Here is a 68,314-nt window from a genome sequence, read left to right on the forward strand (position 1 = left end):
ACTCTGCTGAAATGAGTGAAATTGGTTGACTTTATCTAATATGTATGGTCAGTTTAGGGCCCTGACTTTAATTGTTGTAGAGGTGGTTTCTAGAGATAAGTACATGTGAATTGAACTACACAATGCAGTGGATTGCATTAGCCAGATTAGATTTAAATGACCACAAGCAAGGCAGTGCAGGCTTCCCCTTAATGCCTTGCATATATCACATCACATGGTATAGTGCAGCCGATCAAAAGGGACTATAAAACTGTATATAAAAGCAATGCAGGGAATGCAGCAGCCATTTTGAGATGAATCTGGACAGTGACAGGATGTTACAGCTCACAACTTAACCATAAATATAGGGAGATGAAGCCATAAAACACTGAATAAAGTGAACACTGTGCATGAAAACAGCAGTGAAAAACACTTACCATCCATATACCCATAGCCATATGTGTTGAGATCATTTTGACATTAATACAGCTGTGATAGCATTAAAGACATTGAAATGGGTTGGGTAGAGTCCGACAAGACTTCAGAGTATTACATATGTTTTTTCAAGACAATTTGAGGCTTTGCAGTACTTGTGATTTGCTGCGAGCCAAATTTTTTGAGAAAATTTGAGAAAGTTGGTAAATTCCAATTTCAAAGGATTCACTCAATGCTAATGGATTCATTACTCATTTCATTCTGAAATTCGCCACTGGTGACCACTAGAAACTATTAAGAGCTGAACATAGAAGAGTCCATGCACTTGAAATAAAAAATTACTGTAGCTGCAGCTTATAGGGGGATCCCTCCATGACTTTATGTGTATGGTGCGCCACAAATTCTTCCATAGATTTTGGGATAAAGGGCAATTGGCATAATGGACTTCAGCTTAGCTGGTCTTTTTTACCACAACATAATCATCTCAACATTGATTCCAACATTGAAAAGAACTGTTCTTGTCTGGATATATTGTGATGCACGACATCAGCTTTAATCCAGAATACTTTTCTGATCTTCAACCATAAAGGAAAGCTATTTTAGCAAAGTTCTTTTCTTTTTTATATATTGCAATCTGTATTAAAAATAAAAATAGAAATCTTACCGTTTTCATACTGACCACTGGGGATTTTTAGAATAGAGCTTTCAATTGTTTCAGGAAACAACACATGTACAAAGTCACAATGGTCAGATCCTGACTATATCTTTTGCATTGAAGTGTCTATTGAGCAGGTACAAAGATCATTGTGAAGGGAGGGGGAGTATGTCAGCTGTGACATCGCCTGTTGTGATTGGTGGATTTTGTGTTATTCACTGTGTATTTATGTGTCAGTCATTGTAATCCTGCCTCTGATGATTAGGAGCCTGTCGAAAACTCTTCCAGAAAGGACAAAAAGTATCAGTCTAAAAAAGTCTCAGTAGCCATTGTAAAAATTACAAGATTACTAATTTTTTTTTTTTAAATAGTTTGTTATATGATTGAAATAGTCAAGATTTAAAAAAATGTATAACACAAAAATCTGAATAAAACAATAGGTCATTTTCTGATCATAGGTTTGATTTAATGACTAATTGAGTATTTTTCTTAATTTATCTTGTGTCCTGTGCTCATATAGCACCAATGTATTCTACAGCCATGTATAATGATAGTATTTACATCAGTGTTTGTCCTCAGTGGACTTCCCTATGTCAGATACACAAGTGGGAGCAAATTCCTTAGGAAGAACTTATTAGTAATTTTTGGGTTGTGGGAGAAAATGTGTGTCGAGAACATACAAACTGTGCAGCTATCATTTAAGGAGATTTCTTGTGATCTCGATGAGATTGTACCTTAATGAAGTCTGAAGGAAATCCCCAATTAGCACAACAGTACGCTGAAGTAGATCCATCAGTGTTATGAACGTGTAGCTATAGGCATTGTGTTCCTGGCTGACCAAGTCTGGATTCTTTGCTTACGGGGACAAAACACTTATGATTCTTCTGTTATCACATTTTCTTTTGTTATCTCGCTAATTCAGCACTCAGTAAGCAGTTTAGCCTCTAAAAGTGGCCATAAACAGTAGATAGATGTTGCCTGATGGTCAACTAATGAACATCGACTTATTGACTGGTGAACACTCGTGTAACCAATGCGGCCATGCACATTTTAGTCCATATTGGACATTACAATCAAGGAAAGTAGAAATATATATACCGGTATGTTCAATGACCCAGGACAAGGTAAAAATGAAAGTTATTTCAGAAAATCTTCATCCAGTTCCACTTTTTCCAATACTTACATAGGTATGATCTGCAAATTTAAGATATAGTAATTTGATACTAAAATGGATTTTGATGGACCCTTTCTTCAAGGATTTTTGGTTATCCAACTTGGTGGCCACTGTCATTGGGTCATATATGTTTCTTGAGTGCTATCGGGTCAGGTATGCACAAAGCTGCTTAGGTAAAGGATAACATAAGTAAAGATTACCATGGAAAATGTACAATAAATCTGCAGAAACGAAATACAGGAGGGTATGGATACCAGATTGACCGAGAAATGGGCAATGAGAAAATTCAACAATGCAAATTAGTTAAATTCTAGTTCGATAGTCATCAACCTGTTGTAACTTCTCATACAATAGACCACCCATGCATGTTTATTCCAATAAGAAGAAAAGTACTACCAGATATCTATGGCAAGAGATTACACTATATGGCCAATGGCATGTGGACAACTGTATGAGCTTGTTAGACATCCCATTCCAAACCATGGGTGATAATATAGAGTTGGGCCTGTTTTGCAGCTACAGTAGCCCCCCATCTTTTTGCTAAGATTTTCTACAAAGTTTTGGAAGTGTCTTTGGAATTTTTGTTCATTTATTTAGAAGAGAATTTGTGATGAAGGATGAACACTGATGAAGGATGAGAAGTTTTTGTCCCACACTCGCATTCCAGTTGTTCCTAATGGGTTTGATGGAGATCAGGTCCGGGGTCTGTGCAGTTCCTCCACAACAAATTAATCACACCATGTCTTTATGGTCCTCACTTTGTGCACAGTGGCACAGTTACCCTGAAATTGGAAATTAAACTGATCCTACAAAGTAGAAATTTTAGCACTTTCTAAAATGTTGTTTGTATTTTGCAGCAGTAACATCACCCTTTACTGAAAATAGGGGTCAAATCCTAAAAACAAGTCTAATACCATTACATTTCCTCCACCAAATGTTACAGTAGTCACTACATAGCCCGGTAGTATTAGATTCTGTGATCAGATACCAGATAAAGTTCAGAGTTCAGTGGCAGCATGCATTATATCACTTCAGCCTATAAATGTTATTGCACATATTAGCTTACAAGAGTCCCACAATGGTATCCCATCTATGGTGATAATGATCACAAAAACTCTTAACAATATATAACGACACCTTTCATATAGGATGTTAATAAAAAAAAAGCAGGAAAATGAGTATATTAGATCATAAAATTTAACCTTTATTACATAAAGTCATGACACAATAAAAAAAACTTAATAAAAAACACCATAGCTCCCTGAAGAAGGTTGACAAAACGCGCGTTGGAGCGGCGGGTCGTCCGGTTGGTTTACCTCCCTATTCCACCAGGTAATGGACATTATGGCAAACACTGTTCATGTGACCACATGTGGGTTAAGTTCATCCTGACCTATTAATGTGAGCTAGTAACACCAATCTTATTCTCAATACAGATTTTTGTGCAATTTCATTATTTTTTGGTCTGTTATAGCCACTGGGTCCAATATATATATTCTAGCCCCACACTCTTGTTCCAGTGTTTTGTGATCCATTTGCATGGTACATGTGATTCATTTGCATTCTGACGATACCCACCTTTGTATATGAAGCTACTGGTGTTTTTTATCAAGTTTTTTTATTGTGTCATGACTTTATTTAATAAAGGTTAAATTTTACGATCTAATATACTCATTTTCCTGCTTTTTTGGATTAACATCCTATATGAAAGTTGTCGTTATATGTTATTGCACATGTTCATCTCCGTCTTTTCTGCAGCGGTTTGACCAAGAGAACCCCTTTTTTGAGGCTTCCGATGCACAGTCCTTGAGCAGAGCTCTGTAGTGAGTGGCGCAACAGAGGATCAGTGATTTTTACATGCCATACACTTCAGCAATCAGTCGTCCAGCTCTGTGAGTTTGCATGCTCTACTGCTTAATGGCTGAATTGTTAACCGTAGGCTTGTCCAATTTACAATTGGTGTATGGCGTGATGCGATATTGAGATCGCAGTGTCTCATTGCAACATGATTTCCCATTGTGCCGCATTGCAACCTGTGGCCTACCGTCACTGTGACTGTGACAATGAGCCTCAAATGTTCTCAAATGTGTTGAAGTTTTTTGTTACTTATCGCAAATGTTGCCACAGACTTCAATGCATGTTGCAAGTGACTCGTTGTCCACAAACTTCAATGCAAGTCTCATGCGATTTCGACTTGCATGGGACATGTCGATGATATGGACGTTGTCTTTTTTTTTTTAAAGCAAAATTGCAGCACTAAACTAGAGAGCGACAAATTGCAAACAAGTTGGACAGATGTTTTTGACTGCACTATTTCCATAAGTATGACAGTCGTGCAACGCATATCGCCATGTGGCCCCGGCATGATAGCTATAAGGTGACTGGGACAGATCCAGCAGATAAGAAATCTCATAACTTTTAAGTTGGCCATACACATTAGACTTACGTCTGCTGAACACACCAATATAGACAAGTTCGGGCACCGGCAAAATGATGGTTAGAAGTGATGTCAATCAGGTATGTCCAATTTCGGACTGCCGCATTGTTCTTCCTAAGACAAGATTGTTGGCCGACGTGTCTGTCTTCGGCTTTCTCGTAGAGAACTCAGAAGTGTTCAGCTGATCGAGAACTCCTGAGTATGGTAGAGTTGGGTTAGATGATTGTCTTTTGACTAACAGTCATCTAATGTATTTAGCCAGCCTAGGTATGGTACAGGTCATACTTTATGACTGTGTCCATTGTAGGCCCAACAAGGTCTTTGGTACAACCTATAAAACCACCATTATCAGTCTATGGAGATTATAAGGCTGTGTGCTTGACCTAATGCACCAGTTTGCAAGAACAAACACCACAACCCAATAATTAGAAGGTGGTCCACATACCTTTGGCCATATACTATGCACCCCTGTAAACAATGAAAATCCATTTGAAAATCCAATGTGCACAATCCTTCTTTCCACAGACCTCTGCCACCTACGACCTATCAAAGTGCCCAAATGTATATTAGATAGTTGGCCAACTAACCCAAAATTGACAGGTTAGGTCACCTTTCATTTAACCACAGTCCAATCTTTAAAAAAGCCCTCCTCCCATCAAATTTTTTATCCTCTTAATATATTGCAGTCATCTTATTATATAGCACTGTGTACTTACAATTGCTCATTTTGCCCTTTTTACATAGTTAATGCTTCTCTTTTCTATCAGGTCTATGACATCACGTGATTAAAAACTGACTAGCTGAATCCTTCTAAGCTCTATGTAGAAACAGGAGGTCAATTTTCCCTGCATGAGTCATCACAGCAAAAGTCCCTGGCAGGGGGAGGAGGGAGCCGCTGGTTCAGGAATTGAAGAGAGGGATGATTCATGCAGGGAAAATTGACCTCCTGTTTCTACATACTGCTTAGAAGGATTCAGCTAGTCAGTTTTTAATCACGTGACGTCATAGACCTAATGGAAAAGAGAAGAATTAACTGGGTAGAAAGTCAAAATGAGCAATTGTAAGTACACAGTGCCATATAATATGATGACTGCAATATATTAAGAGGATAAAAGCTTTGAGGAGAGGAGGAGTGCTTCTTTAAAGATTGACACAAATAATGAGAAATCCCATTTCTCCATTCTTCATTCCTCTTCTACTTTACAAACAAAGCTGGAGATGAAGATGAAACGTAAGCATATGCTATGAGGCGATGAGCGGGTGATTTAGTACAGCGCTCAATCACAAGGTCTGTCTCGCAGGGTTGGGCACAAAAGCTTCTGCTTTATTTAACATGTCTCGGCTCTGGAGACAGGCCTCTCCGGGTAATGATGTTAAGAGAGAGACACCAGCTCCATATAATAACAGTGGAGGACTGCAAGTCAGAGACACAGATGGAAACACTAGATTTCCTCCATGATAGATGTGTATTGAGACGTATGTCTGACAGCATAGTCATATATTTGCACTCTGTGTCAACACAGGAGTCTTATCTGTCCCATTATTACATATACACGGGGCTCTTGCCTTAGCTCTGGCATGACAGATACTTGGATAGTCAGCCATGTCTGCTCGAATTAATTAATGGTTAATATAGTATCTCTGATAATGTCAATTAGAGAAGATCAATAACTGGATATTTCTGGAAACCAAACCTCTGCAGAAAATAAAAATGCCAGCATTGAGACACCGGGATTATAAGTGGCATATACGCAGCAGCCAGGTCTGTATACAACCCTCCGGGGCTCCACCATGGCTGGACAGACATTACCCCATATACTAATTTTTAAGGTTTTCCTTTTATTATTGTACATTTTTTCTATATGTTAGAAATGACAAAGTTTGATTATTACTGGTAACTATTACCTCAATCTCGTTGACGTTCGTGAATATTTTATTTCTGTCCAGACTTAAAGGAACTGTCCACATTTGAACAATATTTTCATTTATTAATCTAATGTGGATGGAAATAGATGGACTGTGATGAATAAATTTTGTATAAATAGTTAAAGGGGATATTCGGGACTTTCTGAAAAATAAGAATGTGCCTAAGCACTAACAGGCAGGTAGTTGCTACCCACCTGCCTGTTTTGCCCGGCTCCGTTCTTCCACGGCACAGAGTGGTCACAGACCGCTCCTGCCTGCGATCCAGCTGCCTCTGCTGACGTCACGTCGACAGAGCGGAGGCTTCTTTTCCGTTCCGCTCTGTCGTCGGGGCGTGACTTCCGACATCATTCTGATTGACAGTCGGCTGCCCCAGTTAGGCAGCTGTCAATCAAAATAACATCGGAAGTCCTTCCCTGTCAAGAGAGCGGAAACTAAAATAATCCGCCTCTCTGTCGACGCGACGTAAGCAGTTGTTAGTGCTTAGGCACATTTTTTGTTTTTCAGAAGGTCCCAGATATATCCTTTAATGTTTTTAGAAGTTTCTGAAATTCAGCTCCAAATAAAAAGGAACCTGTCAAGTTAAAAATGATATCTGATCTGCAGGCTGGATATTTTAGTGCAAGAGGAGTTGAGCAGAATGATATACATTGTTTGTGGGAAAAGTTTTGGAAAAACTTACGTTTTGTTCATTGAAATCTGAGTCCAGTGGGAGGTCCTATTCAGTGATTGACAGTCTTCCCTGTATGATTGCATGCAGAGATTGCTCTCAATCACTAGTAGGACCGCCCACTGGACTCTTATACATACAAACATCAGGTATTACAATGAATTAAATTCAAGCTATAGGGAATCTTTTCCGACAAACTGATATATTCTTCTGCTCAGCTTCTCCTCCTCTATACCGTGCTGTCCACAGATCGGACTGCATGTATGATGTGCCAGGTTCCCCATAAAAAAAAAAAGTTTTCTGGGCAAACTTTAAAAGAAATAAAAGACTTCAAGTGCAAAAAAGAGTAACAAAACACTGTGTATAATGAGTTACTGCAGCGACCAGTGATTGGCTAGTTGGGCATTTCCTGTGTGTTGAGATGGGCTCCGGAGGTAGTAACTACTACAGTCCTAGTAAGGCCATATTCACACGTTCAATATTTGGTCAGTATTTTATATCAGTATATGTAAGCCAAACCAGGAGTTGGTGAAAAATACAGAAGATCAAAACGTGTTTCTATTATACTTTTCCTCTGATTGTTCCACTCCTGCTTTTGGCTTACAGATACTGATGTAAAATACTGACCAAATACTGACCACATACTGATAGTGTGACCATAGTTTAAACAATGAAATAAGATTAGCCAATAAAAAACTATATTTTTCTGTCGGCCTGCAGGGAGCTGAAGAGTTTACTTCATGTTGTTTTATTATCATGTTCAATGTATATATCTGTATGCAGCAATTTCCACCCAGTGGCAGCTGCAGATGACCAAAATCTTATCATTAAAAAGGAATTTTCGATCTATCTTATCTCCCCCCCCCACTTATTTTATTGGTGATCATCAGCATGCAATTCCGTCCCTTTTAGCTGGAGTTGGTGCAAATCGGTCCTCTTGCCATGTCAATAATCTGCACAGGAGCCCTGAGAACAGCCTCCTATCTAATGGCATCCGCTGCTCTTCTCTTGATTAGCCGGCCTGTTGCAATTTCAACATGCCAAGCCGGCGAATCAAAAGAAGAACCACAAAAAAGTCATGGACCACACATCCTAATTTTGTACATTGATCTTCTGTGGCTAAGCAAAATGTAAAAAAAGCTTAACACAAGGTTCTTAGTTAAAATATTAATCAGAATGTATAAGCCCACTGCCACGATGACAAACCTCTCAGTTTAGGAGCCCACTGGGAAGTTCGCCATGGGATGACAGTGGGCTTATGCATTCTGATCAAAATGTTAATTAAGAACCTTGTGTTGAATTTTGTAAATTTTGCTTTGTTGCAGTACATTAAAGTATAATATCTAGATGTGCGTTCCGCGTCTTTTTTTTACAATGATGTTATATTTTCATAAAGTATATCTATAGTTGTTCTCATATAAATGAATCTGAAAGAGGTTGATATCCTGTAAAGCAATTTATTGGTAAAATGTTATAAAGCAATATTGCGATGTGTCATTATTAAAGGGGTTGTCCGGCCTTAGGGTACCAGTCTGAAGTCCCAGTATGTGACTGCAGACTTGTGAATCCTCACATGCGGTCACATGCCGACTAGACGTGAGCGGCCTCATTCAATGCAAGTGTATTGAGCGAGGCGGGCCACGTCTAGTCGGAATGTGGCAAGGAGTATGCAAATCGCATACTTGCTGTCACATGACTGCCCGCTTACGGCGCCAACACTGGAGAATCCTCACAGCGCAGAGTGACTGCAGACTTGTACCCTAAGGACAGACAATCTCTTTAAGTATACAGATCATACTTAGGACTTGGGTGCCACTCTGCCTTGGCCAGGATAGATTGCTATGACAGCAGACTGAATATTTTGCAATTTACATTTAGAGAAAATCTACATACAAAATTCAGTTATCTTGCAAATATAGCACTGTGCAAAAGATTTAGGCAGGTGTGGAAAACCTGATGCCAAGTAAGAATACTTTCAAAAATAGAAGTGTTTATATTTTTGTATCAATTGACAAAATGCAAAGTGAACAAACAAAAGAAAAATCCAAATCCCATTAATACTCGGTGTCACCCACCTTTGCTTTCAAAACAACATGAATTCTTCTAGGTACTTATACACAGTTCTTCAAGGAACTTGACAGGGAGGTCCTTCCAAACATCTTTGAGAACTAACCACAGATCTTCTGTAGATGTCGCTGGTGCAAATCCTTCTGTCTCCTCATATCTTCCCAGACAGACTGGTTGATGTTGAGATCAGGCCTCTGTGGGGGCCAGATCATCACTTCGAGGACTCCTTATTGTTCTTTACGCTGCAGATCGTTCTTAATGATATTGGCTGTATGTTTGGGTTCGTTGTTCTGCCGAAGAATAGATTTGGAGCCAATCAGACATCTCCTTGATGGTATTGAATGATGGATAAGTATATGTCCGTATTTTTCTACGCTAGACTAAAACTTTTGCACAGCACTATATATCACCTAATGTACTCATTCTGAGTTACAATCAGTATAATGCTGCAGAGCTGCATTCACAGTTCTGCAAGCCCTAAAGCTGAAATCTTTCTTTATTCATTGCTTTGTTCATTTGTTTTCTGAGAAGTTTTGTCATCATATTGTTGGAAAATCTCTCCTTCTCCCTCTTCATTATAAGAGCTTAGAAAATTTTTTCAACAAAAAACATATACTACCATCTAGCTGGTAAGTGAATGATTATTGGGACCCCGTCATGGGTGTGTCAGATGTAATAGACAGTCGCTCTGGATCTAGCTGTAGAAGGCCACTGCTCTTGACATTGCAGACACCTTAATCTTTCTTCCTTTAAGACCCAGCAGCGACCTCCCTCCTGCTGCTTTGACACACCCTTGCATGGGAGTTAAAACCCAGGGAATCGCCGGTGATACTTCAATGTTCGTTTGTGCATGCTTGCAGCACTAGCTGTTGACTGGCTTCTTCTCTGGTACCCTTGGAGGACAGTTGGTGTTTCTCCTCAGGTGTCTGCTCAAGCTAAGTTAATCCCCTTTGTCTACCTTGTTGTCTTTAGTTTGTAGTGGTGCCTGACCAGTGCTCACCCCTCCACCTCACTATCTAGGGCCAAGCTCTAGGGATATACAGGGTTTAGGGTCCTGCTCGGAGATGGGTGTGGAACCAGTATAGGGATGGTAGGGTAGGCAGGGTGATATTAGATCTTCCTAGGGGTCTCCAGTCCCCCTTTCCCTAGTGTTTGGGCTTCCTCCTGCTCTTCCCTTCGTGTTGCACTTAGTCTTTCCCACACTTTGCGTGACAGTCCCCCACCAATCACTGCAACGGGACTGCTGAGCACCATGTTCCTCCTCCTTGGACTACCGCAGTGAGATGTTTGAGTAGAACGATGGCCACTTTTTTCTGTCAGCTATATGGAAATTGGATGATAGGTAACTCACTCCCTGCTGATCAGAATCTACAAGTGATGCTTCTAATGGTCTGTGAGGTCTTATCCTATTAGCATTTAACTTCTAAAAAAATCCTCTTTGGAAAAAGAAAAGAAAAGAAAAATTCACCGTTGTACCAATATGGACATGAACTTCTGCAGCAAAATGTGTGGGACTAGAGCACTGACAGATTGCCGGTGCATTTCTCACCTCCAGTGGTTTCCTTGTGTCACGTTGTTTCCGCGGCAGACGTTTTTTGGGCCCCAACATGTAATCTGTTCCACGGCTTTCTTGTTGTGGCCATGTGCTATACATATGCAATGTTAATTCTCAAGTGCTGAATCTGTATTGATGAGGGAGCGCTATACACAAATTGTTTTCTATGGCGAACCAAAAACTGACAATTAACTTCAGCTGCAGCTTCATTAGCAATTCTCAGCCTCTTAATTAGCAAAATGTTTTGTCCTGTCATTTTCCGACATCATTTACCTTCATTAATCATTCAGGAATTGCACATAATTATTAGTAACACAAACATTATTTCACAGATCCAGCTGCATTAAGTTAGAATAACGGCGTGATGCGCATTTTAATCGCCCGTACTTCTGCAACGAAAATATAAACAAATACTCATTATCCGTGCGTTAAAGGCAAGATAATCATTTCTATAAATTTCCCCAACTAGCATCATTCCTATCCACAATGGCAGCTTTTCATCAGCTCTGTTCTCGAAATTAAAGTCATAGACCCTGATTCATTAAGATCGGCGTTTCGTATGCAAGTCTTAACTAGGGGCGTGCAAGAATGAGGATTCGGCACATCTTATCAGTGGCGTGTGCCTCACTAGAAATGTTACTCCCGACAGGGACTGGCATAAGAAACACCGCCGCTTTTCATGAATTTTATGGGCGGGTGTAACCACTTCCTGTCCCACCCTGGCTCCTGCCCTGATTCACCAACATTGATGGATCTGGCTGAAAGTGGCTTGAAAACGCCAAAAGTAGTCAAATTTTTAAACAACTTTTCTATTTTACTAAAGTTTTCTGGAGTAAACACTTTGATAAATTGGCCCCTTAGAGTCTGAATAAGGGGCTGTAGCTTCAATTTCATGGTAATGAGTTAGAATGTTTTCTGTGAAATACCCTTAGATTTAAAGGGTTATTGCCAAAATAGTAAGTCATATCTTATCTTAGGATAAGGGTTAGCTTATGGATCGCTAGGGCTTCAGCCACTGGGACCCCCAGCAATTCCAAGAATAGGGCACCAGGAATTGAGCTCTCCAGAGGGAGTCTTGAATGGAGCGGAGATGAACAAGGTCAACCTCCGCTCCGCTCCATTGGTTGTCCATGGAACTACTGGAAATACTTGAGCGCTACTGACGCACAGGCATAACTTTTGCTGACTGCACTCAATTGTTCACTTTACATGACAACTCTCTATTCCTTCTGACAACAAGGCCCCATATCTGCCCCTTTTTATACTAAGGACTCTCTTAGAACAAAGCTTGGTTGGTGTCACCCTTTATAGTCATGCGCAGTTGACTCTGTGACCTCAACCATCCTGTATATCCACCACAAGCAATATACGTCATGGCCTAGCACCTGCTTCAAGCATTTTACTGTGAGACTCAAAATAGAACGTCTACAGGTCGGCGTAACGTGACAAGGGCTGCAGTTAGGCATTTTACACAAGGTACCCTAACACTTGAAGAGCCAGTGCCCATTTCCCCACTTAAATAATCAACATGAACTCAGGTTGGCCAATTACTTCGCGGGTCCAACCCAACAATACAGTCTTTTATCACTTCTCAGTTCAACCATCAACTCCTACCAAATTAACGACTGCTATGCTGTTCTACTTGATGGACATCAGTCTTATTTTCAACCAAGCTAACAAGGCAACTGTGGACCATCCAGGCTCATCCCAAAACAGCATGGCGCTAATATCTCCTACTGCTCATATAATGCTCAGAGGATAGTGTCATTAAGACTACCCTATGGGTACAGAAATATTTGAACTGAGGGCTAGCCATAGATGTTGATGGAGTCTTCCATCACAAATGGTCTGTTGTCAATGGCCCGGTGCCTTCTTCCTGTTAACTTTTAGTTCTGGTGCGGTTCCCTGAGACAACTGTGAAGCCTCTAGCTCAACTAGTTTCTTCTCTGAGTTACGTAGGTGAGCAATAGCAGGCACTTGATCATTCTTTCATTGAGGCAACTATAAGGCAGAAAGAAGGTTCCAATTAGACCAGTAGCCAACTCCGTCTCCAAGCTTGGCAGGCAACTTGGGTCTGGTGACAGCTGCAGCCAAGTTACCCTAGCTCATCTCCAACAGTATTAACTCTACTTGGACACCTGCTGACAGGTGCTGTAAAGACGCAAATGTGGCACCCCAGGGGTCTGGTTTCCACAGTAACAGCAATGTTATGTCTGAGAGCAGGTGGGAGGTCTCTTGGTCAGGGATCCTATGCATGCCACACCTCCTGCCCAGTCCTGGGAGGGGAAGAACTTCCCCTATATAAACCTAGGGCTGAGGCAGGGTTAGTGAGTAGAGACAGAGAAGCAGATATAGGAAAAGAACATCAGGAGCTCTGTGGGAGCAGCGCTACCAGGAGTCAGGGGCTGGCAGCTGCAGAGCTCGCCCTGACTGAGAAGTTATCACCGGACCCGGAGTCCGAGGCTGTGGGGACTAACTCCTATCCAGCAGCAGAAACCGACCGGCAGGGGATTACAGGTCCTCTGGCCCAGAAACCCGAAGGCACGGTCACACGCGTGGGACCAGCACCACCGTCGTGGAGCGGAAGCTACTAGAAGGCCCCGAGTCACCGGCCATACGGGTGAGCACCACACGGTACACTCAGGGACGTGGGCTACTTATACCCGCCTCTAGCAAGGTAGCCAGAAGAGTATCGTTAGTTTGGGAGGCCTACAACTCCGCCTGGCCAGGGGAGATCCCATCTGCTCAAGGACTGACCAGGCCCCAATCGCTAGCCAGTACTCCGGGAGGGTCTATCGTTGTCACCAGTAAAGACCCTGAACTACACCGTACCGTCTCCGTGTGGTTCCTGCTACCCCCATCATCCACGTCGGCTGCCCTGAGGCCATACCCCTCCCGTTGGGGGTTATACTATCACGCTGCACAATCCTACCACCGGCCTCAGCGGTCTGCCCTGCAGCAGCAGCTCCTTAGCTGTACTCAACGGGTGGCGTAGTCGTCCAACATCTACCGCTAATACAGCGCCACTTAGTCTGACTCCCTGGGCACGGACCGGATCACCGCCACGAGACTACAACCCTCAAGAGATCCGGCTCCGGGTAAGCTCCCGCGTGCGCAACGCAGCGCGACACAGGCCCAGGGGCGCGTCACAAACATCCGTCTACACTTAATGCATTCACTTCTGAGAATGGACACTTCCACGTACGTACAGTCCACCTGGATGAATCTATAACCTTGGGGTGTGTACAACCAAACCACTGTTCTGGTCAATCTATTTAAACAAGTCCTCCCTCTGGATGGGCGACAGAACTATCACCTTAGTCACTACACTCCGTAAGGCCCCCATACACATTAGACTGATGTCGTCCGAATCCTCCAATATCGACGGGTTCGGCCGACGGTATGGAGCGCAAAGCAACTAATCGTCGGGAAAGATGTCTATGCATGTGGATATAGTTATTGTGTCAATCTGTGGGTCTAAGCAAAAATGTAAAAAGAGTGTGTGAAAAATTAAGTACACCCTTACTGCTACCATGGGAAACAGAAATAGAAGGGTAAGTATCAGATGCTACTAATCAAATGTCCTTGATTAATTGTTCATCTGCAAATGTGACCACCTCTATAAAAGCAGAAGTTTGGACATTTTGCTAGTCTAAAGCATTCAGGCATTGAGGCATGTGTTAACACAGCGCCAAGGAGGAATTATTTAAGATATGCAATTTTTGCTGCCCATCAATCTGGGTAGGGTTATAGGGCTAAGTCTAAGCAATATGGAGTATATCAGTCCATCATTCTACATTGAGAATCATTATTATTCTAGACCGTTGACAATCATCCCAGGAGTGGACGTTCCAGCAAATTTACCCCAATACCCGACCATGCAATGATCAGAGAGATTGCAAAAAAAACTCTAATTGTAAAAAAAACTCATGCTAACTAAGACTCTAAAGGTCTCAGCATTTTAAATGTTCAAATTGATGACGGTACAATTAGAAAAAAACTGTACAAGTATGGAGTGTTTGGAAGAGTTGCCAGGAGAAAGCTTCTTCTTTCTAAAAAGAATGTGGCAGCAAGGCTTAAATTTACAAAGTTGCATTTGAACAAACCACAAGACCTCTGGAACAATGTCCTTTGGACAGATGAGACCAAAGAAGAGATATTTGGCCATAATCATGTCCAGCTCCACAAACACAGCACATCAACACAAACAACTCATCCCAACTGTCCAGCACAGTGCTGGAGGGGTGAGGATTTTTGCTTGTTTTGCAGCCACTGGATCTGGGAAACTTGCATTCATTGAGTCAACCACAAACTCCACTGTATACCAAAGTATTTTACAGTCAAATCTGAGGCCATCTATCCAAAAGCTACAGTCTGGCCAAAAGTGGGTCATACACCAGGACAATGACTCCAAGTACACCCGCAGCAAATCTACATCAGAATGGCTGAAAAAGAAAAGACTACCCAAGTTACAGTCCAGAGTGTTGTGGGACCTTAAAAAAGCTGTGCAAAAGCAAATGTCCAAGAAGATCAATGAACTTAAAGGTCCATGATTGGAGATCAAGTCTGCATTCATTGTATCTGACTGTAGACTTGTGAATCCTCATAGCGTGCACAGCATATGCTGTCAGGATTCTCTGCGATTTGCATACTTCCAGCCAGTTCGACTAGACTTGATCACTTGTATTGAGCGAGGCCGCGCACGGCTAGTTGTCACGTGACTGCTTGTAAGCAAATCACATACTTGCAGTCACGTGCCCGTCTGCTCCCAGCACTGCAGAATCCTGACAGTGTGTACACTGCGCCCTGTGATGGTTCACAAGTCTGCAGTCAGGTAGAGTAACTACATACTTAATGCTAAAACTAAAAGTGTATATGTGTATGTATATATATATATATATATATATATATATATATATATATATATATATATACAGTACAGACCAAAAGTTTGGACACACCTTCTCATTTAATGATTTTTCTGTATTTTCATGACTATGAAAATTGTACATTCACACTGAAGGCATCAAAACTATGAATTAACACATGTGGAATTATATACTTAACAAAAAAGTGTGAAACAACTGAAAATATTTCTTATATTCTAGGTTCTTCAAAGTAGCCACCTTTTGCTTTGATGACTGCTTTGCACACTCTTGGCATTCTCTTGATGAGCTTCAAGAGGTAGTCACCGGAAATGGTTTTCACTTCACAGGTGTGCCCTGTCAGGTTTAATAAGTGGGATTTCTTGCCTTATAAATGGGGTTGGGACCATCAGTTGTGTTGTGCAGAAGTCTGGTGGATACACAGCTGATAGTCCTACTGAATAGACTGTTAGAATTTGTATTATGGCAAGAAAAAAGTAGCTAAGTAAAGAAAAACGAGTGGCCATCATTACTTTAAGAAATGAAGGTCTGTCAGTGCGAAAAATTGGGCAAACTTTGAAAGTGTCCCCAAGTGCAGTTGCAAAAACCATCAAGCGCTACAAAGAAACTGGCTCACATGAGGACCGCCTCAGGAAAGGAAGACCAAGAGTCACCTCTGCTTCTGCGGATAAGTTTATCCAAGTCACCAGCCTCAGAAATCGCAGGTTAACAGCAGCTCAGATTAGAGACCAGGTCAATGCCACACAGAGTTCTAGCAGCAGACACATCTCTACAACAACTGTTAAGAGGAGACTTTGTGGAGCAGGCCTTCATGGTAAAATAGCTGCTAGGAAACCACTGCTAAGGACAGGCAACAAGCAGAAGAGACTTGTTTGGGCTAAAGAACACGAGGAATGGACATTAGACCAGTGGAAATCTGTGCTTTGGTCTGATGAGTCCAAATTTGAGATCTTTGGTTCCAACCACAGTGTCTTTGTGCGACGCAGAAAAGGTGAACGGATGGACTCTACATGCCTGGTTCCCACCGTGAAGCATGGAGGAGGAAGTGTGATGGTGTGGGGGTGCTTTGCTGGTGACACTGTTGGGGATTTATTCAAAATTGAAGGCATACTGAACCAGCATGGCTACCACAGCATCTTGCAGCGGCATGCTATTCCATCCGGTTTGCGTTTAGTTGGACCATCATTTATTTTTCAACAGGACAATGACCCCAAACACACCTCCAGGCTGTGTAAGGGCTATTTGACCAAGAAGGAGAGTGATGGGGTGCTACGCCAGATGACCTGGCCTCCACAGTCACCAGACCTGAACCCAATCGAGATGGTTTGGGGTGAGCTGGACCGCAGAGTGAAGGCAAAAGGGCCAACAAGTGCTAAGCATCTCTGGGAACTCCTTCAAGATTGTTGGAGGACCATTTCCGGTGACTACCTCTTGAAGCTCATCAAGAGAATGCTAAGATTGTGCAAAGCAGTCATCACAGCAAAAGGTGGCTACTTTGAAGAACCTAGAATATAAGACATATTTTCAGTTGTTTCACACTTTTTTGTTAAGTATATAATTCCACATGTGTTAATTCATAGTTTTGATGCCTTCAGTGTGAATGTACAATTTTCATAGTCATGAAAATACAGAAAAATCTTTAAATGAGAAGGTGTGTCCAAACTTTTGGTCTGTACTGTATATATATATATATATATATATATATATATATATATATATATATATGTGTGTGTGTGTATATATTTATGTGGTGATGGTTATTTTGTTTCCTTAATTTTATTCTAATTTTTGTTTTGTTTTTTCCTTTTCGGTAGGTCGAGAATCTTCTTCCATTTCTGGTTTATTTATTTGTCTGGATTTATTTTGCTTCTATTTCTGTGACTTGTGTCTGATTCTATCTTCTTCTGTTCTGGAGCTTTGTATGTTTTGTTCTGTTGTACCGTATCCTGTAATTGCAGTTGTGTCATGTAGTGTACTTCTTCTATAAAATATAAAAGACCTACATACTCAACACTCGGGCAGGACAACCCCTTTAAGCAATGTTGCTTCAGAACGATGTGGGAGGCTGAGTAAGTCATACCGAAAACAATCACTTCCAGTTATTGCTGCTGAAGATGGTGCTACAATCTATACATTGGGTGTACTTAATTTTTCCCACACTATTTCTGCATTTTGGCCTAGTTTTGGTGAAATAAATAATGGCACAATGTAATTTGTCCTGTGTTGCTGTTCATCTCAGTTCCACTTACCTAATTTTAAGACCCTCTAAGAACCAGATGTTTTATTACTATGTCCTGATACGTAAAACCTTAGAATTCCATACAGTTTATTTAGTTTTGGGACTGTGAGTACATACTGAGTTTATTACTTGTATACAGGAGATGTCATTCTTTGGAAGCTTCCCCTGTCCTCCGGGCTCTGCACCTTTCCTGGTTTTGTCTGGACCCTTAACCTGTTGTAAATTTCAGCTCCAGCAGAATCAGCAGAACTCAAATATTGAGGGAGAATGAACTATGTTACTTCCACCGAAGAGCAACCATTATGTATTGAAGTCAATGGAGAGAAGGAGCAGAGGAGGAGAGAGACACAGACATACGCAGGTGGTGCTGCAGCTTTATAGTGTTTATCTGGCCACACAGCTACACTGCTCAGTACCGCTGTATAAAGTCTTCCATGCAACTGCTGATTCTGAAAAAGTGTTACATAAAGGAGATCAGGAACCCCTCCATGTCTCTGTGTACGGTCTGTGGGTGACATCTGAGCAGCTAGTCTCCATCCACTAGCTCAGAGACAACTAAAAATCATATAGAGCCTGCATACCGGGTCATAAAATGTAAAAACTCGTAACAGCTAATTCTGAAAAATCACCTACAATGACAGCTTAGCTTTAAATGACTAATTAATTCAGCTACATCCAAACATATACATTTATATGAAACCCGTATTAAACCCAACCTTAGTAAAATGGAGCAAAGTAAACTAAATCGTGTTTTTTCTATTCAAGATTGTATCCGAATGGCTGCTTTCTTCTAGGAACGGCGCCACTTTTGTCCATAAGTCGTGTCTAGTATTACACACCTTAGTCTTGAACATGGCTAACTGTGGACAAAAGTGGCGCTGCTTCTAGAAAAAGGTCTTGTAACCTCAACCTCTATAAAGGGAACCTATCAGCATGTATTATATGTAGTGGTTTGGCTATCAGGTGTACAAGTCATATGCAAATCAGGCTGGAAGTGCACTGGGGGCGTGTGAATGCACTTGGAAGAAGTTGTTCATTGTATTGACACCCCCCCTCCACCCGCAGTGCACTTCTGGTGTAGAAGGGATATGCAAATCAGGCTGGAAGTGCTCTGGGGGCGTGTGAATGCACTTGGAAGAAGTTGTTCATTGTATTGACACCCCCCCTCCCCCCGCAGTGCACTTCTGGTGTAGAAGGGATATGCAAATCAGGCTGGAAGTGCTCTGGGGGCGTGTGAATGCACTTGGAAGAAGTTGTTCATTGTATTGACACCCCACCTCCCCCCGCAGTGCACTTCTGGTGTAGAAGGGATATGCAAATCAGGCTGGAAGTGCACTGGGGGCGTGTGAATGCACTTGGAAGAAGTTGTTCATTGTATTGACACCCCCCCAGTGCACTTCTGGTGTAGAAGGGATATGCAAATAAGGCTGCAAGTGCACTGGGGGGCATGTCAAAGCACTTGAAAGAAGTTGTTCATTGTATTGACACACCCCTAGTGCATTTACAGCATGATTTGTATATAAGTTCTACACTATATTTCACAAATCTTACCAAAAAAGGTATCATTTTATTGGGAGACGAGCACCGAAACTTCCATACGTAAAAACTACTAAGATATCTCAGCAGAAAGTGGTAAATGACATATTAAGCTCTGCTCTATCTGTACATGGAAGACAATAATGTATAAGGAAAATGAAAGGACACATTCATTAAATTAGTGAAAAATGAAGAAAGACAAGGCCAGACTTGGTTTTGCAGCTGTGCATTAGAAATTTGGGGATGGGGCCATTCTGGTGGGGGGCAATATCTGTATTCTACTCTTTTTTCCTATCTGTAAGCTAATTAGGTGAGAGCGGACCTGTAAGAAAAGGAGGTGTAGTAGAGGGAGTCGCCATAATACCCCATCTTCAAGTCATTTCCAAATAGCACTAATGCGCTCCTGAAACCTAATTTCATAATTTACCGGCAGCCGGGCTGGAAGAAAATAAAATAATAATAATTTGTAGCCTCTGGACAACAAACTCCGCTTTTCCTCTGAAAAGGTAATTAGCCCCTTAAAAAAGAAAAGAAAAACGCCATCTCATATTAAGCTAAAATCTCATCAGAAGAGAAAGAGGCCCTCATTACAGGTAATTACGCAGGAATTAGAAACATCATTTAACTAAATGAGTGAATAATACCGCGGAGATTGAGGGAAACTTGGTACACTTCTGCAGAACACTCTAAGTCGCATTACAAAAATTGTTCCTCTTTAATGGAATAATTCCTTTTTCTCGTCTGAGCGGCTTTCAGAAAAAAAAAAAAAAAAAAAAGCAAGCGAGACTGCAGCCCGAAGAGGGACTAAAAGGAGCTGACATGTAAAAGCCATCTCTGCAGGAGAGTGGGATTATAAAGAGCTCCTCAGACAGCATAATGAGGCAAATTAAGCTAAGGGCTGCAAGAAGGAAGAAAGGAAAAACGCAAGCACTTTTATATGATGATTATTGTTATTATTATGAATATCGAGCTTGTTCAATGAAGAATGTGTTCCAGGGGCCATGTAGGAAGATGGAGCTGGAAGGCAAAGGTTACGTCTGCATCATAAATCAAAATCTGCGCCTGTGACGGTAATAGGGCACCCCTGGACGCCGTGACACCATCGTATGATATGGTTAACCCTTCTTCTGACCCACATGCGCCGACTCCTAGGACAAGAACTGAGATAAGACTGGCAGGAGAAATACCTCCAGCAGATATCTTAATCCTAATCCCTGGGCAAAGACAAAGATTCACTCCCCCTTGTCTGTCTTGTACAATTGGAATTAAAGTTGGCCGTGTACTTTGAAAATTCATAATTAGCTGCACAAATATATTTCTATATATGCGCGCCCCGTTCAGCCGAGTGTGCATATGTCTTCAATTCTAGAGGCGGCTTCCCACTATGTTCACACGACGGGAAGACACTAGTGATGAGCGCAAGTGCTTGTTACTCGAGACAAACACGGGCAATCCCTGCATGTTTTGTGACTGTCTAACAGTCTCGAAAAATGCGGCCGCAGAGCCCCAAATTTTTTGCCTAGGGTGCTCGGGTATGCATGGAGTATCACGGATGTGCGAGTGACATGTTCGAGTCCCCGGGGCTGTTAGTCAGCCATAAAACATGCTGGGATTGCCTGACATACACGGGCAATCCCCGTATATTTTGTGGCTGTCTAATAGCCTCGAAAAATGCGGCCGCAGAGCTCCAAATGTTTTGCCTAGGGTGCTTGAGTATGCACGGAGTATCACGGATGCTCGAGTGACATGTTCAAGTTCCCGCGGCTGCATGTTCCGAGGCTGTTAGACAGCCACAAAACATGCTGGGATTGCCTGACATACACTGGCAATCCCTGCATGTTTTGTGGCTGTCTAAGCCACGAAACAAGCGGCTGCGGGGACTCAAACATGTCACTCAAGCTCCCGCGATACTCTGTGCATACCCGAGCACCCTAGGTAAAAATTTGCGGCACCATGTTTCAAGGCTGTTAGACAGCCACAAAACATGCAGGGATTGTATGTCAGGCAATCCCCGCATGTCTTGTGGCTGTCTAACAGCTGCAAAACATGGGGCGCGGGGACTTGAACATGTCACTCAAGCATCCGCAATACTTGGTGGTTACCCGAGCACCCAAGGCAAAATCAAGTAACGAGCACTTCAACTCTTCACTAGAAGCCACCTGAAAAAGTGCTAAAAAAAAAACATAAAAAATATGCATTTAATCAGTTCAGACTACCAAAGCCGAGAGGTGGTTACAAGAAGTGACCTGATCATTCTTCTGACGGTTTCTCTTTGGAAGCCATTCAGTAATTTCTATGCACAATGGAAATAAGAAAAGCCACCGAGAAAATAGCCGCGCAGACGTCAAAGACGATGCTCCAGGGAAAACACAACCAGCACTTTCCTGAACCATCTTCCTATAGCAAAAACGCAGCAGGCACGTTCCCACGTTGAGCTTTTGGTGCATATTCGATGCTTCCTTTTTCTTTTTGCAGCATCCAAAAAGCAGCGTCTTACAGTTCCAGCAAAGCAAAAAGCTGCAACAAAGCAGCTTTATTTAAATGATCACACACCAAAAAGAGACAAAAAACTGCAGAGTCCTAAACGCATGAAAAACAAAATGCTCACAAAAGACAATGAAAAAAACGCAAGTAACTTAATTTAAATAATAGGTGCAGAAATTCTGTAACATCAAAAAATCACCAAAAGCTTATTATAGAAATGTAGCCTTAGGGTATATTCACACAGAGTTTTTTGAGGCGTTTTTAAAGCAGAAACAGCATAAATTGTCCAAATCATTCTCAAAAACTTGGGAGCTTTCACTCAGTTTAACCTTAGGGTATGTGCACACACAAAAGCATCACAAAAAATGTACTTGGTGCACAGCATTGTCAAAACGACATTGCTGTGCACGTTACATCTTATGTAACTTATTTCTGAACCCCGAAGCAGTTAAAAGAAGTAACAACCATTCTTTGGGTGGCTTTGTTTGGAAGCCGCCCATTCTCTATTATAAAGATACAGGCAAAAGATGTCATCGGCAGAGCCGCTGCGGAAAGGACTGAAAAAGCGCTGACAATAGAAAATTCTGGCAGCGTCGACGGCGGATTAAAAGTATCATGTGCACATACTTAGGGTGTCTTCACATGGAGTTTTCGGAGCAGAAAATAAGCGTACCCGCACCAAAAAAACTGTCCAATCAAAAGGCTGCAAGAAAAAAGCTCTGCAAAAATGCTTGAAAAAATTCAAAACAGCTTTAGGAAACAATTCAGGAAATAAAAAGTAGGAAAACGGTCTCCACTGGAAAACACGTAGTTTTTGACCGCCTCAAAAAACTCAGTGTAAACATACCCTTAAAGGAGATCTGCCATCAGATTTCCCAACAGTATGAAACAGATCTCATCAACCTGATGAGACTGGTGTACTTACTGTGATAATGACAGAATGACTGCATAATCCTTTGCGTTTAGTTTTCCTGCCTAATATTTAAATGAGCATTTTATGAGTGAAGTTCTAGCTGGATTCCAAAAATACTTAATTGATAATTATAAAACCATTCTTGGATGGATTTTTAAAATAAATACACCAGTCTCATTAGGTCTAAGAGATCTATCTAATAATGTATGTAGTTTATATTGAAAAATCTGATGACCAATCTTAAGGCAAAGGATTACATCGGGCATTTTGGAATATGCCCCACCCTTTTGTTTCCTGACATAAGGCGAATGAACGTCAGCTGTATACTGCATGGTTGGCAGGTACTGCTGAAATCTAGTGTAAATGGCCACCTAAAACCTCATTAAGATTGGTACTGCATTTTGCACTCCTACTTTAGTGTATGAATTTGGGATCTAATGCCTAAGGCCAGATCATCAATATTTAAATTGTATGCAAGTATGCAATGGACCAGGCAACTGTTAGGTGGATTCATAACTGGCTTAGTGATCGGACTCAAAGGGTGATTGTAAATGGCTTCACATCCAGCTGGATGAATGTCTCAAGTGGGGTACCACAGGGCTCCGTCCTGGGACCTGTATTGTTCAACATCTTTATCAATGATTTAGATGAAGGAATTGAGGGTAAACTGATTAAATTTGCTGATGACACAAAGCTAGGAGGGATAGCTAATACTAGAGAAGAGAGAGAGAGGATTCAAAAAGACCTAAATAAACTGGAGCAGTGGGCAGCAACCAACAGAATGGTTTTTAACAGGGAAAAATGCAAAGTACTACATCTGGGCAATAAAAATGAAAAAAGCATATACAGAATGGGAGGAATAGAGCTAAACAACAGTACATGTGAAAAAGACTTAGGTATACTAATAGATCATAGACTGAACATGAGTCAACAGTGTGATGCAGCAGCAAAAAAGGCAAATACAATTCTGGGATGTATTAACAGAAGCATACAGTCTAGATCACGTGAAGTCATTATTGGTCTTTACTCCTCTTTGGTCAGACCTCATCTGGAATACTGTGTACAGTTTTGGGCACCACATTTTAAAAAAGACATAGACAAACTGGAGCAAGTTCAGAGAAGAGCGACCAGAATGGTGACTGGTCTGCAAACCATGTCCTATGAGGAACGGTTGCAGGATTTGGGAATGTTTAGCTTGCAAAAAAGAAGACTGAGAGGAGACTTAATAGCTGTCTACAAATATGTCAAGGGCTGTCACATTGTAGAAGGATCATCTTTATTCTCATTTGCACAGGGAAAGACTAGAAGCAACGGGATGAAACTAAATGGGAGGAGACACAGATTAGATATTAGAAAAAACTTTTTGACAGTTAGGGTGATTAATGAGTGGAACAGGCTGCCACGAGAGGTGGTGAGTTCCCCTTCAATGGACGTCTTCAAACAGAGGCTGGACAGACATCTGTCTGAGATGATTTAGTGAATCCTGCTTTGAGCAGGGGGTTGGACCAGATGACCCAGGAGGTCCCTTCCAACTCTACCATTCTATGATTCTATGATTCTAAATAGTGGAAAACCCTTTTAAGGACAGTATACGGGCACAAGTCCCTGCCCAACCACAGGTCTGATGACGTGAACTAAAAGCATCTTGGGCATCTACAATGTAGTCAGTTCAAGTCATTACATCTGCGGTAAGGCTTGGATTGTGTCTCTTATTACATCAATTATAACTGTCCTGAATAGTAGGAAGGTCCAGGCAGGGCACTACCTAGATATTTCCTATTCCAATCTCAGAGTCAGATCCACAGCATCCAGATATTTACGGGATATCCTAAGGATTGGCATGTAGTGTACCAAAACTGGAAACCTTTCACAATAGACTGAGATTATTTATAATATTCAAACACATTATTTTTTAAGAGTAATTAGCTTTTTTTAATTTATTTTTTTAACCTTGTCCTACTCTTGGTTCTGCCTTTTTAAGTAATAATGTGCCTTAAGAACGTGGATGTGACTTGAGTGTTGGCCATCAGGCTTGGATTTTAATATAGTAAGCGTAGTCATCGGTGCCCGCTAGCAATCAGCTGGTACAGCATCCCCTACACTCATCGGCCATAACATGAAAGCCATCTGCCTGTAAACTGTGATGACTTATTCTTCCAGAATGTTCGATCAGATCTGGAGAATTTGGAGGCCAAGTCATCACCTTGATCTCTTGATCATGTTCCTAAACAATTTTTGCAGGGTGGCAGGTGCACTATCCCGCTGCCAGATTATCGCTCGGCCTCCGCCGGCTTGTATTCTTCCCATAGAAGATCCTGGTGCCCCATCTCCACCAAGTAAGTGATACAGATGGCCATCTGTAAAATGTGACTTATCAGACCAGGCCACCTTCTTCCACTGCTCCATGTTGAGGTCTGAGGGGTCCTCACCACCCCATACATGTGATGCTCTGCATGTCCTGACGCCAGTGGTAACCTTTTGCACTACAGATGGGTTAGCCTTTTGCTTCCAATGCACACGGAAGAGGCATTATTGCTTATTATCCTGTTGCCTCTTCTTCACCATGTGTCCATTTTTGGGCCACAAGAGCTACAGTTTTACCATGCTCTTACCCAGTCGTCTAGACGTAACTATTTTACCCTTGTCAAAGTGGCCAAGATCCATAAACTTGCACATTTTCCTGCTTTCAAGAACTGAGAGTAAACAGGCCTGATTCATTTGTGTTCCTTTTAACTTTAACTCCCTTTCCTTTTTTCGTCATGAGGTCTTCTTCATTGACATATTTGGGGCCAAATTGTTTAAAATAAAAAAAAATTTAGTCCAGCGGATAAAATCCAGCCAAGGCTTTGTTCATGAACTTATTAAAATCTAAAACCGAGGCAGCGCTCATTTACACGTTTCAGGCTTGCGTAGCTGCCCTTAGTCATAATGGCTAAATTCTTCTATTGCTTCCCCGACGATCCATGCAGGATTCATGTGTATTTTTCAAAATGGCGAACGTTTCATGAATTTTATGCAAAATCTAAAAAAAAAAAAAAAAAAAAAACTTCTTTATTTTAATTTCTAAACCTCTTTTTTTTTAAACTAAAAATTTCAGATGTCCACAAAAAAAATCACTCCATGGATGGAAGGGTGACATTTGTGCAATAATTAAGAACTTTTTTTTTTTTTTTTTAAAGAGTTGCAGATGATGAATCAGCGGAAAACATCTCTGAAACACCAAACTGTGCCCACATTAACTAACAAAAAGAGGAAAAAAAAAAAAAAAAAACAGGCGCAAATTAAAAGAATAAGGTACAAATGAAAAAGACAAAACATCAAAAATTACAAAAAAAAAAGTGCAAATGCAATAATGAATAAGCCTGGTAAGTGACCGCTCCTGCCAGTGATTCAACTTCCTATTGTGCGCTGTTCTGTCAACAGAACGACACTGCAGACGTCATGTTAATTGAAAGCCGGCTCCCTGCAGCTACGCAGCGGGGAGCTGGCTCCCAGCGGCTACGCAGCAGGGAGCCGGCTCCCAGCAGCTACGCAGCATGACACCAGCAGTGAAGCCGCTGCTCTGTCGACATGACGCAGGTGAAGCAGGAGCGGTCTGTTACGGCAGAGAGCGGCGCTGGGCACAACAGGCAGGAGGTAGTGAACAAGCACCTGCCTGTTCGTTCTTAGGCCCATAGTAAAAAAAAATTATATAGTCCTGGATAACCCTTTTAAGTTGTTTAACTCTTAAAGACTGACGGGGTCAAGAAATGTCTTCAAAGGGCAAAATATTCTGAATAACCCCAGTCTCATGTATGAGAAGGGCACGAGTTACAGGATCCTGGACTTGTAATTGTCACATTATTGCCCAAATTTATGATGCAGCTATGTGAGAAATGTCGAAATTTCAGTGTCTATTTGGAGCGCACTTCCCCCATCGCTCCTTGTCAGCGAGTCTTTAAACCTTCCACAAAGGAGCTCTTCAGGTCGACAGACAGAGCTGCTCCAGATCAGCGGCCTCAAAATGTTTCCACGTAACATGATCTTTTAACCTGACCAAATACAATTCCCCTGATATTTTCTCCCCACCCCGTACAGAGGTGCTCAGGACAATGGCAGCTTGTTTGTGGTCTCATGGCCATGGTCCATGCTCATGAGGTAATTACCTGGCCGTATCCTCACCTTTATCGGTACTTCCGATGTTGCCTCTGATTCTCTGATGTCCTCGTGATGGTTATCGCTACAGAGGGTCACAAGGGCAAAGGGTGAAAACGCACTGCTGCGCAGCTAAGCTGCCTGGGATATCCCGCCGGCGGAACGGACATTTCCTAAATCAGCACCTTGATGACTTGTAGCTCTGGACTGGGCACAAATACAACATGGTGCAGATCAGCATCATTAAAGCAATCCAGGCAGAACTGGTAGATATCTAGAAATTTCAATACAGACCATGATGAACTCTACAAGTAGCTTAGTTTGCAAAAAGAAACTGATGTGGATGCGTTCTCCGCACATGAGGATACATGGTCGTAGAGCTCTCACGCGTCATTGTCCTTACATATACTCAGATATGGAAACAAAAGTAATTATAGGGGATTTACAAGCATAGATCCAGGTAAGAGCAGATCATCGGGGACCTCCGTCCTGCCAGACGAGGAAGTGGGCACAGCAATAGACTGGATGGAAATATGGACTTGAGAGAGCTGGACATGTACCTCCACCTCTTCTTGCAGTCACTTAGAAAACCATACAGAGGAGGAAATAAGTATTTGATACACTGCCAATTTTGCAAGTTTTCTTCCCACCTACAAATAATGGAGAGGTCTGTAGTTTTTATCGTAGGTACACTTCACCTGTGAGAGATGAAATCTAAAAATAAATCCAGAAAACCACATTGTAGGATTTTTAAATAATTAAATAGCATTTTATTGCATGAAATAAGTATTTCTTCCAACCAGGAAGAATTCTGGATCTCACAGACCTGTTAGTTTTTCTTTAAGAAGTCCTCCTACTCTGCACTCATTACCTGTATTAACTGCACCTGTTTGAACTCATTACCTGTATAAAAGACTCCTGTTCACACACTCCGTCAATCCCACTCCGACCTCTCCACCATGGCCAAGACCAAAGAGCTGTATAAGGACACGAGGGACAAAATTGTAGGCCTGCACAAGGCTGGGATGGGCTACAGGACAATAGGCAAGCAGCTTGGTGAGAAGGTAACAACGGTTGGCACAATTATTAGAAGGTGGAAGAAACAAAAGATGACTGTCAATCTTCCTCGGTCTGGGGCTCCATGCAGGATCTCGCCTCGTGGGGTAAGGATGATTCTGAGAAAGGTCAGGAATCAGCCCAGAACTACATGGGAGGACCTGGTCAATGACCTGAAGAGAGCTGGGACCACAGTCTCAAACATTACCGTTAGTAACACACTACATTGTTATGGATTAAAATCCTGCAGGGTACACAAGGTTCCCCTGCTCATGCCAGCACATAGAACTTTTTGGTATCAACTCCGCTCGCCGTGTTTGGAGGAAGAAGGATGAATATAACCCCAAGAACACGGGGTCCCAACCGTGAAGCATGGTGGGAGAAACATCATACTTTTGGGGTGCTTTTCTGCAAAGGGGACAGGACGACTGCACCGTATTAAAGGGAGGATAGATGGGGTCATGTATCGCAAGATTTTGGCCAACAACCTTCTTCCCTCAGTAAGAGCATTGCAGATGAGTCGTGGATGGGTCTTCCAGCATGACAATGACCCAAAACACACAGCCAGGGCAACTAAGGAGTGGCTTAGAAGCATGTCAAGGTCCTGGATTGGCCTAGCCAGTCTCCAGACCTGAACCCAAAAGAAAATCTTGGGAGGGAGCTGAAACTCAATGTTGCCCAGCGACAGTCCCGAAATCTGAAATATCTGGAGAAGATCCCTGATGCAGTGAGTGCAAACCTGGTCAAGAAGTACAGGAAACACCTGACCTCTAATTGCAAACAAAGGTTTCTGTACCAAATATTAAGTTCTGTTTTTCTAATGCATCAAATACTTATTTCATGCAACAAAATGCAAATTAATTATGTAAAAATGTAAAAATCATACAAATGATTTTCTTGATTTTAGATTCGGTCTCTCCCAGGTGAAGTGTACCTCTGATAAAAATTACAGACCTCTCCATTCTTTGTAGGTGGGAAATCTTGCAAAATCGGCAGTGTATCAAATACTTATTTTCCCCACTGTATGTGCGCACATTTCTGCTCGATTACATCCAAAAAAAATTCAAATACAACAATCTGAACTTGCAGCATCATCAAATAATATGACGTTCGGTAGAAAACTGCAGATTTAATACCGATACCAACATGTGGCCACATCATGGTTGTCTGAATTAGCCATTAAAAGAGCCATGACACCCCAAACGTGCCTATAAACACAGATCTGACTCCGAGTGCTGCGCCTTTGACAGATGCAGACAACTGTGTATTCTCTAATCCGAGAGAATGGGGTCAACTATTCAAATCACACTCTGATCAAACTCCGTTTTATCACAGTGTGATCGGATTCTCGAAGATGAAAAGATTGAGAAAAAAAATCTCCATCTTCGCCATTCTGTCAGTCCTTGGAAATCAGACTGCACTCAGATGTCATCCAAGTGCAGTCAGTTGGTTTCCATGGACTAATTGACTTGCATTGCCGAGTGCGATCTGAATATCGGATCAAACAGGCATGCAGCGATTTTTTCCTCACACTGGCCTTATAAAATAACGTTGGTCCGAGTGCAATCCGATGTTTTGTCAGATCACACTCGGACCTAAAATATGGCCATGTTCACGAGCCCTAACCAATATTATTCATTACTATATCTGTGTGTTTCAGTATATTATGTCCTGTGCATGTAAAATGGATCAACAGCTGATGGGGCAAAACCGAAATATACCCCAACCGAAATATACCCCAAGAAGGATCTCAGAAATGTTCTGGGGGCATTATTTCTCTAATTATGCGTCTACAATATAAAGCCTATTTATTATTTTATTTTTTGGAAGGCTTGTATGAATAGTCAACAATCTTGCTTTTTTTACTAGCAATATTTGTTTTTGTGTATTTTCTTATACGCAAAAATATATATATATAATTTTTTTTTTTTCTATAGATAAGCTGATGGGAAGCACACGAAACAGATCACATGTCTGGAGAATGCTGCATGTAGAAAGAAAAAGAAGAAAATATATAGCACAAAATGTTTATGTGCTATACTTGATATACTTGTCTTCAAGTCTTAATTTGCCTCCAGTATTTTTTTGGCTGAAGAAAAAAAAAAAAAAAATGGTTTCTTTGAAAAAAAAAAATGTTGTATATAATGCCACTGTAATGAAGTTTGATCCAGCAGTTGGCACCAGGCATTAAAACAGAGCGAGAAGTGAAGGCATTACACAATTTACTAAGGGGGTCCTTATTTATTAGTTATGCAACACAGGGTCTTATTTACAAAGATATCCATCGATGTAAGGGAAAGTTGGGTATTATATACAGAGGAAAAAGGGACAAAATAGAAAAATGCAACATTAAAAGAACCAGAAAAGAAGAGACACAGACAGAGGGATGTTGAACACTGTAACCAGCAGACAGTCTCGTAGCTGTATGGGAAGGCGAGAGTCAGGAGTCCTCCAGGTGAAATAATGAAGGATAAGAAATGCAGAGGAGGTCGACACGCTTCTGTATAAAACAACTGAGTATAATTTTATCTGTCAGACGTCTATCAACTGACGGATATTGAAAGCTTGGGAGGATGTGATAAGATCTCCCCCAGCCCTACAGTCAGCCATAGTTATCTGTCCTTAACATCAATAACGCTATTCATGAGGCAAGGGAAAATTAATAAAAAAAATCTTGGTGATGGGGGGAGGATATTCGGCAGGTGAAGCTGCCTCACTTGGGCTTTGTCTCGGCGTCTGTCACTTGCCGTATGAAGATAGCATCTTCGGGGTGTTCAATGTCATCCATTTCGTACATGTAGGAGGCAGCGATTGCCAGAGTGCTGCCATCAATGCTGAAGGCCAGGGAGGCGATGCTTGTAGGGTAGCGGTGGAACTGGCACAGACGTTTTTTGTTGAAAGGATCCCAAATATTAACAAAACCATCTGAACCACCTGCAGAATATAAGGAGAGGACAAGTTAGCACCATTATATACATCAGGTCACAAGACAACAGCACCATTACACAAGTGCGATAATGTAGAAAGTCAACTGGGGAAGGGGGTACAAGGTGATGCGAGATCTCTTCTGGTTCACGGACCTGTAGCGAAGGTGTTGTGGACGCTGTGGAAGGACACGGCGTTTACAGGATAGATCTGCTCAATGTTGTTCTCCTTCAGCCGGTGACACTTGAAGGCATATTTCTTCTTCTGGACTTCCAAGCTTGGGTCTAAATACTCTACAGCAACTCTGCCTTCGATGGAGCTCAGTACGTAGCCCTGCGAAAACCAGAAATGGGAGTTATGGTAAGGAAAGAAAAACTGAGCATGAGAACTGATGACAATAATCTAAATGGAGGAGTGGAGGAGTTTTTCAGGCCTCTCACATGGAAGTAAGAGGTGGCACTGATGTGGCCTCTGTCAGCTGCTTCCCAGGTATTGTGCAAGTATCCTATGCTGATAGGTCAGGTAAGTGATATTTACCGGCCACGCCAGAGACCTGGAAAGTGGCTGAGAAAAGCCACATCAATGGCAAGTCTTCGACATCAGAAGAGTCACATGCTAAAGAAAAGGGAATCACAGGCAACAGGATATCGAGAAAGGATTTGGGATTACAGAAACCTTTAAGCACTGTGCAAGGAGAAAAACGTGCAAAATGACCCAGGCACAGGGACAACACAACGATCCTTCTGATCACCAGCCTCTCCCTAGCTGCACATAAGGGTGGACCTGTCAATCAAGCAGAGACGGGAGGGGAGAAGAGACCCCGAGCAGACTCCTCAGCTAAAAAGAAAACCCGTCCGTCCTTAACATTTGCAAAGCCTTCATCTTAAATCAATTTTTAGTAAAAAAAAAAAAAGGAGATTTATCAAAATCAATAGAAGTGTTAGCTCATATTCTATCATGTGAAACGCAATTCATGATGTGCGGACGGGCCAACCCCAACCCAACAGCCTCATAGGCATATAGGAGTGTATAGAGTTTGGGAGACGCACAGCCAGTCCATACATCACGGCCCGCATACAGATATACGTGTGTGTGATCTATATAAGAATTCACTTTTTTTTTCCCACTAAAATGTGAATGTGATGATGGACTGGTAGCAACAAGCAACATCTGCAATGCAAAATTTTGCCAATTTCATTTTTTCCCTGACTGAATACAATGAGATGGTTGGCATGAATGATATTGTGTTGCAAGAGCAACCAGGAACATTTTTTTTTTTTTAAAGCAGCTGCATTAGTAGGTAACAGACCATGATACAACAGGGAAAAAAAAAAAACAGTCCAAAGTATCTGCAAAATGAAAATTAATAGTGATCAGCGAGCATGCTTGCCACTCGATCACGCATCCGGGAGTTCGGCTACGTATTGAGTATTGTGGGTGCTCGAGCAATCCCCGCATGCTTGTTGGCTAACAGTTGCGAAACATGAGGGGCAGGGACTCGAGCACTCGCGATACTCGATAAGAATCCGAGCACCCAGTCGAGTGGAGAGCACGCTCGCTCATCACTAAAAGTTAACTCTCAACTAGAAACACAAGATATCTGTTTGGCAAATGTAGCGTAACCCCCTCAGACATCCAAGCTGGAGTTATAGAAGGGCACATTATAATACTCCAAAGCTTAATGGAGAAACACGGGGCTGGGATGGACCCCTTAAATTACGCTCAATATGTTTTGCATGTATTAACACTTGGGATATAGTGCTACTGCACATAGTGAAAAATATGACTGCATGGGGTGACCTCTCCCGATTACCTGTTTATTGGGGTGTGCTCGGATACACCAGATCTGGTACTTTACGAATACATGGGGTGACCTCTCCCAATTACCTGTTTATTGGGGTGTGCTCGGATACACCAGATCTGGTACTTTACGAATACATGGGGTGACCTCTCCCAATTACCTGTTTATTGGGGTGTGCTCGGATACACCAGATCTGGTACTTTACGAATACATGGGGTGACCTCTCCCAATTACCTGTTTATTGGGGTGTGCTCGGATACACCAGATCTGGTACTTTACGAATACATGGGGTGACCTCTCCCAATTACCTGTTTATTGGGGAATGCTCGGATACACCAGATCTGGTACTTTACAAATACATGGGGTGACCTCTCCCAATTACCTGTTTATTGGGGAATGCTCGGATACACCAGATCTGGTACTTTACGAATACATGGGGTGACCTCTCCCAATTACCTGTTTATTGGGGTGTGCTCGGATACACCAGATCTGGTACTTTACGAATACATGGGGTGACCTCTCCCAATTACCTGTTTATTGGGGAATGCTCGGATACACCGGGTCTGGTACTTTAAACTGGATTCGCGTCTCTGTTGCACATAGCCCATGTTTCGGAGATCCCATACCAACACTCTTCTACCAGCGGTGCCCACAATCAGCCGGTCTCCAGACACAGACAGCGTATACACCTACGCGAGAAAAAAAAAGACATTTAATTTGTAGTTGTGACTCAAACATGAACAAGAGGCGACAAAGTGGCGGTATGTATATAGAAAAAATATATATACGGAAATAATAGTTCGCACAAACGATAGTTCAAACATCTTATTAGTATGTTCCCAAACTAAGATAAATGAAGCGAAACGCAGTCCTGGAGAGGTCAGCTGGTAAATTAAGGTTTCAGCGTCTAGGCCATCAAAAGACAAGAAGTCTCACAGTATTTCATAAAATAGCTGCAAAACATTTTCATGTCATCAATTCACACCATAAGCGCTCGAGCCTGGGAGCTGTGCGCAAAGAAAGTCAATTACTGAACTTGTCAAAGTTTCCGCATCCATCCACGGCGCATGGCAGCGCGGTTATAAACACGGTCTACTACAGCGGCTACGGTACAAGCACAATGAAGGTTAGGGGAGAATTCATTATGACGGCCAACGTGCAAGAACAGTCAGTAAAGAGCAGTTTGCAGCATTTTAGCCCACAAAACCCAAATGGCAGTAACACAATAGGAGAAAGGTTTTAGTTTCTACCCAGATAAAGATCTATTGAATTAATCTAGCAGATAGTGACCTGTATACTTATTCTCCTGACTCTACAGGACAGCAATGCTCAAAGCCAAAAAGTATTCAGTATAATATAGCCAAGTCTACAGGGTGACAATGAGATTACAGCTTTATATTGCATCTAATGATTTCCTAGGGGGTCACATTGCGTCCTGCAACCTACCGCGACACAGATGCTAAGCTTTCCAAGTGAGCTGGATTTTCTGCTGCTGGTTGCAAGTCCTTGCGGTGACTTGCATGCGACTAGTGTGTTTTTAAAGCAAAACTGCAACTGTGAAATAATCGCATGGCAGCAAGTCACAAAGTGCGCAAGTGTTTCAGGTCTCATAATTTGCGATTTCACCCAAGCTCTGATGCCCTTCCAGCCCCCCTCAGAAGGAAGTGGGGACCAGACAATCTCTGATGTCCCGAAAGGAGGCGTGCAACCAGCTGCAGCCGATCACTGACTGAGGCGGGTCACCAACGCAGCGAGTGTAGGCTGTGTATAACAAGGAGCTAGAAATTAGTGGCCGACTTGATAAGCATCAGATCAGCAGCAAATATTTGGGGTGTTGACCTAGATTTTTATAATTTTAAATGTTGTCCTGGCCATAAAATTTATTTATTTTTCTCTTTTCACAATCCCTGTAAAGTTAGGCCAGAATAACACAGGCATTTGGCGTTCATCTATATGTACAGAAAAAGCAGCCTATTTTATATGAGGGACCCCATAAACTATACCAAACTATCATTTTATGAAGAAAAAAAAAAAAAAAAAGTTATAAGACACAGCATGCAGTTTTTTTTTTTTTTTTTTTTTAAAGACCGATTAGCATCAGAGCCTCCCCTTAGGGGTCTGAATATATTTAGAGGGTCTGTTATGGGGGTTTAAAATTAATGTATATTGAAAACTCTACTTAGTGGGCAGGTGGTGTGTGCCTATCTTCAAATACAAGGGGGATATGCTGCAGAGCGGTGTTTCAGATTGCTTGCCAGCACGCAACAAACAGTACGGCATAAAGACAAGTGAGCGAGCTTTACCCAATTGTAAGCGGCAGGAAAAATTATAAATGAATGCGGCGACGCCGGCCACTTTACACTAATGCCACAGGTACGACTGCTGCCAACATTACCAAGACATACAGCGACCATAGGAGGGGAGAAAAAAAAAAAAAAAGAACAGTTGTAATGAAACAATCTCTACGAGAATGCTAAATCTTCTTTACAAACTGGTGTCACACCTGGATTGGAAGTAGTCTTTTTAGCCACCGGTTTCATCAATCACCCCAAACCATGGTGTCAAGCCGCCGAGTGGGTGGACACATATATCAGGAGTATGAAAGGAAAGAAAAAGTAAAAAACAGAAAATGAAGAAACCCGACGTGCCACGCTGTCTGAGCCGATAGGTAGGCGGTTTCCCAGTGGCCGTCTATTATGTGCCGTCCTGTCAGCTATTCATCACCAGCTTTTACTGGCCACATACACCCATAAATCAAACCAAGAAACAATGCAATTATTCTGCTCCGCACAAAAGGTCTCGCCAGAAGTAGATTCAGTCGTGATGGGGTAAAAATGACGGCCATTTAGATGGAGTGCAGGCCCTGTAATGATGGCTCCAAACTGGTCAGTATATTTAAGAGGAAGCACAGGCACAGGAGCGCCGTGTTGATTTAGTGGAAGGAAAAGCTTTCCTGCTTCATCTTGACACAGTAACTTAGCGGAAAATATGAAGGAGAAAAGGATGTAATAACTTAAACGCTAGTCTTATGTGAGGTCTGCGGAAGAAACAATTGGTTTTAGCCGAGCACAGAACTTACACTTCACAAGTAGCGGAATATGATGGAAGGCAATGCGGCAATACTCACAGAAGTTTACAAGAGAATAAAACGCTGCCCAACGTAAAAAAACATAAAAATTTGCAGCAAAGTGGTCTAAAATCTAATATATAATAAGAGCAAGAAAACCTTATCAGGCTGATTAAACGATCCTGCGTTACACGGCGTCCGCGGATCCCACAATTTCACCGTCTGGTCCCAACTACCCGTCACCATAACGTTCACCTCAGGGCAGAACTCCACGCATCGAATGGGGGCATCGTGAGTCCCAACCACAGTTTCTGCAAAACAAACATTGCAAGAAAAGAGAAAATAAAAAGAAAAAAAAAAAAAAAAATCAATAACACCCCCAGGCCACAACCATGAAATCTTACTTTATGTGACATATTGGTCAAGTCTATTCACCAGTCGCTGGCTAACACAACGCTATAGTTATATAAATGACACTTATGACCCATTATTTTAATGGTCCTAAAGAGGGTTGGACCATAAAGCCACTTACCCAAAGAATAAACTTCACTAATCCCAAAAACGGTGCTCTGGTGTTTCCTGGCTACCCGTTTGGATGGAGTGAGATCCTAGCATGCACCGCTACTGAATTCTCTATAGGACTGCGATGTATGGGATCATCAATAAACACAAATGAGGAACACCAGAGACCTGTTCTAAAAACCAAATTCTTTAATGCGGCAACCCCTTTACTGGGGGTGACATGCATAATATAAGACATGCAATATTAAAAGGGGTTTGGCTTTTATTTATTCATTTATTTTTTAACCAGGAGCCTGTGTGCTAGATGCAATAAGGGACACCAACGAGCTTCCCTTCACTGCTTTAATCATAGTAGGACCTGTCAAATTTTTCATGGTGGTGAACTGGACACACGATGCAATAGTGGCTGCAAAGTAGATTAAAAATTGTTCTTCTTTTGCGACATAGTGAATCAGAAGAACTATACTACATTTCTAATTGGAGGTATTTGCTAATATTACTACTACACCTAAGCATTGGGATAGGATCTTGGAGATGGGAATACTCCTTTAAATTTAGTCCAAGTGGATGTTAGTACAAAGTTTCCCTGGGGGCATGTACTACTTCTCCCTGTATGAGGCTGACCAATCATAGGCAGGCAGCAACGTAGAGGAGTGTGCAGCCTAAATAAGCTCAGAAAATACACTGCTCAAAAAAATAAAGGGAACACTTAAACAACAGAATATAACTCCAAGTAAATCAAACTTCTGTGAAATCAAACTTAGGAAGCAACACTGATTGACAATTTCACATGCTGTTGTGCAAATGGAATAGACAATAGATGGAAATTATTGGCAATTATCAAGACACCCTCAATAAAGGAGTGGTTCTGCAGGTGGGGACCACAGACCACATCTCAGTACCAATGCTTTCTGGCTGATGTTTGGGTCACTTTTGAATGTCGGTTGTGCTTTCACACTCGTGGTAGCATGAGACGGACTCTACAACCCACAGAAGTTGCTCAGGTAGTGCAGCTCATCCAGGATGGCACATCAATGCGAGCTGTGGCAAGAAGCTTTGCTGTGTCTGTCAGCGTAGTGTCCAGAGGCTGGAGGCGCTACCAGGAGACAGGCCAGTACACCAGGAGACGTGGAGGGGGCCGTAGGAGGGTAACAACCCAGCAGTAAGACCACTACCTCCGCCTTTGTGCAAAGAGGAACAGGAGGCGCACTGCCAGAGCCCTGCAAAATGACCTCCAGCAGGCCACAAATGTGCATGTGTCTGCACAAACTGTTAGAAACCGTCTCCATGAGGGTGGTATGAGGGCCAGACGTCCACAGATGGGGGTTGTGCTCACAGCCCAACACCGTGCAGGACGCTTGGCATTTGCCACAGAACTCCAGGATTGGCAAAGTGGCCACTGGCGCCCTGAGCTCTTCACAGATGAAAGCAGGTTCACACTGAGCACATGTGACAGACGTGACAGAGTCTGGAGACGCCGTGGAGCGCGATCTGCTGCCTGCAACATACTTCAGCATGACCGGTTTGGCAGTGGGTCAGTAATGGTGTGGGGTGGCATTTCTTTGGAGGGCCGCACAGCCCTCCATGTGCTCGCCAGAGGTAGCCTGACTGCCATTAGGTAAAGGGATGAGATCCTCAGACCCCTTGTGAGACCATATGCTGGTGCGGTTGGCCCTGGGTTCCTCCTAATGCTGGACAATGCCAGACCTCATGTGGCTGGAGTGTGTCAGCAGTTCCTGCAAGATGAAGGCATTGAAGCTATGGACTGGCCCGCCTGTTCCCCAGACCTAAATCCAATTGAGCACATCTGGGACATCAGGTCTCGCTCCATCCACCAACGTCACGTTGAACCACAGACTGTCCAGGAGTTGGCGGATGCTTTAGTCCAGGTCTGGGAGGAGATCCCACAGGAGACCATCTGCAACCTCATCAGGAGCATGCCCAGGCGTTGTAGGGAGATCATACAGGCACGTGGAGGCCACACACAATACTGAGCCTCATTTTGACTTGTTTTAAGGACATTTACATCAAAGTTGGATCAGCCTGTAGTGTGTTTTTCCACTTTAATTTTGGGGGTGACTCCAAATCCAGGCCTCCATTGGTTAATAAATTTGATTTCCATTGATGATTTTTGTGTGATTTTGTTGTCAGCACATTCAACTTTGTACAGAACAAAGTATTCAATGAGAATATTTCATTCATTTAGATCTAGGATGTGTTATTTGAGTGTTCCCTTTATTTTTTTGAGCAGTGTATATTACACAGCACAAAAGTGTGGCGTTATTAACTCCACGTAATAGCTCCACACTTCTGTGCTGTGCAATATATCTTCAGTGCTTATTTAGGCTGCACACTCTGGACGTCAAGACCTGTGGTCTCAGGTCATGTGACCACAATGACATCACAGTTCCATCGGCACTTCTATTTTGCTGCCTGCCTATGATTGATCAGAGTCATACAGGGAGAAGAAGTACATGCCGCCAGTGAAAACGATGTATTAAGGTATGCATTATCCATTTGGGCTCAACAACTAAAGTTAACTCATTAGGTGCTTAATATCTGATTGCCAATATTTTCATAACAAAGGGACGAATTAAAAAAAAAAAAAAAAAAAAAAAACACACACAACACACCTTTGTATTCTGCTTTGCAGCCATTATTTCATGGTGTGTCCAATTCACCATGAAAAACACAGTGAAAGGACCCCAAATTAATATCATTTAAACAATACCTCCCAAAGTTCAATAGACAGAAAAATAAAAACATTACAGGTCTCGGAAAATGACAGTAAAAACAAAGTTTATTTGTTGATTGTATACAATCTTCTGACTTTTTTCTTCCACTCAAAATCGATGCAGGTTTGGTATTGCCATAATCGCACCGACCTAGAGAATCATGTTTAACCGTAAAAACAAAATCCAAAAAACAATTACTTTTATATTTTTTCCGCCTTTCAGTATATTATATGGTAAAATGCATAGCGATATTCAAAACTCCTGCAAAAAAAAAAAAAAAATAAGAAATAGCCTCATATGGCTACGTCAACAGAAAAAAAAAAAAAAGTGGATGGTTCTTGGAAGAAGGGGAGGAAAAATTGCAAATGTAGAAATGAAAATTGGCAAAAGTGAATAGAAAACTCCATTTCTTTTGCACACCCTTACCTCCATCGGTATTTAGGTCGTGCATTTTTAACTGGTGATCCAGGCCTCCGCTCCAGGCGTGAGTAGGATCCTACGATAGGAAACAAAAGCGTCATTTATAACTGGTCACATTCACACACTAAACAGTAACGAAAGTGATTATCAGAAAATACATACGTAGAAAGCGCAGTCGAGGACAGGACCAGCGTGCTGGTACTTCAGTCTCATTGTGTTTGCAGGAACATCATACAGGCGGACAGAAGAGTCCCAGGAGGAAGCCAGCAAGAACTGCGAAGTGTTTGGACTGAACTTGACGGCAGATATTCCATCCTCGGGGGCTTGATTCAGCTTAAATTCGTTGGAGCCCGTCATCTAAGATAATAAAAAAAAGTATTGAAAAACATGAACACGTTCGATATTCCAAACTGGAGCCTCTAAATCCATCTAATCTATAGAAAAATTACAATTGCTGCACAGATTATCACACAGCCAATATTAAACTCCATTACTTTGCATTTTAAAAAACAGTAATCCCAACTTTTTCCTAACAGCGTATCACACAGGGGTTTGGGGGCTGTACAAAACGTCGGATTGCACTGGGACCAAGGTTACTCTATGAGGCCGTGCACATGTCAAATTATTTTCTCAGACCAAGCTGGTCCAAAAGAAAAAAAGAAAATGCAGCATGCCCCGAATTTGATCCGAAATTTGGATCAAACTCTGTCATGCAAGTCAATGAGTCCATGGAAAACCTCGGAGTGCACTCGGATGTCATCTGAGTGCAGTCCGATTTCCAAGGACTGGCAGAATGGAGATGAAGAATTTGTGATGGAGCCATCACAGATACTATCGTTCTCATATAATCTCAGGTTATTGGAAGGACACCCCCTGCTTATGCAGGACGATGTGAAAAATTATTTTATTTGCTCGTTTATCAGGTGATTACCGACATATTTACACCAGCAGATGATTGGATTGAGGGTTCACGGATTACCTACTGGTGTAGGTGCACCATTAGGTACATGGTCACCAGAATCTTTGCAGTCTCCATGGATACATGTAGGTCTGCACAAGACCTGTATACTCAACACTACAGATACTGAATCAAGAAACTCTACAAAGTTATCTTTTCTATCACAAGTGCCCAGCTATTGGTTTTATGTCCAAATCAAAAGAAACTAAAACAAGAAATGAACTGAAATAAGTTGGTATTCATACAACTGTAGGAGCGCGTTCACACTGGCCACTAAACAGACAAAACCTAAGAAAAACAAAATGAGCAAATACCCTGCAGTAAGTAAATAGCAACAGTGCCAGGAAAATAACATAGGGAACTTAGTTAACATTGTTTTGATCAAAAAAACAGAAGTCATCCCAACATATTCCAGTTCATTTTTTTTCGGCTTTTTGCACCCAATACGAATAATGGCGTGACCTCCCTTCTCTCTGAGCTTTCATACAGCTTCCCATGGCAGGGTGTCCATTAGTCAGGGCCCATGTTATTTTCATGCACTATTTCTATTTACTTATTGCTGGGTATGTGCTCATTTTCCTTTTATCTTATGTCCTGCTGATGACAAAGCTGTGTACCACTGTAAAGTCCAAGAGGAAGAGGCCTTAAAGGGGCTGTCTGGTCCAAATCGATGAGTCTGCAGTCACTCTGTGTGACTGCAGACTTATGGATCCCCCCAGCACACTGTGCGCTGCGGGGATTGGCCGGTTTATGACCCGGGACTGTACCCAATTTATTATATATTTTAGGAGCCGGAGTTGGTCCATATTATACCGACTCCACAGCCCTGCTGTTGAGTCCAGGTTAGGAAATCTGAGGCCGGTCCGGTCAGATCTGTGAAGATGGCTGAAACACAAAATCCTAATTTCACCCAACCCCAAATTTCCTGTCCAGATAATGAGACGGCACGGTTCTGATAGACGGCCATACACATCCCATAATACAGTTTGATCAGCAGATCGCTTCTCTGAAAGATGTAAGTAATCATTGTGATTCTTCCTAATGAGGCCTGTTCTGGTGGCAACTATATTAATAAATGGGTCAGGAATGTCTTCTCTGTAACGAGATCTGTCACTAATTACTAAGTATTTTAACCTCCTAAATTACCAGAAACGAAGATTGGCTTAAACAAGACATATGTCTTTAATAAGCAGAGTCCTCTATGAAGCCCCTAATAAAATAAGAAAGCCTCACTAACGCAACTCATTTCCTCTCGGATCAATAAAGTAATTATATACTACAGACGCTTAAATAAAAATATGCCAGTGGCTTCAAGCAAATTTAATTTCACAGATTCTCCTCTAGAAAACAGCCTGCATAAACAGGACCATCTCAATTAACCCTGCGCCTGGTCCAGAGATCTGCGGGTAATTGCCCTGTGCAGCCGCACAGCCTTATTATATCAAAGGGTTTAGCCAGTCAGCATAAATACACAGGTGCACACAAAATGCCACCAACTACTCCTATCATTCGCTGAGGACGAGAGAATGATCACCACCAATAATCCGAGACCGCCTAAAACTACCTAACAGCGCAAATAGGATAATAGATGTGCGCCGATCACCATTTACACCGCATCCTGCGTATACAAGGTCGTCCCATAAAAGACAATTTGCATGATGTGGGAAGATGACAAGAAGGCTTCCTCCATGATTATGATGGATCTGGAGAGTCTGAAAATGGCACTTCACATTCGGATGTTGAGAAACCAACAAGAAAACTACTAAAACGAAATAAAAGAAAAAGCGGGACAGCGGCATAAGGGTACAGGGCTATGTCTGCGAATCAGAGGGGGGGGGGGGGGGGGGAGCCACAAAGCACAGGATCAGCAGCATAGATATCCGTCGCAGCAGAAACCAGGAGGGCCGACAAGCCCCCCACAGCACCGATGACATCTCTCTGCAGTGCTGACGACTCCCCGTCCCATATTCAGCGCTATAAGTCAGCCGAGGTCTGTAGTCTGTGCAAGGACGAAGCTATGGAGCAGGGTAGCGCAACGCCGACATGTCCACCCCTCACTGGGCCGCAGATGGTTAAAGTCACATGGAATGGGGACGAGGCAAGAATTGGATTCATCCCTTTTTTTGCCTGCAGTACATTTAAAAGGGGTAATGTGATTAGCTGCAGCGGTCTAGTGACACTGTTTATAGGTGACAGGGCTGAGAGCTGAGAAGCAGTGCTAGTCCAGGAGGTAAGTATATTTATTTATGCATCACCCTTTGGCCACTGGTGGACAACTCCTTTAATTTTAGAGATGCAGTTGCAAGTTCTATAGAGCGCATTAAAGCAGTTACCTATGGGGAGCCTCAAGCTCTATAACTATGGGTGAAACTGGCAATCCTAGTGACGCAGAATTACTGTAATGGGCACCATTATTGCCGGGTCACCATGTATTTGCCAATATTTTTGGGGACACAATTTTAATGGCCACTGTTTGAAGTAAGCATCGTCTGATTTGTAGGCCCTGCACAACGTCATGTGCGCTGGGCTACGGTACGGTACGGTGAATCTTTTTGCTCAACCCTAAGGCTATGTTCACACGTTGCATTTTTTGCTGCGTTTTTTTTGCCAAGTGACGTGATTCAAATGAACTCCCGAGGGATCCATTCACTATAATGAGGCAGCAGAGTTACTCTGGACTCCGTCTGGCCTCTGTTCAGTGTTGTCCTTTTCAGAAGTGCACAAAACTGTGGGCGACAGCACTTTTATGCACACCTAATAAAAAGACGAACGCCGACAGATCATAGGCCAGACGGCATAACTGGTGCCTCTATCTACCTCATTATGAGAAATTTTCCGCCGGGAGATCTGTCTGAATCACGTATTTCAGAGATTTACACAGAAACCCCAGTATAAGCGCTTAGCGCAGAATAAATGTGACTCGAGCCATACAGCAATCTTTGGGAGGCAGAATGGACAAATCAGCAGCAGGTGAAAAATTGGTTTTATTTTTTGAAGCCGTTCCTCATGCGGTATAAGTGATTAGACGACTTTATTCTTCGGATCGGTGCGATTACAGATTTATATCTGGTTTTTATGTTTGGCAGCGGTCACACACTAAAAGACGCTTTTTATTGCAAAAACTATTTTTTGCATCAACATATTTAGACAGCTATAATTTTTCCATATTTCGGCCGACAGTCATGTGACGGCTTGTTTTTTGCGTGACGAGTTGTCGTTTTTATTGGCACCATTTTTGCGCACGTGACATTTTTTTGATCGCTTTCTATTCTGATTTTTGAGAGGCAGAATGAACAAAAACCAACAGTTCAGGAATTGTTTTTTGGGTTTTTTTTTTTATACCGTTCCACATGTGGTAAAATTGATATGGCAGCTTTATTCTTCGGATCAGTATGATTACAGCGATACTACATTTATAGCTTTTTTTATGTTTTGGTGCTTTTACACAATAAAACTTTTATAGAAAAAATAATTATTTTTGCATCGCCTTATTCTGAGAGCTATAACTTATTTTTCGGCTGATGGAGCTATATAGCGGCATGTTTTTTTGGGGGGACAGTTTTATAAGTCTGGTTCTTCCGGACGTGGTGATACCAAATATGTGTACTTTAGTTTTGTTTTTTTTCCAAAAAACATTTATTTATGGAAACAATATATTTTTCTTTTTTATTATTATTTTGTGATTTTTATATTTTACAATTTTTTTTCACTTTTTCTTACTTTAACACTTTGTCCCACTATGGGACTTTCACTGTTTGCAGGCTGATCGCTTGTATAGTATAGGGATGCAGGAGCATTCCTATACAAGCTGTCAGTTCTGCACTGACAGAAAGTTGCCAAATCATGCACTGCACATGATCTGGCAACTTTCCTAGCTCTGGTGACCCCGGATGTCATGATGTCAACATCGGGTCACCATGACAATGATCGGGACCCCGCAATGACATCGCGGGGTCTCCGATCCAAAGGCAGAGGGGAGATCACAGCATTTAGCAGGTTAAAGTGCTGGGATCAGTGCGGGCACCCGCTCCTTGCACTTAGTGACAGGTGTCAACTGTCTGAAACAGCTGAGATCGCGCACAGCCTTTGTGGGCGCAAAATCGCCATGACGGTAAGTACCAGGCCACAGGGAGGTATATGTCTCATGTCAGAAAGGGGTTAAGCTTTGAGGGGAGGGGGGGGGGGGGGGAATCACAAAACTGAATGTGTTTCACATACTGATGTACCTGCTTTTTTCCACTTAATAACACAGGAAACCCTGATACCTGCGTTTTTGCACTTACTAAATACTTTCCATGCTGCAGTTTTCCAATTCAGTCAGCAAAAAAAAAACAAAAAAACACAAGTGTGTGCATGAGATTTCTGAAATTTCATGGCTTTTGCTGGTACTGTAAAAAGCAGCTTAAATTTTTCATTACAAAGCGCAACGTGTGAATATAGGCAAATGATCAGTTGTTCTTACCAAAATCTGTAGCGTGGCCAACTTTGAAGAAGCACTCCTACTAAGTATTTATTGATTAAATGTGTGTGTATGTAATGTAGTGGGAGTGTGATAATTTACTCACCTACTGACACGCAAATGAGACTATCCAGCTCACTCTATGCATGAGCCGGAAGTCTCTTATTGGCGACGTTCAGTATTTGTAAGCCAAAACCAGCAGTGGGTGACGTGTTTCTATTATACATTTACCCTGATTGTTCCACTCCTGGTTTTGGTTTACAAATACTGAGATAGAAAAATTTCACTAGATACTCAATATGTGCACGTGGCCTAAACAAAACTGACTGCAAAAGTGCAGCTAGGCTCTGATTCATGCTGCCTATTGTTTGGACAGCATGAATCATTTGACAGGTTCTGCTTAAAGCGGACCTGTCAGCAGGATTGTGCTCAGTAAATTACATACACTGTCAGGTGGGCGACATTACACTGATTAATATGATACTACCTTGGTTGATGAAATCCATCCTGTGGTTCTTGTGTAATCTTTACTTTCAGTTTGGAGATAATGATATGCTCGTACTCCGGGGCGGCCTGTGGGGGACGCTCTATCTGGTGCTCTGCTTACATATTCATCTGTATGCTCTTATCTTACCTAGCCCCGCACTACTGGATGCATTATGTAAAATAGTAGACAGGTCAGTGAAGGCACAGTGAGCTGTCATAAGAGCATACAGATGAATATGTAAGCAGAGCACCAGATAGAGCACCCCCCACAGGCCGCCCCGGAGCACGAGCATATCATTATCTCCAGACTGAAAGTAAAGATTACACAAGAACAAAAGGATGGATTTCATCAACCAAGGTAGTATCATATTAATCAGTGTAATGTCACCCACCTGACAGTGTATGTAGTTTACTGAGCACAATCCTGACAGGTGTGCTTTAAAGACAATCAGCAGGATTTCACCCCTCCAAACTATAAGTGCTCATAGCTCTTTCAAAGGCAAATCCAGCAATTCCTTTACATGGCCGATCTGTTCCTCCATTACTGAGAAATCAGTGTTTGGAGTGATATGCAAATCAGACTGAAGAGCTTTTGTAGAGCTGAAGCCTCAGTCACTCCAGCTCTATTCACAACCCAGCGCCGCCTCCTCCTGCCTCACTGTCAGCTTCTACTCTATGAGACTTCAGGCAGTCTACAGTCAAGTCTATGAGACAGTCAAGCAGGAGGAGGCGGCGGCACTGGGAAAGAGCTGGAGTGACAGAGGCTTCAGATCTACCATAGCTCTTCAGCCTCGTTTGCATATCAATTCAAACCCTGATTTCTCAGTAATGGAGGATTGAACTCACTATGTAAAAGATATTGCTGGACTGGTCTTTAAAAGAACTGCAAATGCATATACCAATTTGGGGAAAAGGGAAATCCTGCTGCCAGATTTCTTTAAACTGAGAGCTTATAACATGCTATGAGGATTATACCACCATTCTTAGTGATTTTCAAAGTAAGAACACCAGGCCCATCAGGTCTTAAAGAACGAACAATGAATGCAGTTTATAAGGTGAAATCTAATGACACATGATATGTATATGATTAGTGTGGGATTGTGACCACTGCTGCATTCCCTGTGGTAACTACAGCTCCGTTCACACAGGGATGATAGAGTGATACAAGAGTAGGAGTCCTATGTGAATAGGTGATAAATGTTGGTGTGGGGCCCCTTTAAGAAGAAACTGTTGTGCAGGTTGAGCAGCATTTATTGCACATAACATCCAGATGGAGCAGAATACAGAGAGCCGGCGTTACACATTCTGTACCCATACAACGCAACACACACCCCTATCTTCTTAACTTGGTACGTTCCCTAGTGCAGCACCTCTGAGGGAACATACCAAAGCACAATGCGTGGGGAGGTATCAAAACTGAAGCAAAGGAAAAATGGAGCAGCTGCACATAGGAGCCAGACTGCACCTCATGTTACATGTACCACACACACACACACACACACACACACACACGTCAGACTTCTGGCAGGTCCACAGTCACACAGGAGCGGACTCCACCACACTGCAGGCGCCGCGCACAGAGCCCGGTGTCTTCCCTGCCCTCGTCCTCTTCTTCCCTTCGCATTCCCTCTCATAATCACTCACCGTGCCTCCTATTTATTCCGCCTGTTCTTCCCTGTTTCAGCTTCAAACCGCCACCATTGAATTCAGGACCTCTAAAGATCAAGCTCGCTGATTGGCCGGTTTGAAAAAGTGTCTCTGAAGCTCATTGGTTAAGAGAAAGAGCCTGACAGGAAATTAACGACTAATTTACCGGAAGTGTCCTGACGTCACGGACTGGCTGTCAAAATGCTAAGGAAACGTGACTTTTTCGCCATGTTGTGGATGGCAAAGAGTAAAAGTGATGGAAGTTGAGCGATGTAACTTTGAGGACGGAGGAGAATGTTGTACATTGGATGTAATAAGGCGCCAGACGGGGTTATACGGGGTGCTGGGTGTACTGACTCCCCTTTTCAAGACTACAGTGGTGGTTTTTACTGTTGATGCTAATTCTGCTGTGATTGTCTGTAGTAATTTGTTTAATAATCTCTATTATTACAGTCAATGCATGTTTTTTTTTTACATACAGTACATGCACATATCACCATAATTACCCCTGACCTAGAAAGCAGGTATTCCTATGTGTATGTGCAGTGCAATTGGAAAAAAAAATCAGTAATGATGTAGAAACCTGTGTGGAAGGGTTTTAGGAGAAACTCAAAGGGTTTCACACGTTTGCCAGTTTTGATCAAATCAGGTAGTCGATCGATCGGAGACAAGAGAAACACGACCAATCCTGTCTGTGTCCCAGACTTGTCTGCTCTCTGGTGCCTGGTCACATATCTTTATTACAAGCAAAGAGATAAGGAAAAGGGGAATGTCTTTACAGACTTTACATTACCTAACGTAGAAACTATGTAACTTGGGAATAACAAGTTCATAAATTATGGAAACTGTTAAATTCCTTGAAAACTGGTTCTACCCAGCTTCTATGCCTTCTTTAACAAAGAAACTTAATACAAAGACATCACTATATCAGAGACAACACCCTGCTTTTATGAATAACACTTATAAAGATAATATTAAATTACAAAATTATCAAAGATATATGAATTATCTAAAATAATAAAGCAAAATATAAATATTTACCATAACAATAGTTTTATCATAAAAAAAAAATCTTCCTACAATATGTGACTCTAAACAACTGTAATGGGGCATCAGAGACCGTGATTGAGGCCCAAAAAGTTCCACAAGTGATGGGAATTCTCACTGAGAGTGCCCCTATTAATAATAGTGTGTCCCGTATCCCCTCCCCGGTAGTAATAATGCTCCCTCAGGATACCTCCACTAAGGCCACGGCCCCACTATTAGTATTTGGTTAGTATTCGGTCAGTATTTTTCTCCGGAGTGGGAGCCAAAACCAGGTGAGGAGCAATCAGAGAAAAGGTGTAATAGAAACAAGTCACCAATTCCGCATTTATCACCCACTCCTGGTTTTGTCTCCCACTCCTGAGAAAAAATACTGACCAAATACTGATAGTGGGGCCGTGGCCTAACAGTAGAGCTCCTCTGGCCTTTTGGCTAAGATCAAGTGTAGTATCTTTGAAAAGGCTGCATTGGCTGGGGCCACCCTAGTAGATCAATACAATGCACACTGGGTTTGGTGCTCTTGTTAGTACGCCGGGTGGCTCATACAGTCATCTGGTGGAAAGCATTGACCCCCAGGATTGATGCCATTGAGCTGAGTAAGATTGAAAGCCCGAAGTGTGAAGTTCCCCAGGACTGGTGACCCTGGTGTTGCATCGGCGTCTCTGCCCCCTGACAGGCAGAGACGCCATCCCCCTTACCGCCGCACTTCCGGCTTTCCTCACTGCCTTCTGGAAGGTCTTCGATGAGCCCGGTGGTCTTTGTTCTTTGCCCGTTTCAACATCCCCGGATTCTGTTTCCCGTCTCCTCTTCAGTGGACAATCCTGCCGCGGAGTCTCTGGTCAGCAAATTTTCCACCATTTGAGAGGACACTAGATCCGCACTTCTTCAATCCTCCGAGCGGATGAAGAGACATGCCGACAAGAGACATCTGGACCCACCTCAATTCCGCCCGGGAGACAAGGTTTGGCTCTCCTCCAAACATGTTCATCTCAAAATACCCTCCTATAAGTTGGGTCCATGGTTCATCGGTCCATTTGAAGTACTCAAGCAAATCAATCCAGTGGCCTACAAGTTAAAACTCCCGGCCACCTTACGGATTCCCAACTCCTTCCACGTATCTCTCCTCAAACCGGTTGTTCTTAATTATTTTTCTGACGATCCAGGTACCTCCCCAGCTCCGGTCTCCGCTGAGGACGTCTATGAGGTAGAGAACATTCTGGCCACCAAGAGGGTAAGAGGAAAAACCTTTTTTCTGGTGGATTGGAAGGGATTTGGCCCAGAGGAGAGAACTTGGGAACCCAGGGAGAACATCCACGCCCCGCTTCTCCTTTAAAAAAAATTTTCAGGCCTAAAAAAGAGGGGGCATAAAGGGGGGGGGGGGTACTGTAGCATCGGCATCTCTGCCCCTGTCAGGGGCAGAGACGCCGTTCCCCTTACCGCCGCGCTCCTGGCCCGGCGTCTTCCGACTCTCCTGCTGCTGCTGCCGGCGCGCGCAGCTTCTCGGGCACTGTGCTTAGGGCGCGTGCTCCCTCCCTCTCATAGGGGCCGCGCGCGCCGTCCTAAGGAGTCCACCAGCCTGACTACCAGTCCGCCAGCCTGACTACCTGTCTCCACCAGCCAAGTACACTCTCCAGGCCGACGGTCTGCCTACGGTCCAAACCCGCCAGTCTGTCTATGGGCAAGGCTTGCCTGCCTACCCGGAGAACGTACCAGTTACCTGCCGTGCCTACCAGCCAGCCTACCTGGAGTCTCCTGACAGTTACCCGTGGTGTCTGCCAGTCCGTCTACCCGGATCACCCGTCAGCCTGCCTGCCGTGCTCATCTGCTGTACCGGTCAGTCCTTGCCTTCTGACCCGTGGGAGTCACCTGCTCTCATACAAGGACTGGCCCAGAGTAGCACCTGGTCCCTCTGCTCGGTGCTTCCCTGGTTCACGGAATCGATTGAGCCGCCGTGCGACCTTGGTCAGTCCGAGTTGATACCTAGTTACGCCCCTCTGGTTCCTCCTTACACCGCAGCACAGAGGTGCCACCACCCGGATCCGTAACACCTGGTGTGCCTTAATTTGCTAGGATTGGGAACCCCACTTGAGTTTATGGCACATTTTGCACTAGCACTTCTTTTCACTCTTCATTGCACACGCCCTTCTCTGGGCCTTCTGGCCTTAGGATGGGGGATTTTTTAAATTTCTGGTCGGAGGTCCAGTCAGTATTACACTGAACAACCTTCACTATTTATTTTATTTATTATATTTTTGCCACTGTGTGTCACCTATTCACATGTGTCCACTTTGTCACTAGGATTTTGTCGGGATACAGTTTCCTCATAGGTTCCTCTCTTGGCAGGTCCGGGGGGGCAGTGTGAGGCCATCAAGTTTTGCTCCCCTCTGGCTCTCCTCTTTCGGGAGTAGAGGGTTGTTGGCTCCCCTCTTTCGGGAAGTGAGATCAGTCTTAGGCTCCCAGTGTCTTGCTTGGGTGAGAACTCGGGCAGATGCTGGGGGTAAGATTGGATCTCCTCCAGCTTCGGCTGCATGAGGCTATTTGTCCCTCTCTCTCGCTGTGGCCTTTTGGGTCGGAGGGACGGGGGAATGGTTTAGGGGACCCTTTTCCTTTTGGAGTGGGTTTCAAGATGACCAGCATCCTAGTACACTTTTTTTGTGGCACTTTGTCCCTTTTATTTAAGCGCACTCGGGTATAGGCAATAATTTGGGCAATAAAAAGAGCTCCTCCATAGTGTCCCAAAATGCTCCCTCAGAGACCCCTATTATAAATAATGCCCCATAATTGTCTCCCATTGGGGCTACATTAGTAATAGTCCTCTCCATAGTAATAATTCTCCCCCAGTAGTGACCTATTAATAATAATGCTCCCCCAACGTGGCCCCACTAATAACAATTCCCTCAATACTAATAATTCTCCCCCCATAGTGCTCTATTAGTATGTATGGCCACCCGACTACCCCCAAAGAAATAATGGCATATAATTGTCTACCAGAGTGGCTCCATTAGTAATAACACCTCATAATTATCCCTCAGAGTGGCCCCATTGATAATAGTAGTTGAAATCACCATTCTTCATCTGACAATCTGTTCTGCTTCACCCACAGGTATGTCATCTGACCCTACCTGCAAACCCCATGCTGCATATCTGACTGTCTTTTCCAAACTGTATCTATCTGTCTCCCGGTATGTTCCCTGTATCCATTATCTGCTGTGTATCCACTGATTCCTGCTAATTTCATTCTATCTGTCCTTGGTATGTTGGGTCCAATCTGCATGTTCATCACCTCAATCCTTTGATCCCAATACACACTGGTCCCTAGCTGTCTGTTTCCTGAATTCATTTAGCCTCTGTGTCCTAATTACTCCCCCCCCCTCCACCATGCTTTTGTGAGCAGGGTCCCTGTGACTCCTCCTCTTCTGCACACCTGACCCACCTCATGTGCTGGCCAGAGCTCTATAAATCAAGGGAGCCAAGTCTGGCACAGACAGGTCTGGCTTTTAAAGGGTTGCTTTTTAAGGGGCTAAAAATGAAATATGCCAGAAATGGCCAAAAGGTATGGATAACTATCTACTATTTGTACTTAGATTCTCTTTCTCATTCACACTTAACATTCATTATGCTTACATATGCCCTTACTGTTTTTGCCCCACTAATCCTCACTCTCCTTCGCTATCCCCAAACCCCAGCACCCTCTAACCAAATCATCATCTCTCCTTCCCTCCTACCTCCCCACCTAACCTCATCTACAGACCTGCTCCTCAACCTCAGATCGATCTTATGAAAACATAAAACAAGCCGGACACTCTCCTTCTCCCACCTGCTCTCCCTCTCTCTGCTTCTCCTCACTGCTGGCGACATATCTCCCAATCCTGGACCCCCACAGCTTGCACCTTCCACCAATTCCCCCACCTATTGCATCAAACCAACTGCAAATTACCACAACCTCTCTTACTCAAAACCTTTCCCCCTGACGCCCACCCCGCTGCACCCTCTCTCTGGAGCACTTCTCTCCTTCCTGGGCATCACAGAGACATGGCTGATACCCTCTGACACTGCCTCCCCTGCTGCGCTGTGTTACAGCGGCCTCCAATTCACCCACACTCCTTGCCCTGGTAGCAGACATGGTGGAGGAGTGGGTCTTCTCCTCTCTAACAACTTGACATTTAGCCCTACTCTTCCTCTTCCCTCCCTTATTCTCCCTTCTTTTGAAGTCCACTCTGTCCGCATTTACTCTCCCTCCAACCTCCAAGTGGCTCTCATATACCGACCTCCGGGCCCGATTACTGCCTTTATTGACCAATTCTCCTCCTGGCTTCTTTACTTTCTCTCGGCTGACATCCCCACTGACACTCGCCAGTCAGCAGCATCCAAACTCTTGTCGCTTACTTCATCCTTTGGACTTATTCAGTGGTCCTCCTCAGCCACCCACACAGACGGACACACACTAGACCTGATCTTCACCCGACTCTGCTCCCTATCTAACCTCACAACCTCCCCTCTACCCCTATCTGACCACCATCTACTCACATTCTCATCCCTGTCCTTCTCACCTGTCACCCATGTCCGGCAGCTAGCACACTCCCGCAGAAACCTTGCACATCTAGACACCCACACATTCTCTGACTCTGTTCTACCACTGACATCCATATCTTCACTCCATGACACAGACAGCGCCACCGCTTTCTACAATGCCACTCTCGCATCAGCTATTGAATCGGTCGCCCCTCTTGTGCATGGCAGAGTGCGACGAGTCAACAGGCAACCCTGGCACAACAACCTCACTAAACAGCTTCGACAAGCATCCAGGGTTGCGAAGTGGCGTTGGGATAAAACACATACTCAAGATGACTTCACTGCACTCAAACAAGCAACACTCGCATTCAAATCAGCACTCACCTCTGCTAAACAGGCCTACTTCACAACCCTCATATCCTCCCTATACTACATCCCCAAACAGCTATTCAACACTTTTAACTTTCTCCTCCACCTTCCACTGCCCCCTCCGACCTCCGTCATCTCTGCTGAGGAGTTTGCCACGCACTTCAAAAACAAGATTGACCAAACACGGCAAGTCTTTACTGTCCGACTACCACAACCCCTTTGTTTTCCACACCATTTCCCTACCCCCATAACCTCCTTTCCCAACATCACGGAAAGAGACCTTACACGTCTCCTCTCCAAATCACACCTCACCACATGTGCACTCGACCCTATCCCACCTCCTCCCCAACCTCACCCTCACACTCATCCCACCCCTAACCCATCTCTTCAACCTATCACTATCTTCTGGTACTTTCCCCGCAGCCTTCAAACATGCCACAATCACGCCCATCCTCAAAAAGCCATCCCTCGACCCAACCGCCTTGTCCAGCTATCGCCCCATATCGCAGCTCCCATTTGCCTCCAAACTCCTTGAGCAACACGTTCCCGCTGAACTTTCCTCCCACTTTTCATCTAACTCTCGCTTCAACAACCGACAATCCAGCTTCCGCCCCCACCATTTCACCGAAACTGCCCTTACCAAAATCACCAATGACTTACTTAAAGCGAAAGCTAACAGACAATTTTCTGTACTCCTTCTTCTTGACCTGTCCTTTGCTTTTGATACAGTTGAACACTGCCTCCTACTACAGATCCATTCTTCCTTTGGCGTCAAAGACCTTGCCCTATCTTGGATCTCCTCATACCTTTCTAACCGCACATTTAGCGTCTCACTCCCACACTGCCTCCTCACCCCGCCCCCTCTCTGTTGGAGTCCCTCAAGGCTCTGTCCTAGGACACCTACTCTTCTCATTCTATACCCTTGGCCTGGGACAGCTCATAAAATCCCATGGCTTCCAGTACCATCTGTACGCTGATGACACTCAGATCTACCTCTCTGGCCCAGATGTCACCTCTCTGCTGTTCAGAATCCCAGCATGCCTAACAGCCATATCCTCCTTCTTCTCCCCCCGCTACATCAAGCTCAATGTGGACAAAACTGAACTCATTATCTTTCCCCCATCTCGCATATCTTTCTATCCACCTGATCTTTCTATCACAATAAATGACATCACTCCGCTGCCTCGGAGTAACCCTTGACTCTGCCCTGTCCTTCAAACCCCACATCCAAGCTCTCGCCACCTCCTGTCTCCTCCAGCTCAAAAATATTTCCAGAATCCGTCCTTTCCTCAACCCTCAATCTACTAAACTGCTTGTGCATGCCCTCATCATCTCCCGCCTCGACTATTGCAACATCCTCCTCTGTGGCCTACCTGCTATCACTCTCGCACCTCTCCAGTCCATCCTCAACTCTGCTGCACGACTTGTTCATCTCTCGCCTCGCTATTCCTCTGCCAACCCCCTTTGCAAATCCCTTCACTGGCTCCCATTTCCCCATCATATCCAGTTCAAACTACTAACACTGACCTACAAAGCCATCCATAACCTCTCTCCTCCATACATCTCTGAACTAATCTCCCAATATATTCCCTCATGTAACCTCCGGTCCTCCCAAGACCTCCTTCTCTCCTCCACACTTATTCGTTCCTCACACAATCGCCTCCAAGATTTCTCCCGAATAGCCCCCGTCCTATGGAATTCTGTGCCTCAACACGTCCGATTATCCGCCACACTCGGATCCTTCAAACGGAACCTGAAAACCCATCTCTTCAAACAAGCTTACAGCCTGCCATGACCTTGCTTGCTGCTACCCCCAACAACACCGGAGCTACTGCAACCCCTCAACCTACTGCCTCCTTCCCCATTCCCGTAGAATGTAAGCCTGCAAGGGCAGGGTCCTCCTCCCCCTGTACTGCTCTATCATTGTTAGTTTGTTTACTGTAAGTGATATCTGTATTTGGTATGTAACCCCTTCTTATGTACAGCACCATGGAATCAATGGCGCTATATAAATTAATAATAATAATTCTCCCCCATAGTGCCCTATTGGTATTAAAGAGGTTGTTCACTACTTTGACCTTAGGACAGGTCATCAATATCTGATCGATCGAGGTACGACACCTGGCACCCCCGCCAATCAGCTGCTCTCGGTGTCGGCAGTTGTCAGCCGGAAATGTTCAATTGCGGAGCTGCTCCATCTGCTGACAGTAGCCGCGGCCTGGTACTGCACATCTGCCTCCTATAGATTTGAATAGTATTTGAATTACACCTCCTATTGATTTGAATAAGAGGCAGATGTGTAGTACTCTGCCGTGGCCACTATCAGAAGATGGAGCAGCTCCACAATTGAGCATTTCCGTCCGGTGGCAGCCAGCACCGAGAACGACTGATCGGCCGGAGTGCCGAGTGTCGGACCCCTAAGGATAGGTCATGAATGATAAAGTAATGGACAACCTCTTTAACACTCCCCCACCAGGCCTCACTATTAATAGTACCCCTAATAGTGCCCTATTAGTAATAACAATCCCTCAAGGTGCCCCCATAAGTATTGATGCACCACTATTGATGCTCCCTCAGAGTGCCCCCAGTAGCAATAATGCCCCATAATTGTCTCCCAGAGGGGCTACATTCGTAATAGTACTCCCAATAGTAATAATTCTTCCCCGGCAGTGACCGATTAGTAATAATACCCCCCTAATGTGGCCACTAATAATAATTCCCTCAGTGCTAATAATTCTCCCCCTATAATTCTCTATTATTATGCATGCCCACCAGACTTCCCAGAGTTGCTCCATCAGTAATAGTGCCCCCCCCCTATTAGTAATAACACCTCATAATTATCCCCAAAAGTGGCACTATTGGTAATGGTACCCCAAATCATTGTAATTCTCCCCCAGAGTACACTATTGGTAATAACACTCCCCCACCATGGCCCCACTATTAATATTCTGCTCAATATGCCCTATTGTCAAACATCTCCAACTGTCATGGTGGCATCAGGATCTGTGGATTTCACAGGTTCAGACACTCCTCCTTGTGACTCCATAGATAACTGTGGTCAGCACAGAGTGATTTGGGCGTTGACTTCTAGAGCTGCGGCTCCTAGGCAGGTTAGAAGGAGTTAAATCTTTGCTGGACTCAGCTTCTTGATTGCCTGTGGTCACATGCTGCGGAGAACCAGTCATGTCTGCTCTTTCCCTATTTAACCCCTTTACCCCCGAGGGTGGTTTGCACATCAATGACCAGGCCAATTTTTACACTTCTGACCACTGTCACTTTATGAGGTACAGTTAGGTCCATATATATTTGGACAGAGACAACATTTTTTCTAATTTTGGTTCTAGACATTAACACAATGAATTTTAAGCAAAACAATTCAGATGCAGTTGAAGTTCAGACTTTCAGCTTTCATTTGAGGGTATCCACATTAAAATTGGATGAAGGGTTTATATATGGACCTAACTGTAATTACTCTGGAACGCTTCAACGGATCCCACTGATTCTGAGATTGTTATTTCGTGACATATTGTACTTCATGATTGTGGTAAAATTTCTTCAACATCACTTGCGTTTATTTGTGAAAAAAACGGAAATTTGGCCAAAATTTAGAAAATTTCACAATTTTCAAACTTTGAATTTTCATGCCCTTAAATCAGAGAGTTATGTCACACAAAATAGTTAATAAATAACATTTCCCACATGTCTACTTTACATCAGCACAATTTTGGAACCAACATTTTTTCTTGTTAGGGAGCTATAAGGGTTAAAAGTTGACCAGCGATTTCTCATTTTTACAACAAAATTTACAAAACCATTTTTTAGGGACCACATCACATTTGAAGTGACTTTGAGGGGCCTTCATGACAGAAAATACCCAAAAGTGACACCATTCTAAAAACTGCACCCCTCAAGGTGCTCAAAACCACATTCAAGAAGTTTATCAACCCTTCAGGTGCTTCACAGGAAGTTTTGGAATGTGGAAGAAAAAAAATGAACATTTATTTTTTTTCACAAAAATGTTACTTTAGACCCCAATTTTTTTATTTTTTCAAGGGTATCATTAAAAAATGAACCCCAAAATTTGATGTGTAATTCCTCCTGAGCACGCCGATACCCCATATATGGGGGAAAACCACTGTTTGGGCGCACGGCAGGGTTCAGAAGGGAAGGAGCGCCATTTGACTTTTTGAATGTAAAATTTGCTTGAATAATTAGCAGATGCCATGTTGCATTTGGGGAGCCCCTGATGTGCCTAAACAGTGGAAACCCCCCACAAGTGACACCATTTTGGAAACTAGACCCCTCAAGGATTTTATCAATGGGTATAGTGAACATTTTGAACCCAGAGGTACGACACAGAATTTGATAACATTAGGTCATCATATTGAAAAAGTTGTCATTAGTCTTGAGCACAAGTGCTCGCTACTTGAGTCTGCACTGGGTGCTCGGGTATGCACCATGTATCGTCGGTGCTCGAGTGACATGCTCGAATCCACGCCCGCATGTTTCACGGTTATTAGACACCCAAAAAAAACATCGCTCGTGCATAGCAGGCAATCCCCACAAGGTTTTTTTGGCTGTATAACAGCTGCAAAACATTTGGGGCGGAGACTCAAGCATGTCACTGGAGCACCCGCGATACTCGATGCATACCCGAGCACCCAATGCAGACTCAAGTAGCGAGCACTTGCGCCCAACATTAGTCGCCATATCGTCGTCATTTTTTTTTCTTTACTTCTGAAAATATCACAAGCCTAAGCCCAAACCCAACCCAACCCTAGCCCAACCCTAACCTTAGCCCAGCCCTAACCCTAGCACAACCCTAGCCCAACCCAACCCTAGCCCAACCCTAACCTTAGCCCAACCCTAACCTTAGCCCAACCCTAGCCGAACCCTAACCTTAGCTCAACCCTAACTGTAGCCCAACCCTAACTCTAGCCCAATCCTAACCCTAGCTCAACCCTAACTCTAGCCCAACCCTAACCCTAGCACAATCCTAACCCTAGTACAACCCTAACTCTAGCACAACCCTAACCCTAGAGTTTATTTTTCACACTGTTCCTCGTGCGGTATAAGTGATTAGACAACTTTATTCTTCGGTTCGGTGCGATTGCAGTGATTCCAGATTCATATTGGGTTTTTATGATTGACAGCTGTAACACACTAAAAAAAACTTTTTTTTTTTTGCAAAGACTAGTTTTTGCATCGCCATATTTTGAGAGCTATAATTTTTCCATATTTCAGCCGACAGAGTCATGTGAGGGCCTGTTTTTTGCGGGACATGTTGACGTTTTTATTGGTACTATTTTCGGGCACGTGACATTTTTTGATCGTTTTCTATTCCGATTTTTGGGAGGCAATAAAACAAAGACCAACAATTCAGGAATTGTTTTTTGGGGTTTTTTTTTTATGCCATTCTGCGCGTGGTAAAATTTATAAAGTAGCTTTATTTTTTGGGGCAGTACGTTTACTGTGGTACCACATTTATATTTTTTTTTATGTTTTGGCGCTTTTACACAATAAAAACTATTTTCTAGAAAAAATAATTTTTTTTGCATCACTTTATTCTGAGAGCTATAACTTTTTTATTTTTCGGCTGTTGGAGCTGTATGGTGGCTTGTTTTTTGCGGGACAAGGTGACGTTTTCAGCGGTACCATTTTTATTTACATTCGTCTTTTTGATCGTGTTTTATTCCATTTTTTGTTTGGCGGTATGATGATAAAGCATTTTTTTATGTTTTGTTTTTTTTTGTTGTTTTTTTACCATGTTCACTAAAGGGGTTAACTAGTGGGACAGTTTTATAGGTCAGGTGGTTCCGGACGCGGTGATACCAAATATGTGTACTTTTATTGGTTCATTTTTTTTTTTCATAAGTTTATTTATTTATAAGGACAATATATATATTTTTTTATTATTATTAGTTGTTTTATATTTTTACAAAAAAATTTTTCACTTTTTGACACTTTTTGATCTTTTACACATTGTCCCACTATGGGACTTTCACTTTTTGTAGCCTGATCGGCTGTATAGCCAAGGAATGCAGAACCATCCCTGTGCTATGCAGCCTGTCAGCGCTGCACAGGGAGAAGTTACTTTGGTCACGCACTGCGCATGACCAAAGTAACTTCCTGCCTCCTCTTGACCCGGATGACATCGGGTCACCATGAGAACATCCGGGACCAGGCTCAGACGCCGTGGGACGCCGGCAGAGAAGGTAAGTATCGCGCTCACCTCCTCTTGCCACCAGAATGCTGCGATCGATTTCGATCGCATAATTTCGGGAGTTAATGTGCAGGGACCGGTGCGGGACCACTCCCTGCACATAGAACCGGGTGTCAGCTGATAGAATCAGCTGACAACCGGCGGCGATCTCGCCCGCACTGCTTGCGTGCGGGTGAAATCGCCAGGGCGTACTAATACGTATCAGGCCCATAAGGCCCAGGGCACAGATATGTATTAGTACACCCTGGGCAGGAAAGGGGTTAAGCTGGCTCCACTGTTCAGGTAATGCCAGCAATAGTTCTCTATCCTGGTCTGGAGAGGTGGGCATGTCCTGGTTATTAGTGGTTATTTGTAAAGTTGTTGCAAGCGGTGTTTGGTTAACCCTTTCCTTTTCCCCTAGGTGTCTTTTTATTACTTTGTTGACTCTCGGGCTGTAAACTTTATATTCCTCTGTGTATTTCCCTGAGAGAGTGTTGTGTGATTGTGCTTCCGTTTCTGCCCTGTCTGTCTTGTTATGTAATAACAATCCACAAGGAGTCCCCATTAGTATGAATGAACCAGTATTGCTGATCCACCAGAGTGCCCTTATTAGTACTAATGCTCCATAATTGTCCCTAGTATGCCCCAATAATAATTCTCCTCATTGTGCACTGTTAATATTAATACTCCTCCAGAGTGCCCATTAGTATTAGTGCCCCAGTAGTATTGGCTTCCCTATAGTGCCTTATTTGTAATAATGCTCCCTCAGAATAGATGCATTAGTAATAGTACACCAATAATATTAAAGGGAATCTGTCAGTAGGATCAACCCTCCTAAGCCGTCTATACGGGTATGTAGGTCATAGGAAGCTGAATTCAATGATACCTTGATATATCCTCCCGCATTTATTTAAAATAATCTCTGGAGGCAGATCCCCAGGGAGACCTATGTCCGGCCCATAGATCTTAACAGCTCATTTACATATAAGAAAAATGTGTATATCTCTGGAATAAGACATTGGCAGATACCAAGGTATCATTTAACTCAGTTTCCAATGACCTACATGCCCATATAGACGGCTTAGGAGGGTTGAGGTATAAGGTCTTATGAAATGTCATTGGCTGCACTTACCTCTTTATAAAAAAAAATAAAATGACCAGCACCTCCGAACAGAGTACTGCTATATTATTTTGTTTCTTTAGTATACTGTTTTGAGATGTTGACTGCCTCAATATTTGTCTGAGCTCCTGCCATTAGCCTAAGGGCTCATGTAGATGCCCATGCAATGGATGAACTGGCTGTGGCTCTCCCCACCTGAACTTCACAGCTTCAGATATGTCTATGAGGCTGTGACGCTGGTGTCGGTAGAGCCGCGGCCAGGTCATGCATTGCCGTCCATGCTTGGACCGATTGGCACTGGCGTCCTCAGGAGCTCAAATGCTGTTTTTATTTAATGCTGGATCCTACTTGCCGTTTAATTTTGTAGGATTTTAGCCCCAGAGAGGCAGGTTTGATAAATATCAGGTTTAGGGTTCCATCAAAGAAAGGTACAGCTATTGGGGTCTCCTGAATTGGTCAATTCGTGCGCTAAGTACCTTCATTTTATAAGTATATTCTATTTAGCAGTAATGCAGCTCAAATGTCATATATTCAATTTTTGCATATGACGGTCCCCCTGGGCCGTGGGGTACTCAGTAGCCGGGCCGGTCGATGCTGGGGGGATGTCACAGTGGCGGTGACCCGGTCCGTGACCCAGGGCGGTCAATAAAAGGAGAATAAAGAAAAGAGGAATTAAAGTTTTATATATATAATATTCGTGATGCCACCTGTGGTATGCGGCTATATGGGGCCGCCGCTGCGGTGCAGATCCTCTGGAGCTGATGGTGACGCAGCAGAGTTGGTTCAGCTCTCCACAGGCAGAGCTTAGTTCCAGGGCAGGAAATAGTGATGTTATAGATGTTGCTGTGCAGTGTAGTGCAGGGGATGGGGCAGATAATAACCAGTCCACAACTTAATGGCGGTTTCCTCTTATCTTTACTTGCGGTTGTTAGGCATACTGGGGCACGGGTACTAGCTGATAGTAGAGGACTGGGCGGCCTGGAAACAAGTTGGGAGTCCACCTCGCCTTCCCTTTGCGCTACTTTTTTGGCCCTGCTGCTTATAGCTGTTCTGTGGCCCTCATCCCTGAGTAAAACGTCTTTGTGCTCACCCGTATGGCAGGCAGCTCGTGCCTTCCTGGAGTGTCGCTCCCACGTGGCGGTGCTGGGCCCTATGTGCTGCTGAGCCTCCAGGCGTCTGATGGGGCCAGGAGACCTGCAGTCTCCTGCCCTCCGGTTTCTGCTGCTGGGCCTTCTGCTGCTGGGCCTTCAGTGCCCCACAACCTCGGACTCCGGTGTCCGGTTCTTTTACGCTCCTCTCTGGGGTGAGCTGCCATGCAGCTCCACTCCCCAGGTCTTTCCTCTTCGCTCTCCTGACTTCAACTCTCCTCTCACTAACTCTAACTAACCCCGCCTCCAGATTCCAGTTGCTAAGGGGAGGAGCTCCCCTTGCTGGTCTGGAGCCAGGAAAGTGTTGTATGCTAGTATACTTGACTTGGGGACCCCTGCTTGCTTCCAGGCATGGCTTGACCTCTTGTGAGGGAGGCAATGCCATTGTGGCAACCGGACTCCTGGGGTGCCACACGTATATCTTAACACTTACAGAGGGCTGCTGTATTCTTCTGTTTGTAGATAGATAGATAGATAGATAGATAGATAGATAGATAGATATGATACCGATAAATGAGTTGTATACAATTTTAAAAACATGCTTTCTGTCCAGGTACAGAGCAGAGAGTTTTTTCTTTTAAAAACAGCACCAAATTTGTCGGTGGAATATATGTTGTATTGCACAGTATCTATCTATCTATCTATCTATCATCTACACTGTGTGCAGAATTATTAGGCAAGTTGTATTTTAGAGGATTATTTTTATTATTGATCAACAACTATGTTCTCAATCAACCCAAAAGACTCATAAATATCCAAGCTTTATATTTTTGGAAGTTGGAGTGGGGTTTTTTTAGATTTGGCTATCTTAGGAGGATATCTGTTTGTGCAGGTAACTATTACTGTGCCGAATTATTAGGCAACTTAATAAAAAACAAATATAATCCCATCTCACTTGTTTATTTTCACCAGATAAACCAATATCCGTGCATAAAATTTAGAAACAAACATTTCTGACATGCAAAAACAAAAACCAAAAAAATTAGTGATCAATATAGCCACCTTTCTTTTTGATGACACTCAACAGCCTTCCATCCATAGATTCTGTTAGTTGCTTGATCTGTTTTCAATCAACATTGCGTGCAGCAGCCACCACAGCCTCCCAGACACTGTTCCGAGAGGTGTACTGTTTTCCCTCCCTGTAGATCTCACATTTTATGATGGACCACAGATTCTCTATGGGGTTCAGATCAGGTGAACAAGGGGGCCATATCATTATTTTTTCTTCTTTTAGACCTTTACTGGCCAGCCACGCTGTGGAGTAGTTGGATGCATGTGATGGAGCATTGTCCTGCATGAAAATCATGTTTTTCTTGAATGATACCGACTTCTTCCTGTACCACTGCTTGAAGAAGTTGTCTTCCAGAAACTGGCAGTAGGTCTGGGAGTTGAGCTTCACTCCATCCTCAACCCGAAAAGGTCCCACAAGTTCATCTTTGATGATACCAGCCCATACCAATACCCCACCTCCACCTTGCTGGCGTCTGAGTCAGAGTGGAGCTCTCTGCCCTTTACTGATCCAGCCTCTGGCCCATCCATCTAGCCCATCAAGAGTCACTCTCATTTCATCAGTCCATAAAACCTTTGAAAAATCAGTCTTAAGATATTTCTTGGCCCATTCTTGACGTTTTATCTTATGTTTCTTGTTCAAAGGTGGTCGTTTTTCAGCCTTCCTTACTTTGGCCATGTCCCTGAGTATCGCACACCTTGTGCTTTTTGATACTCCAGTAACGTTGCAGCTCTGAAATATGGCAAAACTGGTGGCGAATGGCATCTTGGCAGCTTCACGCTTGATTTTCCTCAATTCATGGGCAGTTATTTTGCGCCTTTTTTGGCCAACACGCTTCTTGCAACCCTGTTGGCTATTTGCCATGAAACACTTGATTGTTCGGTGATCACGCTTCAAAAGTTTGGAAATTTCAAGACTGCTGCATCCCTCTGCAAGACATCTCACAATTTTGGACTTTTCAGAGCCCGTCAAATCTCTCTTCTGACCCATTTTGCCAAAGGAAAGGAAGTTGCCTAATAATTAAGCACACCTTATATAGGGTGTTGTCAACACCCCTCCTCATTACAGAGATGCACATCCCCAGATTTACTTAATTGGTAGTTGGCTCTCAAGCCTATGCAGCTTGGAGTAGGACAATATGTATAAAAAGTATCATGTGATCAAAATACTCATTTGCCTAATAATTCTGCACACAGTGTATCTGTCTATCTGTATACCCATCTCTTCTATCTATCTATCTATCTCTCTATCCCATACCTATCTATTCATCTCTTTTATCTATCTATCTATCCCATATCTATCTATCCCATATCTATCTATCTATCTATCTACAGTGCTGGCCAAAAGTATTGGCACCCCTCAATTATGTCAGATAATACTCAGTTTCTTCCTGAAAATGATTGCAATCACAATTTCTTTGGTATTATTATCTTCATTTAATTTGTCTTCAATGAAAAAACACAAAAAGAATTGTCCTAAAGCCAAATTAGATATAATTCCACACCAAACCTAAAAAAGGGGGTAGACAAAAGTATTGGCACTGTTTGAAAAATCATGTGATGCTTCTCTAATTCGTGTAATTAACAGCACCTGTAACTTACCTGTGGCACCTAACAGGGGTTGGCAATAACTAAATCACACTTGCAGCCAGTTAACATGGATTAAAGTTGACTCAACCTCTGTCCTGTGTCCTTGTGTGTACCACATTGAGCATGGAGAAAAGAAAGAAGACCAAAGAACTGTCTGAGGACTTGAGAAACCAAATTGTGAGGAAGCATGAGCAATCTCAAGGCTACATGTCCATCTCCAAAGACCTGAATGTTCCTGTGTCTTCCGTGCGCAGTGTCATCAAGAAGTTTTAAAGCCCATGGCACTGTGGCTAACCTCCCTAGATGTGGACGGAAAAGAAAAATTGACGAGAGATTTCAACGCAAGATTGTGCGGATGGTGGATAAAGAACCTCGACTAACATCCAAACAAGTTCAAGCTGCCCTGCAGTCCGAGGGTACAACAGTGTCAACCCGTACTATCCGTCGGCGTCTGAATGAAAAGGGACTGTATGGTAGGATACCCAGGAAGACCCAACTTCTTACCCCGAGACATAAAAAAGCCAGGCTGGAGTTTGCCAAAACTTACCTGAGAAAGCCTAAAACGTTTTGGAAGAATGTTCTCTGGTCAGATGAGACAAAAGTAGAGCTTTTTGGGAAAAAGCATCAACATAGAGTGTACAGGAAAAAAAAAGAGGCATTCAAAGAAAAGAACACGGTCCCTACAGTCAAACATGGCGGAGGTTCCCTGATGTTTTGGGGTTGCTTTGCTGCCTCTGGCACTGGACTGCTTGACCGTGTGCATGGCATTATGAAGTCTAAAGACTGTCAACAAATTTTGCAGCATAATGTAGGGCCCAGTGTGAGAAAGCTGGGTCTCCCTCAGAGGTCATGGGTCTTCCAGCAGGACAATGACCTAAAACACACTTCCAAAAGCACTATAAAATGGTTTGAGAGAAAGCACTGGAGACTTCTAAGGTGGCCAGCAATGAGTCCAGACCTGAATCCCATAGAACACCTGTGGAGAGATCTCAAAATGGCAGTTTGGAGAAGGCACCCTTCAAATATCAGGGACCTGGAGCAGTTTGCCAAAGAAGAATGGTCTACAATTCCAGCAGAGCATTGTAAGAAACTCATTGATGGTTACCGGAAGCGGTTGTTCGCAGTTATTTTGGCCAAAGGTTGTGCAACCAAGTATTAGGCTGAGGGTGCCAATACTTTTGTCTGGCCCATTTTTGGAGTTTTGTGTGAAATGATCAATGATTTGATTTTTGCTTCATTCTCTTTTGTGTTTTTTTCCTTGCAAGCAAATTAAATGAAGATAATAATACCAAAGAATTTGTGATTGCAATCATTTTCTGGAAGAAACTGAGTATTATCTGACAGAATTGCAGGGGTGCCAATACTTTTACAATCTATCTATCTATCCCATAGCTATCTTTTATCTATCTGTCTATTCATCTTTTCTATCTGTCTATCTATCTATCCCATATCTATTGATCTGTTGTATTTATATATCCCATATCTATCTTTCTATCTATCTCTATATCCCATACCTTTCTATCTATTCATCTCTTCTATCTATCTAAGTTTAAATAGCGCATGGCAAATGTCCCAGTATCGGGCAATGAGGGCAAAATCTAATAATAGATCTAATGGTAGGGCGGCATTACATGCTTTTATTAGGGACAAAAATAATACTGTTGAGTAACACCCCCCATTAGCTGGGGTTGGTAAACCCAACATCTGAGCCTAAAGGGAGCCACTCACCCAGTGAGGGGCAAGTTACTCAACCCCATGTGATCTATGTATCAAGTCCCATATTATATACAGACGCCAAGCACCATACCATGCCCTTTAATAAATCAACCATGTCAGCTGTTAGTACACAAAACCTATAAAAAAAAGACTCCTATATACAGTGATCATATGATGGTCCAAAATCACAAATCAAATGATAACCATCAAAATGTTAATTGTTGTGATTTTGGACCATCATATGATGGTCCCATCGTACTGGGACATTTGCCATGCGCTATTTAAACTTATATTTTACAGTATATACTCAATATAAATCTGTTTTGCGATATATGGTAGTAGCCCGGTATATATAATTCTTGTGGGGCATATCGCAACAAAGATGGCGCTGTTGTAATGTAATGGCGTAGACACTTGCGCATTAGACAGTGTTTATATGTACCATATCAAAGATGGCACTTTCTGCGCTTTCGGCCTATAATGTGATGTCACTTCCGTTAGTGACATCATTGGCGCATGCGCAGGGCCAATTTTTGAATATGCACGTCATAGAGTGGTCACTTCCTCTATACAGCAGCAACTCTGACATGCGCAGTCTGCTATTGGGACGCTGTTTTTCAGCGATGTTCACATGCTGATTAGGTGGGTTAATCTTAATTATTTTGATTCTGGACACCTGTACTCATTATGTAATTTATCATGAATTGAATCATATTATGAGAATGAATGATGTGTATATATTATTACGAATTACAGAAGCTTATATAGATCATGATCTATCTATGTATATATGTTGTATGTTTCTATGTACTTTGTACTTTACACTTTTTGCACTTCTAATATATATAATCGTCTTATCCCGTCTGTCTGTCCTTCTATCCAGGAAATCCCACGTCGCTGATTGGTCCGTCCGCGGCCAATCAGCGACGCAGGATTTCAGAAAAAGATGGTGGACGTTAGCGGCTCATCTGCCGCACGGAGGTCAGCGGCGATGCAGCCGGGAGATGACCGGCGCTAGCCGGTCATCTCCCGGATGCTCGCAGCAGAAGTACCCCGACCGGCAGCGCCGCTGACCTCCATGCAGCTACCGTCAGGAGAACAGCGGCTAGGGCCGCTTGATCTCCCGACGGCAAGTGGAAAGGGAGGACCGTGGAGCGGCGCCGCCGATTGGGATACTTCTGCTGCGAGCAGCCGGTTATCTCCCCAACCGGTCATCTCCCGGCTGCTCGCAGCGGAAGTACCCGCACAGGCAGCGCTGCTCCCCGGTCCTCACTAATACGATTCGCTGATTGGTCGCGGCCGCCGGCCACGACCAATCAGCGATATTGGCGCCAAATTTAAACACCGCTCTGCTGATTGCGCCCGGTCGGCCGCATACATATTCTAGAATACCCCATGCGTTAGAATCGGGCCACCATCTAGTTATATTATAATTGTCTTGTAAATGGATGATCTGATATATACTTCACCTGTATACTCTGCACTTTGCTTGAAGAAGGCTGTGTTCAGCCGAAACGTTGCCACAGCTCCTGCTGAGCGAATAAATCATCTATTTTTGGAGTGCTGTCTCTACTACTTTTTATATATGTAAGAAGGTTTGGTATTTACCTGGAGGACGGGCACCCAGCCATTCATGTTATTGCTTGTTTGTGCTGCTCTCATCTCTATTTTCTATTATCTATCTATCTATCTATCTATCTATCTATCTATCTATCTATCTATCCATATCTATCTATCCATCTATCTATCCATATCTATCTTTCTAGCCATATCTATCTATCTATCTATTTATCTATTATCTATCTGTCTACCCATCTCTTCTATCTATCCTATATCTTTCGATCTGTTCTATCTATCTATTCATCTCTTCTATCTATCTATCTATCTATCTATCTATCTATCCCATATCTATCTATCCCATATCTATTTATCTATCTATCCATATATCTATCCATTATCTTTCTATCTATCCCATATCTATCTATCCATATAGCTATCTATCTATCTCTTCTATCTACCTATCTATCTATCCCATATCTATCTATCTATCCATATATCTATCTATGATCTATCTCTTTATCTATCCATCTATCTCATATCTATCCATCAGTTCTATATATCTATTTTTCTATCCATCTGTCTTTCCCATATCTATCTATCCCATATCTATCTATGTATATCATTATCTATCTATCTATCCCATATCTATCTATCTATCTATCCCATATGTATCTATCTGTCTATCTATCTATCCCATATCTATTTATCTATCTATCCATATATCTATCTATTAATCTTTCTATCTATCCCATATCTATCTATCTATCCATATAGCTATCTATCTATCTATCTATCTATCTATCTATCTATCTATCTATCTATCTCTTCAATCTATCTATCTATCTATCCCATATCTATCTATTTATCATCTATCTATCCATA

General features: G+C 43.0%; 1 protein-coding gene across 1 annotated transcript; it reads right to left on the reverse strand.

The window, feature by feature from the left end:
• Window positions 1-30,364: 30,364 nt before the first annotated feature.
• On the reverse strand, window positions 30,365-47,276 carry BUB3 (BUB3 mitotic checkpoint protein). Its single transcript, XM_073685143.1, has 7 exons — window positions 47,161-47,276; window positions 39,776-39,970; window positions 39,620-39,689; window positions 36,096-36,247; window positions 33,400-33,558; window positions 31,224-31,401; window positions 30,365-31,077 (listed from the first exon to the last, which is right to left on the reverse strand). Exons 2-7 carry the CDS (start codon window positions 39,968-39,970, stop codon window positions 30,857-30,859), a joined length of 975 nt encoding a protein of 324 aa, XP_073541244.1. The 5' UTR covers window positions 47,161-47,276; the 3' UTR covers window positions 30,365-30,856.
• Between the last annotated feature and the right edge of the window lie 21,038 nt (window positions 47,277-68,314).

The sequence above is a fragment of the Phyllobates terribilis genome, unplaced genomic scaffold, assembly GCF_046119375.1.
Source record: "Phyllobates terribilis strain yellow unplaced genomic scaffold, ASM4611937v1 Scaffold_5__5_contigs__length_657084704, whole genome shotgun sequence".
NCBI classification, from domain to species: domain Eukaryota; kingdom Metazoa; phylum Chordata; class Amphibia; order Anura; family Dendrobatidae; genus Phyllobates; species Phyllobates terribilis.

Coding starts and splice junctions, on each gene's coding strand:
- BUB3 (XM_073685143.1), bottom strand. CDS start 39,970: ATGACGGGCTCCAACGAATTTAAGCTGAATCAAGCCCCCGAGGATGGA. Junction 39,690..39,775: donor TCCTCGACTGCGCTTTCTAC/GTATGTATTTTC, acceptor TTCCTATCGTAG/GATCCTACTCACGCCTGGAG. Junction 31,402..33,399: donor GAGCATTCCCCAATAAACAG/GTAATTGGGAGA, acceptor TGGTTTTCGCAG/GGCTACGTACTGAGCTCCAT.